Source organism: Lutjanus erythropterus, chromosome 8, assembly GCF_056507025.1.
Source record: "Lutjanus erythropterus isolate fLutEry1 chromosome 8, fLutEry1.hap2, whole genome shotgun sequence".
NCBI lineage: Eukaryota > Metazoa > Chordata > Actinopteri > Lutjaniformes > Lutjanidae > Lutjanus > Lutjanus erythropterus.
The window spans coordinates 37,657,587-37,719,304 of record NC_139324.1 but is presented as its reverse complement, the minus strand read 5'-3'; the positions used below and the strand labels follow the sequence as shown (position 1 = coordinate 37,719,304).

The window sequence follows — 61,718 nt, the reverse complement described above, 5'->3', positions numbered from 1 at the left end:
GGTCTGAACCCCAAGGTGGAGAAACTCTGGATTGAACAGGGTTTGGAGTGTATGTGTGTGTGTGTGTGTGTGTGTGTGTGTGTGTGTGTGTGTGTGTGTGTGTGTGTGTTATAGACCTTTTCCATTGCAGGAAATGATGAATGACCTGTAACTTCACATGCAGAACTGTAATGGGTTCTGCTTTTGTTTCCACTGTTCTCCACCCCACTCTGAGATTAACCTAAATTTGGACTCTGCTCAGGAGGTGATATGAACTAAACCAGGTGTGTGAACATTGAAACGTTTCTGATTCACCACAATGTGAAATAGATTCCGGCTGTCTGTGACCCAACCTCAAAGTCGACAGCTGTTAGTTTGTCATGTTTAATGTTGTTTTAGTGTTTATTTTGTAAGATTGCCTGTGGAATTTGGCTTTAGCATGTTGCTAGGTCGATGCTGGCCTAATGTTGTAGTATCGAGGGATAGTTGAGATAAACTGTGTGAACATTAAGCCTCATTTGAAGCAACTAAATAACAGAATAGTAGGTTAGAAGCTGGTAAATATTTTTTCATGTTGCTTTGTGTGGTTTATTTGATACCAAAAAATGGCCAAACTGCAGGGATTCATTTGTTTGGCAATGCTGTGTAACTTCAGTTAGCAACATTTATGCTACAAAGTAAAGTTACTCAGTGCACTGTAGCTGATTTAATGAATCCAAAGATAACATGCAGATTTTTCCCTTATCAGCTGATGGACTGGTTAAAGATAAGGTGGAATTTCAGTCAAAGTTTTCTTTGGGTGCCCACATTCTTAGTTCTCAGCCCTCTGTCTTCAGGGTAACCTCTGCTGATTGAGGAGCAAGAGAGGGTGTCCAGCAGCCAAATATAAATGTGTTATATGAACTATACACCAGACGCAAAGATAGCTCTCATTCAGGTCAGTGAGAACTGCTCACCTCGCTCACCAATGCCCAAAAAAGTTTTTTAGCTTCCAGAGTTGCTAAAACAGCCCACTGAATATGCGCAGTAGTGTTTGCCTCCCACTGGTCCCATCTGCAAGTACCTGCTCAGCTAGTGATGATGTCATGGATTTTTAGATAATTTTTCCCAGCTCTGGTAACTTTTTACATATATAAACTCTCTATGGAACAAAAATACATAATAGAAAGAGTCATAACAGAGCTTGTTTGCAGTTTGGAGTGTCCTGTCAACAGTTTTACAGACGTCTCTTTATCTAATGGTGGCTTATGGGGAAAATGCTTTTCAGGCTGCAGGGGAATTTTCTACGCAGCCAACCTGGACTCAGTCGGCTCTGAAGAGCTGCTCAGCTGGTTGGGATCTGGTCTGGAGTCTGGAGTTTCCTTCACTCTGTAATCCATTCTGTCAGACTGCAACTGCAGATTGAACTCTTCATTCTTTTAATGATACTGATGTTTTTTACCAAGTGTTTTGTCACTGGTTTTAAAGTGAAAGAAAATCATTTTTGTCCACACTTTTTATATAGTTTGTCTCGTAACTGCTTTCAACTATCAAACAACACAAACAAATACCACATTTGTCTCAGTGTTGCCTTTTTAATGATATATATTCAAAACATTCTGGTTTGTAACACACAGTGGAAACAAGGCAAAACAGATCTAAAGCCTTGCAGGTTCTTATAAGTCCAGAAATGGACAGCTCCAGGTTACAGGTTGTTAAACTCCCATAGTGGAAAAGGAGTAATCAGATTACTATCAGGTAGATCAGCCACAGCAGAACACACAGTGTACCAAACCAGTTCTGCCAGTCCATGCTGATGATGTCAAACACTTCGGTCACCAACCACTTATCACCACTGCTGTTACCAGCTGCCCGTCGTGCATCGTGATAGTCGGCAGTCCGGACCTCGTATAACCCGCCATCTGAGTCCGACACCTTGCAGGCCAGCGCTCGGCCCTGGCCAGTGGCTGACACCTCTCCATCTTTAGACCTGAAGCGACCATGATGACAGCAGGTCAGACAGCACACAACGTCACTCTGGGCCGCTACACATAACGGGCCCCTGACAACTGATGCAATAAATATTAATAAGTTCTGTTTGGTTACAGAATCCTTGACTGCATCACCAGACAGCCAAACAAAAGGTCTGCGGGTATTATTCATTATGTGGATGGATGGTGAGATGTTTAAAATTCAACCTTAAGTTGGACTTATTCAAGCAGCGGTATTTATTCCAGTGCTCAGTTTTACAAACAAGATTAATCAGAGAACACACTCTTAATTAGCAAACTTATGTTAATTGGCTATCGATTATCAAAGAAGTACATATAAACTTGGAAACCACAACATCTAAACGCACCAGGATATATTAACAATCCACAAAATCAACACTTTATCATATCAGCTCCTTGAATCAGCAGCTGCTGCACCTCAACTACTGACTGCATGCTGTGTCCAGTGTTTGCTATCTTTATCAAGTGAGGATTGGAAAATGCTTCTCTGTCTGCATGCCAGTGTAATAAGTTGTCTTTATATGTGTGCAACATTTGGGTATTGCTAATATTTTGAATTTGCCTCCTATTCAATCAGCTTGATTTCCAAGCAGAGCTAAACACAGTGTTATCAGCAATCCAAATTGTTCTTGGTAAGCAAGCTAATATCAGTTAATTCTTGCCAGCTAATTAACCCTTCACAAAGCCCCTCCTCCGAGCAGCATGGAAACAGTGTTCATGGGACTCTAAAAAGAACAATACTCAGTGTCTCATGAGTTTGGAGGGTGCCGTGTTTTTTGTAATCTTTCAAAAACAATAGCTTACTACCTGCAGTACTGTTACCTCCAGCCGAACTTACTTTACAAACTCATGACTCATTCCCAGGGGGTAAACTGGGTTTTGTTATGCCGAGGGCTTGAGGAGGATGATGTGGGCTGGCGCAGAATCAGAGTCTCTCTCTCTCTGGCTTGACTTCTGAGGCCTAAGCTAGGTTTGCTTTGCTCTTATCACGGTTCCCTTTCTGGGGCGATTGTGGTTTGGCTGATCTGGCTGGGGAACCATCTCCCACCGCTGCAACTGATCAACAACCCCTGCATTTCATTTTCTGTTGTTAATGAGTGCATTTCGGTCATTTATAGTAGGTGTCATATTTCACTGTCTGACTAATGCTTTTTGGGATGTAGCTTTAACCTCAGTCTTTTAGCATATACTGTATATTGTGTACAACCGTTAAGTAAATTTAGATAATTCATCATATCTGATCATCACAGTTATCACTATAAACTGCACATGTGCAGTGAAAGAAGAAGATGATGAAGGTGGAAGAAGAGGAGGATGGAAAGCTTTATAGATATAGCAACAGTAAATAAGAAAGGCAAGGCTTAGCAAAGGGTCAATTGCTGCAACTTCTTTAAAATTATATTTTCCCACAGCCTCTGTTATAGATATGGTTCTGCTTTTTCATTTTCAAGCATATAGTTGCGCATATGCAGTAGATAATATAGATAGATAATATCATCATTAATTTATAGAAAGCTAAGCCAATTCTTGCTAAAAATGTATTTACCCATCTTTTTAAACTAAACTTAGCCCAAATAATTTCTGGACAGCAAATAAAAAAATGTTTTTGCAATATCAGATCTAATCCGCATTTGGAGGTGGTTTGAAATGCAATTTGAGTTGGATTTCTGCAGACGCATCTCAGTCTGTACATTTTGGATGTTCAAATCGGATTTCAAAGTGACTTTTGCCTCACTTGCAACGTGACACACAACAACAACATCAAATCCAGAGTGACTGGAACGCATCAGAGCAGCTGGGCAGAATCCATACTACTACTAGCAGAGTGGTACTGAGTACAACACAGTATGTCTGGTATGATGGAGTTCTGTAGCGCAACTTGACAGCACAATTTTTTGAAGGACAAGATGATGCATCCCCATTTCTCATGCTTACATGCTTTAAAGCTGTTTCACCAATGGATTTGCCTGTAGTCTGAACAAAGCCATACAAATTTGTTGAGCAGGATTTGGAAAGTTCATTAAACTTAAGTATTACTATGTGGATAAATATGAGACAGATGTCTGAATCCCTTACACATGCATTAGCATGGGTTGATCTGCTTCATCACTCATAAGGCTATGCTCAAGATGGAGTACAAACCATTGTGCATAGGCAAGTGCATGCCATGTGCATGACAGCCATGCAATGGAGACAAATTGGATAATGGGACACACCTTAATGCCAGGTGTAAATATGGTCCAGATTTACACAACGACAGCCACAGGGCACATGTTAATGCAGATGTAAAGAGTATCTCAAGGTGAGTGGTGTAGTTAATAATCTTAAAACGATGATGTGTTATTGTGGAGCTGGTTATATGCTACCCACCAGGTGAGCGTGGGCTCAGGGTGTCCCGTCACCTCCACCTCTAGCGTCACTGGAGAGCCCTCCATTACGGTAGCTCTAGACAGGGGCCTGGTGAAGCAGGGAGGACCAGATTTAGAGGCTTTTCCCTGGGGAAGAGACTCTGCCTGGGCCTGGGGGAGAGGAGGAGGAGCAGGAAGGGGGGGCCCTTGGATCTGAGGAGTGAGCCTGATCTCCTCACGTATGACCATGGGCTGACAAATGTTTGGGTCTTGGTCTGGAGTTAGTAGATGAGGTGGAGAGGAAAGGGGAGTGACATGCGGATTAGCCTGCTGAGCCAAAGCTTGGGTCTGGGATTCTGGATGAGGAGAAGCAGTGGGCTTGGCAGGGCTGCCGGGGGTCATGCCAGGGTCATGCACACACTGCTGGGTACAGGTGGAAGACAAGGACTCGTCGAGGGAGTAGACTGTCTGGTGGCTGCTGGTGATGGCACTGCTGGATATACTGATGTTGCTGAAACCGTCTGGCTTTGGACTAATGGGGACTTGGGCCTCAGGTAGGCCTCCATGACCCTGGGGGAAGGGACTTCCTTGCTGTGACCTGGAATTGTTACTAGCCTGTGGCACATTGCAATGATTGTCTGGAGGGGAGGACTGACAGTAAGCAGTTTGCTGGGTGACAGTAATGGCTGTGGTTAGGCTGCTGCTTTGGGGCACTGAGACTGAGGATGTTTCTTTGCTGGTTTGGGTGGAAGGAACATCTTGATCAACGTCACTTCTGGAATCTGGATAAGACTGAGAAAGATTTCTGTCTTGAGTAATGGTTGTGCTGGATTTTGGGCAAGTTGCATAGGATTTGAGGAACCCAGTATCTTGGGTCCTGTCTTTGTTAAGAACAGCGTCTACAAGAGTGGGTCTCTGAGCAGACCCTCTGGCATGGGAGACTGGATCAATCTGTGGCAGCGTCTGACTCTGAGCTATTGAGCTTTCTTGGAGTGAACTGTTTGGAGGGGAGGATCGACAGTATTTGGTTTGTTGGGTGACAGTAGTGGTTGTGGTTAGGCTGCTGTTTTGGGGCACTGAGACTGAGGATGTTTCTTTGCTGGTTTGGGAGGAAGGTACATCCTGATCAAGGCCACTCCTAGAATAAAGGTAAGTCTGTGTAAGATTGCTGTCTTGAGGGATGGTTGTGCTGGTTTGTGGGCAGGTTGCAGAAGGTTTGAGATACCCAGTGTCTTGGGTCTTTTTTTTGTGAAGAACAGAGTCTGTGAGGCTGGGGCTCTGAGCATGCCCTCTCTCTTGGGGGACTGGATTGATCAGTGGCAGGGTCTTACTCTGGGATAAGGGACTTTCTTGGATTGAAATGAGGCGGCTGGTAGCTTGTGGCAGGGTGCAACAACTGTTTGAAGGGGAGGACTGAAAGAGAATGGTTTTCTGGGTAATTTTGCTGGTGCTGGCGTCGGTGTTGGTGAGACTGTTTGTTTTAGGCTTGGAGATGGTGGGTGTTTCTTTGCAAGTTCTTGGGGAATTTAAGTCCTGGTGAAGGCCACTCTCTAAGCCAGGGAAGGACTGTGGAAAACAAGTAGCAGTTGTGGTTTTAGGAAAAATAGTGCTGCATTTGAGTAACCTGGTGCTGGGAGGGGTCTTGTCCTTGTGGAGATCAGGGTTGGGACCATTTAATGGCTGTGGGCAATAACTGGGCTCGGGAAGAGTGGAGCTCCTATTGAGCTCTGTGGCCTGGGGAATGGGATCAGTCTGTGGCAAGGTATCAACTTTGGATGCAACATTTTGGGTGATCTTAACCTGTGTATTTGTTATCTTCTGAGCTTCATTATATTGACTGTTGTGCTCCTTTAACAAGGACTCAGAGTGTGAGGGGCTCCTCTTCTCAGAGACATTGTTGTCCTTGTTGGAACAACTATCAGGAGTGTCGCTCTTGCGGGCTGAGTTAGACCCACAGGGGAAGCTCAGGTCAGGGTCACCCACGGAGATGTCAGCAGTCAGTGGGACATTAGCTGTGCTGGTCTCCCCAGACCTTAGGATGGTGCGCAAGGTGCTGGTGAGCAGGCTTGGAGCTGGAACTGTCAGCGGACTCTGGACAAACGAACTTGAGTCTGATCTGAACCTGCAATACACAACAGAAACAAACTCTTAAATCTGGATGGTCTTCTGGACCCGAATTACAGAAACGTCCTAACTTGTAGATCCTATCTTAACTATTTGGTAACAACAGTATTTACAAAAGTATATATTAAAAAGGTTTAGACAAGCATTCTGGCTTGCTAAAGTCTTAAATAAATTGCCCAAACCTTAGGACAACAAGTGTCCTAACTTACACTTTTCCATCTGTAGTAACTAACATATTAACCAGCTAACGGTATTGTTCGCTAAAAGCTGACAGTAGTCTTAGTTAGGGATGAGATTTTAACCTCAATACCTTTTGAGTAGTGAAAGGTGGCCTAATGCCCTGCATGTCCTCAATCCCATCCAACACTTTCTGAAATAAACAAGAATGCTAAACATAAGCCAAGCCTTACCACCCAATGTTAGTGTAGGACCTAACTTATAATCTTGTGGCTGAATGGGATGAAATACCTGCAGCCAGGTTTCAAAATCTGGTGAATATGAAACCAGATTAATGTCACATTACACTGTCACAAAGTGAGTGAGTAAGTGAGAGTAGCTTGCTAGTCATGGTACAGGCCTGTTGGTGGCAAAATTTATAATAACATACAAAGGAATCTTGTTTTCTTCTCATGTAATGTGTGTTGTCTCAATACGGACCTGGTGTTGCTGTGATGGCTGGTGGGAGGAGTTGGACAACTCTCTGTTCGACTAGACACTCTCAGCTGTCGGACTGCGCCAGGACCAGTTCCACTATGCTCTGAATGGTGGCTATACTGGCTGATGTGGACGCTGTGGGAACTGAAACAGAAGCCCTCCTCAACATCTGATTGGAAAATGTTGGACTCTGGTGTCTCTGCCAATGGTGGCAGTGAAATGTCGTCAGGTGACACACAGTCATATTCATCGTTAGAGAGAGAATCCTCAGTCATCTCCTCCTGTTGCTGGAGCTCTGCTTCCAACAGGCCTCCTGCTGATGCATCCTGGGTAAAAAAGACTGAGTATTAGACTTAGTAATCATGTTGTGCATATATACTGCTCACTGTCACAGGAACAAGTATGTTTTTACAGATACATTTCTTTGTCCATATACCTGATTCCATATATCAAGATTTAACCAACGAGGTGGCTAGCTCAACAGGTAACAACAGACAACAGAAAAGTAAAGCAGAAATTTCTTGAAGTTTGTAGGAGATTTCTATTTCAAACTCATTGCCAGTGGAGCTCATTAAATTCACTAAGATGTTATTGCAACCGTAATGGGGAATTCTGCAGGCACCAAACAGAGTAACTAACAAAATGCTACAAGGAACATACTAAACAATAAAAGCAAAACAGGTTAAATAAATAGCTGGTTTTCAGATAAATTAAATTTGAAGAGTTGTTTTAGGCGGGTGGGGAGGACCGAAGCTAAGGGGCAGAATAGGCCAGTGACACCCAGGAAACCCCTGCATGAGGATCTCCAGCTGTGCTGTGGTTAATCAACTAAACATGTCAATAGTCTAACTATCCTGAAATGTTATTAGCAAAATCCTAAAATTAATTCTAAATCTCAGAGGGAGCTAGTGTGAAGATGCAAGAGTTTTTTTAAAAGCCTTATGGCAGAATTTTGTATAGCAAGCAACTAATTTGTAGTTCAGGCCTGAATAAAGAGTTTTATAGTAGTCCAAGCAAAGAGAAACAAAGACATGGACTATTATCTTAAGATTTAATATTGGATATTGTCTTCAGCTAAAGGAAGCGTGATTTTACCACCCTAGAATCCTTAATATAACCTGGGCAGACAGGTTGGGATTATAGAGGATTGAGGTTGAAGATCAGACTTTAATTCAAGTTGCAGAAAAATCTGAGCCATACAGCTCTGACCTGAGGAGTTTTACATTTTACAATGCCACAAGGTTTAGTGGGAACATACAGTTGGGTATCATCAGCATATACATGAAAATTAAAGCAGTGTTTTTGAAACATGTGACCGGGAAGCAGCATAAAAATGTAAAATAAAAGAGCATCTAAAACTGACCCTTGGGGCGACACCACAAATGAAATTCCTTGATAATTCACCTGAAGCGGTGTCAGGCTTGAGCCACCGAAAGCAGTGACCCCCGGCTGTCCCGTTTCTTGCATCTCCTTCCTCTGAAACTCCCTCTGAATATCAGAAAACAATGGGCCAATCACAGAAGAAGGGGGCGTGGCCTGAGGCTCAGTGGTGGCAAACTGTAGCTGGCTGTGTATGGTGTGGATCCGTCGGTTGGCCTCCACTGGGGAGCAGGAGAGGCTGAGTGTGTGAGTGGAGCAGTATGAGGAGGGGAGCTTTTCACTGTGGTGCCTGTGGCCAGAGGAGAGACGACATAAATGATTAACTTTATTTATACAGTCCACAGTTTAATAAAGGCAAGATGCACTGGACACATAAAAGATTTGAATACACCATTTAAGTACATTACTTTTATTTGCTGTAGTCCAACGCAATCTTCAAGAAGTGCATATATCTCCGGTTTTATCCACTTTTACACCTCTAACAACATGAAACACTTTTTATGTGTTGCAAATATGAATAAAAACATGACTGAATGTATGTATGTATTTGTCCTGAGAGTGGCACTCGAGGGAAGCTTATATGATTGAAATCAAAGGGCTGATTGTACCTGCTCTGTGTCTGTCTGTCTGTGTCCAGACTGCGGCTCTTTTGTAATGGAGGCTTCCTATTTGCTGCAGTCTGCCTCTTTACAGGAACTTCCTTCCCATCATGCTCGGCGGTCAGTTCGGGGGTGTGGCCTGTCTCCTTCAGTTCATACTGGAAGCACAGGACAGATTGAGATGAATTTAAATATCTTTATAATATCTTACGGTACAATTTTTATTTTAGCTTTATAGCATCACTAGTCAGAAAAGAATATGTAACTCTCACATATAGTTTTAGTTTGTTCAGTTCTTCTAGTTTTAATGTTTTAAAACCACAAAGCCAACATCATTCTTACAAGTTTTTCCAGTTTGTGATCAATAAATGTTTGTGTGATTATTTTTACCATGTCAGTTGCTTCCTGTGTGCTGCGGTTATCTGTCTGCTCCGTCTTTTTCATCTTTCTGTTTTCCTTCAGCTTCTTCTCGTTCTCTTCATCTTTCTCCTCTGTCTCACTCTCTCTCCTTCGCTCCGTCTCTCCATCTTCCTTCATCACTTTCTCTTCATCGTTCTGCTGCTTTTTCAGATTCTCCAGCTGAAAACACCACAGTGATAGGTCATTTATGGGCAAATATGATATTTTCCTTATATTCTTTCTTATGGGTGACTGTGATGCAATTATTAACAGTCATTTTTGCATGTCACCACCAGTGTGCAGGGCAATGCAAGACAAAACATGGTCAAACCACATCTGTGGGAAAACTACTGCAAGCCATCATTATCTCTACTTTGTGGATCAGAGTGAGGTCACAATGCAACATCTCACTCTCTCCCAGGAGTCGTCTTTCTCCTGCTCTGAGGCTGGAGTGTTTTTAAACCTAAAGGCTTGCCAGTGTGTATGCTTGTGTATGTTTGTGTTGTGTTACCTTCAGTTTGGCCTCCAACTTCATCAGTCCGTCACTCAGCTCTCTGATGGACTCCACCATCTCTGAGTGTTTACTGACCGTCTTCTCGATGTACCGCTGCCCCTCCTCCACCCCTGAAACATAAATTTCTTAGAATAATGGAGGAAATTATGATTTGTTGATGAACAGTTATGTCAAACAATTTTCAAAAACTGGGACTTTCTTACTGTTATGTTATTATGAGCATGTGTTAGTTATTCCACCATTATAGCTACATGCAATTAAGAGTGCATGAAAACTAATTAGCAACCAAGAAGAGAAGTTACCTAAAAGCTGTCTGTAACAGGATAAGACAATTAGCAAAAAGAAGTAATGAATCATTTGCTACTACATTCAGCTTCTGCCACTCCAGATTAAAACATAATCTATTAACTTTTTTATATTTTAAAATTAATAAATAATATTTGATGAAGACACCCTGACAGAGTTCCACAGGCACCTGTTGGTCCTCAGACCCTTATTTGAGAACCACTGGTTTTGCTCACCTGACTTTCAGGGATGGCAGCCTCTTTTCAGAAGAAGCTGTTGTTACTCACCGTGCAGTCTGACAGCCAGCTCAGCGATCTGACTGATCCTCTCCTCCTGCTGAGGAACCGTCGGCCACACGAACTTCTCAAACTGTCGGTAAAGGACAGAGACGGCTTCTGTGCTGCGACACTCTGATGAAAACTTCCCAACACGAGCGATGGTCGCACTCGCCTCCTCGCACCAGAACTGATACTATAGAAACAAAACAAGATGTCACGGAAATGCAAATCATATATACAGACATTATTTTTTTATGCTGCTTATGACAAATAATCTTGTGTCTTCACCTCCTCCATGGCTTGCTGCAGTCTGCGAGTCATGTCCAATGTTTTTTGGTGCTCGCTCACACTTCGCTCAAAATCTCCCATCTGTCTCTGCAGCTCATTGATGGCGTCCTCTGCCTCTCGGGCCACGCCCCCATCCTTGATCTCTGACCCCAGTCGGGCCGTCACACCCTGCAGACGTTTCCTGAGCGCCTGAAGGATGAAACAGAGCAGAGTACATATCACAGAGCAGTCATGTAAGAGCTGTAAAAATCAGGTATGTTTTCATCCACCCGTCTTTATGTAATGTTAGAATTCATGCACAAACCAACCTCAGTGGAAACTCATACACCTTGACATTGCGATACCTGTTTCTTCTTCTGTGGTGAACAAAACTTGGCTGGCCATCCCATTACAGTCCATAGAATGGAAAACCAGTTTCACAGTGTCCACATCAAAGGCTTAGATCAGAGGCTGGACTTACCTGCAGCTTCTCATCGTACAGCTCCACCTGCTGCAGCTGGTTCCTGACAGCCTTCATGTTCCTGGCCCTGTCATTTCTCTTCTGGTAGTTAAACTTCAGGTTACTGAAGCGTTTCTTCAGCTCCTTAAAAGAGTCACGAAGCTGAAAAAAAATAAATAAATAACATCAGAAAATGAATCCAACACCTGATTTTACATTAATATGCTCTGTGTATAAACATCACAAATTCATCTGCCCAAAGAGTTTTATGTTGACATGACATCCAGTGGTTGATCGTGTAGTTCAACTACAACTACAAACAGCAGGTTGGCATTTCAGATTTTAAGCAAAATTTCTGAACAACTTTTGGATGGATTGTCATTGCATTGAACATTTATGTTCCCCTCAGGAAGAACTGTAATGATTTTGATGATACCCTGACTTTTCATCTAGCATTATCAAGTCAAAAATTTTACTTATCCAACACTTCAGTTTATGACCAAATACCTGCAGAACTAATGACAGTCCCATCAGCCTCAGCTGTACTCAGCTGTGTTTGCTGCAAATTCGGAAAATGTAGCATGCTAACACACAAAACCAAGATGGTGACCAGGGCTGCACAATTAATTGCAATATTATCTAAATTGCAATATGGCCAAGTGAAATATCGAAATCGAGAACCAGAACTAAATCGTCATTTGAAAAAGCAAAAATGTGTGATAAAACAGCATTATATTGAAGTACTGCAGTATGACTTTTTTACCATGTCGTGCAGCCCTAGTGGTGACCATGGTAAACATACTGCACATGCTTAACATCATCAAAGTCAGAAGATGCATTCTCCGAGGACCATAAATATCTGTAGAAAATTCCATGACTATCGATCAGATAGTTGCTGAGATATTTCAGACATTGTCATTCCTAGAGTCATGCTGCTAGCATGGCTAAAAATATCTTATTGTATACATCATTTAGATTATCTTTGGTCCAAGCGTTTCTAACTGCATTTTGTTCAGCTTGGTGTTGATACAACTGCATGTAGATGGAGCTTTGATAAGATTATTTTTAGAGCAGGAGGATTTAAAGCCAGAGGGACATTTCTGCCTCTGACAGGAGGAACAGCGGTGTCAGGTGGCTGATCTGTTCGCCGAGGACAGCTGAGAGAGAGTGTAAAGCAGACTGAGACAGCATAGGCCATTCGTTGAACAGATGAAGAAGTTGAAATCGGAGGCTGAGGAGGACGGACTGTTGAGGTGGAGGGAGATTAAAGTTGTTGCTGCAAAGGTTGTCTGGGGAAACCCTGGATTGAGCAAGAGCAAGGAGTGCTACAATAACAAAGGTTATCTGGAAGATTACCCATAATGACTGGAAGGTTCCAGGAGTTAAAGGACCAGTGTGTAAGATTTAGGGGGATTTAGTAGCTGACTGTGGCAGAAATGGAATGTAATATTCATAATCAAGTTTTCATTCATGTATAATCACCTGAAAGTAAGAATTGTTTGTTTTTTCGTCTACATGCTTAGTAGGGGGTGAGCCAAGTTGGTTGCAATCTGAAACCTCACCACTAGGTGCCACTAAATCCAACTCACCTCGTCCTGTAAAACTACACAAAGAACCACAAGGTACCACAGAGAGAGCACAATCATGCACCAGGACATAACACAAAGTAGCATGACCTATCCCAGACTATCATGAGTTACATCAAAATTATTACCTCAAAGCAGCAATGTTCATAGGTTTTAAATGTAGTGAGTCACCGGGACCCACAAGTGGTCTTTTAATCCATACACTGACCCACACATAACATGCTTGTTTTGAGTCGAGCAGCTGTAAAACAGTGGCAGTTTCATTCCCTAGAAATTCTTCCCAATAAAAGTCCCCCATTGTTTTGCTCTTTAAAAGCTTTTATTATGAAGCAGGAAAACACAAAATGTGATTTAAAATATCCCAGAAGACCATGATATTGAAGACACTGAACTGCCCCAAGACCCGTACTGTAACAAGAACAACCACAAAGTATATCAGAGGACCTTGATTACTAAGAAGTATGGTAGAATACGACAAAGTATACCAGAAAATCATAGCTTGCAATGAATTACTCCTAAGGACCATGAAGTATTCCAAAGAGATTATGCACAGTACTTAAAAGTACTTTAAATCACCATGGCATGCCAAGCACTACAAAGTATCAAGACCTATCACTCAGTATCATGAAGTAACCCAGAAGGTTGTTGGTTCAAATCCAGGTGAACAAGTGCTTGGAGCACTAAAATAACAAAAGCTATAAGAAGATGACCCACAACTTCCAGACTGTAGCAGGAAGTGACAAAAAGAGATAAACCAAAAGTAGCCTACCTAAGGAGAACACAAAGTGCCCAAAGGTACCCCATTGTATCCAAAAGAGATAATTAGAATGTACCATAAAGTGCCCCAGCATACCATGAACGTCCAAGAAGATTAGCATTAAGTATAATAAAATTATCCAGAGTGCTCTGTAGATAATTACAATTTTATGGCATAAAGTACAACCTTCATTGTACCCACAGAGAATACTTCACACACAAACTTAATAAAAAAAATATCTTTCAGGGTTCAGCTGGCGGACTCTGTGATCAAGTACTGTACCATGGGGATCCTTAATGAGAACCAAAAATACCCTGAATGTCTCTGGTGAGAATAACCAACCCACCCATGAACCAAAATAGAACCAGCCCTCAGCAAGAGGTCATGTTTAAAAGAACAACTCATCATCTTAAAGCAAATGATTAATATTGACTCCCTTCAGGTGACTCAGCAATGTGGACACAAACAAGTCCAGGGTCATAATCATTCTGTGTCTCACTTCTTCTCTTTACCCTCAAGCTCACCCCTCAAACCTCTGATTGAGTGTTCACACTTAGTGGTGGTGTTCTGTTACAGAGCTAAGTCACAGTTACACAAAATAGTCACAGTTAAGCCCTCCAACTGGAAATTATTCACCACTGAACTTGTCATCCAGAACTTCCTATAGGTGTTTTCAGACAGAAGGAGCTTTCTAAAAGTTCTAAGAATAGTTTTTCAGAGATCCCCTCTTACGATACCAGACAATCAGAGATCTCACTGCCTACTGAAGACTGACTGAAGATTTCTAAATAAGGTAGTTGCTTGAATGACAGCAAGAACGGCCGCTAACAAACCTACGCCCCTTACATTTTGTGAAGGATATGCCTCACCAGAAACGGTGCTCTCCCCCAGTTCTCCTCAATGGTAAGAACATAATTTCACCACCCCAGTATGAAGTTCCATCCTAAAGACTTTAGATTGTTTCGGCAACTCTCGACTTGTTTCCACACAGTTTCAGCAGGAGAAATTGGGAGACTGTCCTCAGTCTCTATTGAACGAAACATTCAGAAACTGACTTGTGAATCTATACTATACTAACTGCCAGCTGGTTTACGTCACTTCAGGGTTCCTAGTGGCGGTACAATGGCAGACAGAAAAAAATCCCTGGAAGGCATGTAGTTCTTGGGGGGGTGTAAAGACAACTTGTGGACTTAATGAAAAAATCTGATAGACTTAACAGACATTCATTGTTACAAGCCTATTAAGTCTGAAAGTCCTGGGAAGTCTAGACATTGGATTCATCCTTTAGCTCATTTAACCTCGGCTAAAGGGCATTGGCAAGGTAGGTGTGTCCTTCAGAAGACTTTTGACTGTTGACCTCTACTCATCCTAAAATGACACAGAGAAACATGACTGATCCACATGCATTGGATATTGGGATACTGTAGACAACAAATGACACAGAAGTTGGGTCCATCAGATCAGGGCAAAGGAAAGCTACACTTCTGAAAGTCTTGCTGAGCTGTTGACATGAACTTGTTTCTGACATGTTGACTATTTAGATCTGGTCTCTGAAGCCACAACACAGCCTCAGTACCTGGTGTCTAACCTGAATTACCAGATGGTTTGTTACACAGAAGTACCTGTGAAGTCATCCTTGGAAAGTGTTTGGAGAAGGGCAGACATTTTCAAAACATACTTGGCAGGCCATTGGATTAATCATCTGTCTATAACTATCTATCATGGGATAACTTCAACCAATCAGACCAATGGAGCATACAATGTAACCAGCAGAAACAGTTGGTAAATGAAACTCTTGCCAGGCTAGTCTGGAGAAAAGTGAAAATATCTTTTCCATTGGGAAAAACCTGATCTTTGTTCTTCTGCTATTGTCGCAATGAACAGTTGCTTCTTGCTGGGTCACACCTAGCATTAAAACACACCTGCAGCTACCAATAGATCCTTATTGGATGCTGACTGGTCCAAGCCACTGTGGTTTAGGGCACAAGCACAGAACTTGAAGCCTGGGAAGATGGATTAATACTTGATCTTGTGTTGCTGTGATCTTATGAATCCAGGTGCCTCACAAGGTTACCTGGTTTACATTTGGCTGACGAATGTGTTCATGTGTTTCCCATTTTGTACTGGTGTTATCTTACCATAAACCAAAGTAAATACCAATCCAAACCAGAGGTGCCTGACAAAAAAGGCCAAGGATGACAAATCTTAATTTGAGTCTACATTGTGAGTGAGTGAATCTTCACTGAGATCCTGTCTGACTTCCCCCCACCATTTCTGGACTGAAACTTTGGCAGCCACCACAGAGATGGTGCAAATCATGGGACTGGATGATCATATCAGCTAACTCACTTTGGATATTTTAATATATATATTTTAATTGGGTAAAGTTTAAGAAAAAAAATGCTGTTGATCATAGTTGTTGCATCCAACAGTCCTTCTGGCACAGCACCTCTTGTGATTGAGAAGTCCAATATGACAGTGGCAGTCTTGATCACAGAAGGTCACATTTGTGTGTGGTTTGGGCCAGTCTGCATTGTAATGCTCTTTTTTTCGTGAGCCCTCATGTTCTGTTCCCCTGTCTTGAGGTGCTGGTGCAGGGTGCTTCTCCACCTCATGTGGTTAGCTGCGAGAACCTGTCAGGACTTGATATAGATGTCAAGGGCCTTCATGTCTCTCTTACAGGTCTTTGGGGAGACTTGTCAGATGGTAGGAGTTGAGTCTTTTCTCCTGTCTGGTGTTAAAAGTTGTTCTTGCTTGTCTTTTGTTGGTGGTTCATTGTTATATTTCTTGGTATGTTATAACCACCAATTCTTGATCAGTTGAACGTTATGAAATGTCGACAGAAATGTGTAATGTGTACCGGTGTACATCTGCATGTGTAGACCTTGGTACTCATGGGATAGTTTAAGTATGGCCTTGTTGGTGAGCTGGTGGAATACAAAACACAAACAAAATGCCCACCTGTTCACCCAAACTTTGCTTCATAGTGCCACTAGCAGTCAAGCAGGTCCACAGGGTACCATTAAAATTGTTCCTGGTGAGCAGTGCTTTGTCATAAATTTTTATCAGTAATGTGCAAATGCCCAAATGAAAAGAGACATTATCCACTCTGACTCACTTTCCAGCTGGATGTTGACACGCTGACAGAGTGTATCATAAACAAAGTAACATTAGTTCGTATTGGCCCAAACTGTGATGCTCTTATAAATCCTGTTTGGGACAAACTCCAAGAAAACAAGATTGTTTGTGTGTAGCAGTGAGTCTCTGATGTCCACCCCAGCTGCTTGCAGGTTTTAGTGCGCTGGTGACACACAGCACCAGGTGCATGATGGGAAATACCCACTGGCTGACTCTGCCTGTATTTCTGATCTGTCCAGCTGACTCCCCCTCTCCCTCTCCACCCCTCCTGCCCTCCCTCTTCCTCTCTTTCTGTCAATCCCCTAACAGCTGCTCTTCTGCTGTTCAATGACACTGCAGATTGAACCAGTAACACCAGTGAAACCAGTAAAATGTCAAACTAGTGAAAGTTTTTCGTTGTACAATTTCACAGATTTACCTAAAGAAGGCACCAACATGTTTGTATCTATTATTCACCACCATCTTTTACATTTTTTGGTACTATTTCATGTGTGTATCGGTAAAGGTATTTTCACACCTGTATGAATTAATATTACAACTAATATTACAACTTTAACTGCATACAGGCTGAAATCAGTAAGTAGCCCTAAACCTGTTTATCTCTGCTGGCTTGGAAACACATAAAGCCTAGCTTTCCCAGGGCTGGTTGGTGAAAGCTAACTGCTAACTTAAGATTTGCCTGTAAATTCAAACTCTTTACTGTATTCTGCCATCGTATCAGTCCTGTTACTGTCATCTGACCTGTGTATAACATATTTATGATGTTAGCCAACATCACTTTTCATATCATCATTTTAACTTGATATTTTCACATCCACTGAGAAATTAACTTAAGATGAAAAAATATATGAACTCTGTTTTTGCAAAGAAAAGTTGAGAGTTATCCGTTCACTTGAATTTGGTTTTCTTGGAGCGCCATCTAGTGGACATTAGATGAACTTCAGCTGAACACACTTCAACTCTGATGTCAACAGTCTGATACAACCCAGAAACACAAAGGAAGCTTTTTGTGTTTTATAACGCAGCACAGCTCTGAATATACTGCAAAGAATCCCTGTGAGAAAGTAAACCAGCAGGTCCAGTTTATGAAGCAGTGGAGGGACTGACTCCTGCACTTGGCTGAGGGGACTTTATGGACTCCAATAAAATCTAAATGTGTCCTCAGTTATATTTAGAGTCTGATAAAAAAAAAAAAAAAAAAAAGGAGTGAGCTGCTGTCTCAGATCACAGTTGTCTGTCCAAGTCAAGCAAGTACTTAAGTTCAATTAAAAGACTATCAGCTTGAAATTCAAACAATTCCATTAATTTCGTTCCAAAATGTCATATATGTCAGTTTAATTTATAGTACATTTTAGGATATTTATAGTACAGTGAAGTCAGAGTACTTACTGAATAAGGGAACATATTTCTACAATTAGTCTAAAATTAAAACTTGGTAAGACATTTCAGGCATCCTTCAGGGGTCTATATTATCCTAATAATTTCCTTGTTAATTTCTTGTTAAAACTATACAATTTCTCAGAGAGAGTGTTTAATAATTATTATTATTAACAAGTTTTCAATAATAAATAATTAATAGTAAAATAATAATATATACTTGAATTTTAAAGGATTTTTCTTTCAGTGGCATATTTGGGAACCCTGGGAGATTATTAGAAAATTATTTGGAAAATAATGCAGATAATAATTGCAGCTGGCTCAGTGGGGATTCTGGATATTTACGCTCTGACAGACAGAAAGACATCTGACAGCAGCCCCCTCTGCTGGTCATACTGATGAAAAACAACATCCAAAACCACCCAGAGATCTGTGTCAGTAGTTACCTGCCCAGTTATCAAATGAAGGTAAACTGGCTCCTTGCAGGAAGAGTCAGTCATGATCAGTGTTGTAGCTGCCCTACTGAAGTCACCATGTCATTACCCATGATGCAGAACGTATTGTACTGTAGTTAAGATTTTTATGAAGTCAAACCCCTTTTTGATACTGTTTAGGGCTGCCATTTTGTCTGCAATAGTCAATATATTTAAATGTAGTAAGTATCTCTCTTGTGAGTTTTAAGTCGTTTAAAGTGTTGCTTCACTGTCCCTCTGCTTGATTCATACTACCTTCACAAGCAGACAGGAAAATAAGGATGTTCCAATAACATTTCTTCCTTCGTTATAATTTTTAACAGCTGTAAACTACTAACCCTGTATGAATGTGATATGATTGTTATCATTGCACATTGTTTTGTCTTGTTTTGTTTGTTAAATTTACTGTTTTGCTACATTCCCCAGGGTCATCTAACCAGAGAGGAGATCATGAACATCAAGGGAAGTTTCTTGCCTTGTCCGTGAAATTAATGGACATCCTGGTCAAAAGTGTCCTCTCATTTGTCCATGCAGTGAAGCACAGGAGGAGAGGAAAACCTTTCAGCTTTTCAGAGTGGATCATGACAAAGAACTCTCAGGCTAAATGAAAGGTGGAGTTATTTAGTTTTTCTCTCACAGAGGCTGGTGTGATGATGTGACAGTGATTCTACAGCACCGTTCAAGGTGCAAAAAGAAAAAGCGTTCAGAAGCGGTGAGGGGACACATTTAAAAAGGAGAAACACAGGTTAAGTAAGGCGGTGAGAGAAACTAGGTGACTGCAGCCTGAGAAAGTTCAACAGCGATTCACAGCTAACGTCTGTAGCTCAAGACTGCGCCCTCACCTGGTTGATGTCATCATTAAGTCGACGTGTCAGCAGCTCTCTGCGGAGTTTCTCCTCACGCTGAGCTGCTTCATTCTGCCATGAAACACAGAGAGAGTCCAGAGAGAGAAGACGAGCCTCCAGCTGTTCCACTCTGAAACATGTCCAACCCTACACAAGTACACAAAGTATTAACATCCTTTACTTTAATACATACAACAATGTAAAAAGTACAGCTGCCAAGATTAACTGATTATTAATCCACTACTAAATAGTCACCAACCATTTTGATAACCAATTCATTGTTTTGAGTCATTTTTTAAAGAAAAATTGACAACATTCTCTGATTTCAGCTTCTTAAATGTGAATATTTTCTGGTTTCTTTACTCCTCTTTGACAGTAAACTGAAGGTATTTGGGTTGTTGAAAAAAGATGTCATCTTGGACTTTGGGATATAGTGATCAACATTTTTTTTTACCATTTTCAAGAATTGATAAGAGAAGATGGTCAGCAGACTAACTGATCATTAAAACAATCGTTACTTGTATCCCTCATAAAAAACACTTACAAGAAAAAAAACACCTTAAAAACCTTACTTATTTATTAGTATGAACACAATCAATCAGTAGTAAAAGTACTGACTGTGCAGTAAAATGTCTTTTAGTCAGGGCTTTTCCTGATGTTTCTCCAATAGTCGAGTGTGAGTGAAATACTGGATCACCTGAACATTAATTGAAATAAAACCATGTGAGAAGTTTAGAGGAGAAACACCTATACATTTTTTATAAGATGAAAATGCATTTTTTGTGAATAAAAAATGTTAATCTGTAAGGTATTTAGTGACTTTAGCTGTCAGAAAAATGTAGTGGAGTGAACAGAACATTTCCCTGTCAAATGTATAGATAATAACATACTTAGTATAAAGTAGCATAAAAAGAAAATATTAAAATAAAAGTACCTCAAAATTGTACTTCAGCAAATGCACATATTTAGCAATTTAGCATAGTACTGTTCACTGGGGTGCGTGTTTGCATGTGTGCATATGTGTGTGTTTGTGTGTGTGTGTGTGTGTGTGTGTGTGTGTGTGTGTGTGTGTGTGTGTGTGTGTGTGTGTGTCATGCACTCTCATACACTGTGGTTGATGGCGTTGCAGATGTCTGTCTTCAGTGTCGATGCTGTATTAAACAAACTCTGGATCTTCTGCTGTTGTTCCTCTCTGAGACGGCTCAGCTCTGCCTCATTGGATCCACATAAACCAGCTGAACCAGTTAAGGGGCTCCCAAGGTCTGTCTGGAGCAGCGCCTCCAGCTGGACACATAGAAGACAACACTAAAATGAATAATGATTCTATATTGGATTTATATTTATATATGTTTCAGGAACAGGTAAGGCCAGTGAAAGTCAGCAGATTTACTTGGAAACTGGTGACTTTTGGATTCTTAAAGCTGCTCAAGGAAAACAAAAAGCTAAATTATCTGTAACAAGTATTTGTAAAGAAGTGTGTTCCTTATTGATGCATTTTGGCAGAACAACTTCCTCCCTGCTCCTCTGACCTGTTGGGATGTCGAGTGGAAGCTGCTGGTTAGGTCCAGGATCGACTCGCTCTGATGGATCTTGTTCTTCACTTTGTTCTGAAGCTTCAGCAGCTCTGACAGGTCCTCCTCCTTCACTGCTCTCCCCTTCAACTCCTTCACCTCCAGCCTGTCCTGGACGCCTCTCAGAGTCTCCCAGTTCTTCTTCATGTACTCCACCTCAGTGTCTAGTTGCTGGAGAAAGAAAAAGAGAGTATCCCCAGTCATGTCGGAAGAAATGTCCTTCTGACATTCATCTAGGACTGAATAAGACCCCAACAGAGAACAGATCAGATGCATCAAATTAAGAATTTGCGGTTGGTCGACGAAAGCTTGTGGTTACTGGTCATCAACAGTCAGTCCAACTTTGGTGCAGAGTTGTACATGTTGCCCCAACAACCCCAACAATTCAAAAGTCCCAGTTGTTCAAGCAGTTCTACAGTCCACATACTACAAAAGACCCAGTAGTATTAATTGTCATAGTCCAAGGGGTCTCAATTTTTTCCTAGTGGTCGCTGTTGTTGAATCTTTGGACTCCTGGAACACTACCAGTATCCTCTGCAATCCAGGGGACCCAATGGTCCCAACAGCCCCATCAGTCCCTTTACCACTGAGACTTCTACTCTACCAGTAGTCCCTACAGTTGAGAGGACTGAATGGTCTCAAAATTCCCAGCAGTTCAGAGGTACACAAAGTCCATACTACCTGATAATACCAGCAGTCCCATCAGTCAAAGCAGATCACAGACCAAAATGGTCCTAGCAATGAGTCCATGAGTCCCCTTTTCTCCTAGCAGTCAAAGCAAATCCAGTAATCCCAGTGGTCCCAGAAGCCTTAACTGTCCAAACAGTCTTAAGGTCCAAGGGGTCTCAGAAGTCCCCACAATAAAAGGGTTCCTGTGCTCCCAGCAGTTCAGATTCCCAGTGGTCAGAAGTTAAACAGTGGAGGCCCAGAAACACTACTACTGGGATTTCTACACTACCAGTAGTCCCTGCAGTTGAAAAGAATCAATAATCTCAAAAATCCCAGCTGTCTCAACAGTCTAATAAAGTCCAAACTTTTACAATGGTCCCATCAGTTCCACCAGTCTCTGCAGTCCAAATGTCACAATGGTCCCAACAGTCAAAGCAGAGTCAGGAGCCCCAAAAATTCCCCACAGTCCAAAGGTCCCCACAGTTCAAAAGTTGTCTGGCTGTCAAGACTCACTTTAAAATGTGGTCTCGCCTGGCTGAAGCGCTCCAGAAGCTTGGATGTCTGCAGGTCCGAACCCAGATCCATCACAGTGCTGGAGTCCAAAAGCTCAGAGACACAATTTAAGTCCTGCAGGGTCTGAAAACATACAGCAGAATTATTTTATGCTACTTGATACCGCTAATTAAGAACAGCTTAATGGAACATATGCTTAAAAAAATTTTTGTACAAAACAGATTGCACCGGTTACATCTTCATCTTTCTCTGGCATAATATAGTTAGTACCTTGAGCAGTCTCTCCTGGTATTTCCTGCAGTACTCTTGCTGCTGCTCAGTCTGGAGTTGCTGCTGACTCTGCAGCTCGTTCACTTCTTCTTTTATTCTGCTGAGGCGCTCCAACGCCTGTTGCACCACAGACACCACAGACTGCAGGTTAAACCCTGCACCTGACACCTGAAAAACACACAAATAAACATCACGCTTGATATCACACTTTTTCAGCAACATAGAAAAATTATTCTTTATAATTCACAAAAAAATACACTTAAATTTTCCTGTACTTTGTAATAAAAGAGAGAATAGTTTCTTATGTCATCTGAGGCCATCTCGTGTCATGTCATGCAATCTTATAATATCCAAACTTTGTTTAATTTAATCTAATCTTGTGTTATGTTATCTGATGTTATGTAATTTCACTTATTCTCATGCCATCACATCATTTAATGTTATCTCATCCTTTCTTATGTCATGTAGACAGTCTGGTTACCATGGGAGCAGCATGGATGTAGTTGTCTCCCAGTTCCTGAGCGGTGAGGAACCTCTGCTCTGCTGCCTGCCAGCAGGCGTCAACATCCTTCTTCTCCACTGGTGACCTGGAACTGCTGGCTGTCCTGATGTTACTACTGCCAGCTTCCCTCTCTTCCTGATTCTGCTCTTCCTCTTCTTGTGGTCTTCTCTTGTAGATCTCCCTCAGTTCTTCCATCTCCTCCTCCACCTGGAGAACAGTAGCACCAACAGCACAGTTCCAGTGACCTTCATCATAGACTTCTGTGACAGACTAAAGGCTGCAGTATTTATTACAGTCCAGTTTTGCACAGAACTGATGGTTTTGATATTCATAGAAATCTTTTTGCACTCATACTCTACACACTGAGCACCTTTACTATGGATACTTGAAGTACCTTTTGCATCATTAAATAGTCATTTTTAGTAAACTGACATACAGGTGATTATACACATTTGCAAGTGAATTTAACGCTTCAGAAAATTACTTTGCTCCTACAGAAAATTTGATTCAATTAAGGTCAATATAGTACAAACATAATAATGGGTTTTAGGTTTGGGTTTTACCTATTATTCATGGGTAGAAAACCATCAAAGACAATAGGCTATTTTGACCCAGTGTTACTTATTTTTCTATATCACTACTTGGTCATTTATCCAAACTAAACTATGGGAACGGTGTGAACTGTTCAGTTCTACATTACCTTTTTATTGTTTTTTAAATGTTCATGTCACTACTTGTAACTGATTGTTAATACTATGTGTATCCTTTGACTTTACAGTTTTCCTCTCTAACGGGACACCAGAACTGACTCTGACCTGCTGTGCCGTCCTGAGGAAAGTGACGTAGGGTTGCAGCAGCTGCAGGTTTGAGTTGATCTTCCTGTTCAGACTCTGCAGCTCCTTCAGGACTTGGTTAATTCGACCAGCGAGTTCAGGACTCAGTGAACCAACCGGGTCAGCAGCAGGCAGACCAAGTCGAGCTGCACTGGTTCTGGTCATGCTGCCTTTCTTGAGCTGCTCTGTCAGGGCCCTCAGTGGGGACAGCTGTCTGCTGGGTTCACTGGGAGGCAGGGGGCTGGTTCTACTGGTTGGGTCTGAGTGCAGAATTCTAATCTGATCAAGGATCTGCTTCATGTTCTCTGCATCGTGACCTGCAGACTGGAGACAAACACAAGCAAATTGATCTCTGCAGCAGAAACACAAGCCAGTCTGTTGTTGGAACAGCTGAACAGCAGAAAAAAATGAAATTGACTGGAAAGTTGAAAAGTTTAGGTTTAGGTAGATTATAAATTTTATTTAATTGGCATCTGATGTCTATATTTTGAATATCAGATTAGTCAATACTGAGAATTAGTTTCTTTTCAAGCAGCTGATTTTTTTTCTGTAAGCTATTTTAAGTAGAAATAAATAAAGTGTGTACCTCAGCCTGTGTTTGCAGCTGCAGGTGTGTATTCAGTGTGTCTTCGGCCTCAAGAAGCTGCCGTCCTGCTTCAGAGCTGCGAGACAACACACTGCTGCCCTGCTGCACCCAACTCCACACCTGCAACACACACAAGCGCAAGTATGATGTGTAGTTTACTCCACGACATGAAGTACAACATGAAGTAAAACAAGCTTCAACAGTGAAGTTCAGTAAAAAAAAAGGAAAAAAAAAAGTGAAATAAAATGTCACCTTGTCCACCAGTTGTTCACATGATGACAGCAGCTGTTGCCTCTGATTGGCCAGCAGGGCTTGGTGGGCGTGGTCCTCTCCACTTTGAGTCTTGTTTCCTAGCATGCTCTCCAGCCCCCCCACCTGCCCACTGACAGGAGAAGAAAATAATGTCCTCAATTTTATGCTAACTTTTTGCAAGAGTTTTGCTTTTGTGCAGTTGTTCATTATAATGTTAATTCATGTTGAAATGGTGTTCCTCTGACTTAATAATCATCATCAATACCACCAGATAAAACACTACAGCTCTCAGGTTTGGAACCCACATATATCAGGATAGTGAGTTCCTGTTGTTACACAAGCCGACACATTTTCGTAATTTTTGTTCCCACACACAATCCAAAAATTAAACTGCTTCAGAAACAGAGTCAGTGATCTACATTCATTGATTTTTCCTACCTGGTGGTGTTTGTAGAAGCAGCTCTGTGCTGTTTGGTCTCTTCCTTTTTCCTGCTCGGTTCAGACAAACTGACGTCTCCAGCCTGAGAAAAACACCAGTTCAAATATGTCTTCAGTTGTCTTAAAAACTATTGACCAGGGGCTCCATTACCGAAACTTCCTACATCTGAAATCCAAATCTGAAAGCAGAAAATTCTGGCTACCTCTGTAATTCCATCCTAATAAACTATTTAGTACGATAAAACAGTATGTAAGAGTTTTTTTTATGGACCAGTAACCCAGAATCTGATGTCTGCTGATTGGTGGAGGGTCTTACATCTGATCTGGATCCTGACTGAAGGTCTGTGGTCTTCTCTGATCCAGATTCTGACTTCAGATCTAGCGGTGATTCAACTCGCAGCTCAGTGGTCTCATTCAGGTTTCCACTCTCCTCTGATCTGGGTCTAGACTGTAGGTCTCTGGTCTCCTGTGATCTGGATTCAGGGGTCATGTCTCTGGTTGGCTCAGATCTAGATTCAGGATTCAGATCTGCTCTGGAATTAGACTTTGGTTCTAATCTAGATCCTGGCTGCTTGTCTGATCTGGATTCAGACTGAAGGTTTAATTTGAATCTAGACTGCAGGTTTATGGTCTCCTCTGATCTAGATTCAGTCTTCACATCTAAAGGAGATCTTGGCTGCAAATCTGGTTTGGATCCAGATTGCAGCTGTAGCCTAGATTGCAGATCTCTAGTTTCCTCTAACCTGGCTTTAGGTTCCAGATCTGATCCAGTTTCAAGCTCTGGATCTAAGTTTCTGGTCTCCTGTGACCTGGATTCAGCGGTCATGTCTCTGGTTGGCTCTGATCTAGATCCAGGATTCAGATCTGCTCTGGAATCAGGCTTTGGATGTAATCTAGATCCTGGCTGCATGTCTGATCTGGATCCAGACTGAAGGTTTAATTTTAATCCAGACTGCCGGTTTATGGTTTCTCCTGATCTAGATTCAGGTTTAATCTCTAATCTAGACTCAGTCCTGATATCTAATCCGGATCCTGGCTGCAGATCTGATCTGGGTTCAGACTGCAGCTGTAGCCGAGATCGCAGATTGCTAGTCTCCTCAAATATGGCTCCAGGTTCCAGATCTGATCTAGTTTCAGGCTTTGGATCTAAGTTTCTGGTGTCCTCTGATCTGGATTCAGGGATCATGTCTCTGGCTGGCTCTGAAATAGATTCAGAATTCACATCTAATTCAGATCCTGGCTGCACATCTGATCTGGATCCTAATAGGAGCTTTAAGGTCTCCTTTAATCTAGATCCAGTCTTCAGGTTTGGTTTGAATCCAGACTGCAGGATTGTAGGCTGACCTGGTCTAGGTTTAGGCTTAAACTCTAATCTGGATCTAGGTTTCTCATCTGATCTGGATTCAGTCTTTGGATCTAATCTGGATCCTGACTTGTTTTTGTTCTCCTCTGATCTGGACCTGGTCACGTCTCTAGTTTGCTTGGGTCTAGATCCTGTCGTCACGTCTAAACCAGATCCTGGCTGCATATCTGATCTGGCTCCAGATTGCAGGTCTAATCTAGATTCAGGCTGCAGCTCTCCTGTCTCCTCAAATCTGGATCCAGGTTTCAGATCTGATCTGGATCCAGACTTTGGATCTAACTTTATGGTTTCTTCTAGTCTAGATCCAGGGGCCAAATCTCTGGTTGGCTCTGATCTTGATTCAGGGTTCACAGCATCTGATCTGGATCCAGTCTTCACGTCTATGGTTTCTTCTGCTGTGGACGTCAGGTCTGTGTTCTGTGCTGATGTGGATCCAGACTGCAGGTTTTGGTCCAGGATCTGGTCCATAGTGAGACTCCAGTCCTGAAGTGAAGACAGACATGTTGCTGTAAGGAGTCTTTGGTGTAAAAACTGCAGCTTAGCCTGTTAAAGTCAGAAAATCTGGATTCAGTCCAGGAGCTCAGCGAGTAATGAGCTGCTGCCTTCATGAATCAGGTGCTGAACACAGTCAGGTTTTCACCATGAGTTTAAATCTGGATATCTGTGTTTAACAGCTCATTTAAAGGGATAGTTCACTCAAAAATAAAAATTCAGTCATTATCTGCTCGCCCTCACGCCGATTGAAGTCAGGTTTATTTTGTTAGTCTGCAAAACACTGCTGGAGTTTCACAGCAAAACAGTGTTGCAGAATCAACCAGACAACTTAAGTGAATGGTGACCAGTTTTAAAACATTAAAAAACAACAGAAAAAGCCTATGATATGCCTCTATACTGCTCGTCTGGTGTAATCCAAGTCTCCAAAAGCCCCAACATGCCGTCCACGTTTTTTTTTTCCTGGTCACCGGTCACCGGTTTGGGAGATTCTGCAGTGCTGTTTTCCTGTGAAACTCCAGCAGTGTTTTGTGGGCTAAAAAACTAAACCAGACCTTCAATCAGCATGAGGATGAGCAAATAATGACTGAAGTTCATTTTTGAGTGAACTATCCCTTTAAGTCCTGGGTGTAAAAAGTTTCCACTGGGGCCACTGATTAAATTATATGTGTATATATATATGGATGTTTGGTTTGTCTGTTCTGGGCTACTGTAGAAACATGGTGGTGCAATATGGTGGCCTCTGTAGAACCATGGTCCTGCTCCCTCTGTAGATGTCTGTCTGTCTGTCTGTCTGTCTGTCTGTCTATCTATCTATCTATCTATCTATCTATCTATCTATCTATCTATCTATCTATCTATCTATCTTTTTTAGAGCAGAGTAATTGAATTTGCAGCAGTGAAAGTCATCAGTCTGTTCTTTAAGTATCCATCATGTCATCGAGTTATAAATATAAATCCTGCCTGCAGTTACATTCTGAACTCTCTGATGACTGCATTTAAAAATATTCTGTCTGCTCAAAGTTCTGGACAGCTGATAACTCAACTCAAAATATATCAAGCAGCTGAGCTGAATGAATCAGGGCCTCGTCTCACCAAAAAGCATCTTAAGGTTTAGATGCTGATGAAGTTCATCAATGAACCTTTTTCATCTTAAAGGGTAATGATAAATGGACTGTTATAATGTGTTATAACAGTCCATGTAAGCATGTCCACTGCTGTATTCATCTCTTACTTCAGATCTGGTCTGTCTGAACTCTTCTTCTTTCTCCTGGACCATGATGCTGTTCTCTGCCTGTTGGAGCTGCAGCCTGACAGCCTGGTCCGCCCTCCTCCTCCGGTCCTGTAGGGCCTCCATCAGCTCCTCCAGCTTCAACGCCATCCCTCTGCTGCACTGGGAACTCTGGGAGGAGGACACAGCATCGGCATCAATCCATACATTTAACAAAGAGTACATTTACAGCAGGCTGAAGCGGTGTGACAGGTGAGTTAGAGAAATAAAAATGAAATGTGGACCTGTCTCACTTACTGCTGGTAGTTTCGGTCTGATTAACCTTAATAATGTATATGATGAGTAGTAGTAAAATTAGAAAAAATATGTCATATTCTTAGTAAATATTGCCCACAGTTCTTAGATACAGGGCAGCTGAGACATTTTTACCTCCTCCTCCTCATCCTGCTCGTCCTGCAGTACCCCTCCTCTCCTCTGGAGGGCCTCAGTCCTCTGCAGCTGCCTGAGTTTCTGCAGAAGAACGCTGCTGCAGGTTAAAACCTGCAGGGATTTTCCTAGAAGATCTGGAATGAAAACGCAAAGACACAATGACTGTGCCGATCAAAGTCCCAGAGAGATTATATTTAATGTTTATGCACTGATTCAGAACATGTTACTCTTTCAACCTTCAACCTTTAGCCTAAGAGAAACCACTTTTAATCATTTATGTATCGTTTAACCTGTTTTAATCCAGTTTATCTAGGATTTAAACCGCTTTCACCCATTCTCTGAAGTTTAAACCATAATTCCAGTGGATCAAACAAGTGTAACATGGTTTTAACTGTTTAAACCACCTGTAACCCTCCACCTACAACAAACCAGCTAATGGGCACTTTAAACTAGTTTATCTGAGGTTTCCACCAATTAATACCAGTTCAAACCTGTTTACCTGCAGCTCTCCAACTTTATCAATTAAACAACTTCACACTATATCAACGACTTACAACTTAAAAAGCCCATTTAAACTGATATCAATGTCAAGTATACTCGTTTAAAACCAGTTAAAATCACTTTTTAATCTGTTTAAATCATCTTCAGCCAATGAGCAATTTAAACCAGTTTATCTAAGGTTTCCATCAGTTCATACTAGTTTAATTTACTTAAAAATACTTACAGCCTTTCAACAATATAAAATCTCAGTGGCCTAAACCCACTGCAACTCTACAGCTAAAGCACGCTAGTTTATAACCAGTTTATTTCTGGTTGATACCAGTTCGTTTGTAGTTTACACCAGTTTGTTGAGTGAAACAAATTCAAAATCTGTTTAAAGATAGAAAGAGAAAGACAGGCATGTTCACATCTACTGTCAAAAAATAAATTAAAATAAAATTAGTAATAATATATTTGTGCTGCAGCTGTGAGTAATGCTATAAATACTATGAATGATACTACGACTAATATTAACACTGGTTACCTCTCCTCATGGAGTCGTATGTGAGCTGCTCCTCCGTCAGTCTGTCGCTGCCTGGTCTGATCTGAAGATCCTCAAGTCTGTCGATACTGTCAGCAAACTGTAGACAGACAGACAGACAGACAGACAGACAGACAAGACAGACAGACAGATGTTAGAGGTATATCTTAGGTGTGTTCACAGTGGACTTACAACAACGTGTTTCAGTCAACAGACTTCATCAAGGTGACATCCAGAATTCAATCATGTTGAGGCAGTTTTGAGAGTGACTAAAGCTTCACTTTCACCAGGTGGTACTGGTACATATGGCAATGAAAATGGTAACTGTATTTGTGAAGATTTAGCTGTAACACTTATGAACATGAATTTTGAGGGACCTAAAATTGAGCCTCGTGGCACACCACAAATAAAATTAATTAAAATAAGTTGAAATCTAGGTGTTGCCGACCAGGACAGACGATCTATGGACAACATAAGATTTGAAATGCAGACACCGGCACACTTCTCAAAGCACTTAGCCAACTTTTGATGAGTTTTTGGATAAAAATGTAATTTTACCAAGTGTTTGAGCACATCCACCATCATCTCTGCTGGGAAAGTTGTTTCTCAGTCCATGTTACTGTGGTCCGACTCATCAGATCCAGACTGTGGGTATAAACCTGACGATGATGACCTATTTCAGTCAGCATTCTCCTCGCCTTACTCTATCTGCATGTTACAATTTTCAAAGTCCCTGTCGCTATGTGAAACAACAACAACAACAAACTGTGAGTTAGCAACCTACATGCTGAAAATAGTAAGTTACCCTAACCCTGATCTGGTCACTAACAGTACAAGTGGGAACAAACTAACAGCAGTTACCTTTCCCTTGTGGGGATTTAGCCATTTTAGAGGTCTGGTGTATAGTGTATTAGTGTATAATCACCTGAAAATAAAAATCTTTGTGTTCTCGTTACCTCAGAATGAGCCCTTTATTTCTACAGAGCGAGCGGGTCGTCTTCTGTGGAGGCCGCCACGTTGCACTGCCATGGTTCTTCAGTAGCTCAGAACAGACAACCCAAACACTGGCTCTAGATACAGCCTTTGGCTTTTTCTGCGAGTTTGGCGGCCACTGTACGTTCTCCTACAGCAGGGGTACTCAACTTGCTTTGCACAGGGGCCACTTTTGCAAAATGACAGCTAGCCATGGGCCAGTTAATGAACAAACATTAATAATAACATTATTTATCAGCAAAAACAATACATGAAATTTTCTTGCAGTGCTATCAGGTAGGAACGCTGCACTAGCATGTTTTGACTCCTGATGATGCCTGATATGAGCAGCCTTGCATTGTCATTTGGCCAATTACACACAGTGGTTTAGAATTGGTATGAGATGGTATAATTAAGTTAATTCATCTGTTCATTTTTCACTGAACTGCCTGTTTTTGTTGTCCTCACTTATCATTGCTAAGCGGCAAATCTGACTACAGCTGCCTTGCGCCAGTTGGCTGGACGGAGAAATGAAGTGTAACCATGTTTGAATTAGAAAAAGGTTTTTGGAGTGCTACCCAGCACCTTAATGAGGACCAGATTTGGCCCACAGGCTGCAAGATGAGTATCGCTGTTGTATGCTTGGAAATGGGGGGTGAGGCAAGGTGTTTGCAATCTGCATGCTCACCACTAGATGTTGCTAAATCCTACACACGGGTCCCTTAATGCCAGGCATCTCCTCCCCGTGTTTAAATGTTCTTCAAGGGCTTAGGCCTGCCCAAGATGACTGTGATTTAGTGAAAGAAATACAGACAAGCCAGAACTTTTTTTTCCCTGTAACAGAATGCACATGTGAATAACCAAAAAAAAAAAAAAACACTGAAAGCACAGAGGATTAAAACAGAAGCATAAAGCTCACCATTGGACTGTTTTAGACAAAGCCTGCAGCAGGTGACCGTGCTCAGACAGCAGGTGTTGTTTAAAAAATGACACGGCACCGCCTGAGGAATGTGAGACTCAGAGCTGAAACAAATGTCCTTCACTGAGACACGAGTCGAGGATAAATCATGTCCACAGTCCTCGCAGAGGACAGCGCACTTCACCTCCAAGAACTTTACTGCAGACAGTAACACTTATTCCTGTGAGAGTCAGATTACAAAGACCTGTAGTCTCTATTCAGCTTTCAGCTTTCATGCACCCCTGGGTCTAAATACACTATTTCATATCTTAACATTAAGCAGAGATTCCTGAATAACTAAGTAGACCCAGGGAATAAACTTAGATGTTTTCTTGAAAGCCTGCATCCCTGTAAGATGCTATCATTTGCATAAAAAAGCAGGAAATCATCTTGTAATCACCTCAAAATGAATGAATTAAGTTGTACTTTAAGACTGCTAATGTTCCATATTTTTCTCTACCTCCAGTACACGGCGGTAAAAGTCTGAAGCTAGCGTCAGGACCTCCTGTCGTCTCTCTAGCAGGCGGAGAAGCAACGACCATCCCTCGTTCAGAGATGCGTTCATGGCCTTGTACACTGCCTCCCCTTCCTCCTGTTTCTTGCTCCTCTTCAGCTCCATTGTCCCTTCATTCCTCTTTCTCCTCTGCTCTGTCTGTCGACTCCTTTCCACCGCAGACAGCACTTCCCTCTCATGTTTCTAGAATGACAACAACAGATTTCAAAGAAGAATCACGCTGAAATTACAATTAATGGTCAAATGAGTTACAAAAAGTAAACCTCTGAATTTGTTTTAGCTGCCTTTAACAAACACCATTACCCATAAGTCCACAGATCACTGCAGGTTTAAGATTTTTAGACAGGAGAGATTACAGCTGTAAAATCGGAGAGATTATATTATACAGGAGTGATGGTGGTTATTAGAGATACAGATTAAACCAAGTGCCAATGATGTCACTGCTGCACTACAAAACTTTCATAGAAATCGTAATTTTTTTGAATGCAAAGCATTTTGTAACTTAAAAATTAGGGAGGTTTCAATTTGTAATATTATGTAGACTGATGAAAGAAATGCTGAATGTAAGACTGCATTTAATTACAGAAGCTAGACAGGACGTGATGTCAGATTTCTGTTTCTACACTGTTGCCCAGCATGAACTACAAGCATCAAATGTGTGAGTATTTGTGTTTCTGTCTGTGCACCTTGAGTTTCTCCATCAGCTGCTGCTGCTCCTGGAGGAGCGTCTGGTTTTCCTCCTGGTTTGATCCGATCTCGCAGAGGCCTGGATGCACCTGGACCAGCTGGAGGTGGATCACAGACCCGCTCTGTTCGCCCGCACACACACAAGATCACAACAGAAAACACATGAGAAATGTAAAAAGAACAGTCAGTATAAAAACACACCTCCTCTGTCTGCAGTGTCCACTTTCACATCTTTTTTATGTGTGTTTTGGAGACATCTGTAATTATTTCATCAAGACAATACCAAGAGACATTGTGACATGTGTGAGACGTGTGGCTTCGTAATTAAAGAGTTCAGATACTAGAATGACCTGCCTGAAGTCCAGACCTGTTTCCCACTGAAAATATATGATGCATTATGAAACACAAAATACAACAACAGAGACCCGGACTGTTGAGCAGCTGAAGTCATACATCAAGCAAGAATGAGGAAGATTTTCACTCTCAAACCTTCAACAATTAGTGTCCTCAGTTCCTAAACACTGACTGAGCGTCATTAAAAGAGACATGCTCCTGTCACAACTTCACATGTTGCAGGCGTCAAATTCAGAATGAGTGTATATTTACAAAAAACAACAACAAAACAACAACATTAAATATTGCATTCTATGTTTATTTACATTTTACATAACGTTACAACTTTTTAGAATTTGGGTTCTTTGCTCTTGATTTGCCATAACTTATCACCTTTATTCCATTAGTCATGTCTTGCTTGTCCGCTTCACACTTTCACTATGAATCACTTTGATTCAATGTTTGATCTCAGTTTGAGATGTGTGGTTATACTTCAGACTTAGACTGTTAAACAAAACCTTTTAATACCCTTGAGTTTCTTTAAACAGGATGATGGACTGTCATGATACAAGCTCAGCCTCAGTGCTCTGGACTTTTTCATTTATGTCTTCTTTCTTGTCTTCTTCAAACTTCCGGCTGAATGAATGAGCCATGAGAGGTGAAGCAGGCAAAATATGCAATATGATATAAAATGAAGAAAGGCGACCTGATAGCTCAGCTGGTAGACGTGTGCTTCATGTACTGAGGCTGTAAGTCCTCAGCTGCTGTGTGCCATTCCTCCTCTCTCTATCTCTTTCCTGTCCTCACTTCAGCTGTCTTATCAATTAAAGGTATGAAAGCCCCCCAGAATATTTTAAAAGCAACAGGAGGATGAAATAAGTCATTTGTGCACTTCCTTTCTTTTGTTTTTGTTCTAAATAAAACAACCAAACCAGGTAGATTTTAATGCACACTGATGAGGTTATGGCAGCTTGTTCAAGTAACAGCTAATCAAATAATAATAATAGCTGTGTGAGTTGGAGATTTTGTCACTTTAGACTGTTAATATTGTTTTGTTTTTGTTCTCAACAAAGTGACCTGTTGACCGCTGAAGGTGAAAGGGAGCTGCATGGACGTGCACACGTGTCTGTGTGTGTGTGTGTGTTTGTTGCAGCATTCCTCAGGATGATACAGTATCTCAGGCATGTCGACCAAAAAAGACACAGTGTGACGCGTGACCACACAGACACACCAACACCAACACTCTCACACACACTTTAAAGACATGACAATAGTGCCCCAAACTTAAAATCCTGCATACATTTTAAACACACACTCGCTTTTAAAAAACACTGAGAGGCATCAGCTGTTAGACTCTCTCTCTCTCTCTCTTGCTCTCTCTCTCTCACACACACACACACTTCCCTTTACAGCAGCCGCATTAGTAAATAGTTTGAGCTATAACAGGAAACAGCACATGGACAGAAAAGTGACTGACTTCAGATGAGGTTTGTCTCTCCTGAAACAGCCTCAAAGGGATGAATCTTGCTATCAGTCAATAGCTTGGCTGAACTTAAGGTGGATATTCTAATATATAACTAATCAAACAGTTTGATAGCTCACATTTAAGCCAACAAAATCATGCCTAAAGTCTTCTGCCTATATAGCTATTTAAAGTCAAAGCTCACAGATGTCAAAGTGAAAATCAGGATAATGCTGTCACTGAAAGGTCGAATCTCAAATTAGCAGCGCTTAATTTGAATCTCACAGTATAATAGCTAACTAAAACTGAAGCTAATTGCTCAGTTAAGTCAGTGCTAATTGTCAAATATCTAGCTAAAAGGAAGCAAACAATGCTAAAAAATTAAAACATGAGGTCAAGTACTGAAATTCAAAATTAGCAGATTTATTGCTAACTGTGAGCAATATGACTAATAGCTAACATAACCAACAACTTACAAAAAAGACAGCTAACAAAAAAAGTCAAATGCTGAAACTGAGGTTGAAAGCAGAAAATCTAAGTTAAAAAATTGAAGCTAACAGACTAAAATTAAAACTAGGAAACAGATTAAAAATGTTTAAAGCTAACAGACACTGACAACTAACTAAGTTGAAGCTAATGGAGCTAACAATGGAACAGCTTACAGAAAACAGCTAACATTACCTAGATGCGACCACTCTAATAATTGAGCAAACTGAAGTGAACAAACTAGCTAATAGGTCACTCAAGTCAATGCTAACTGTTAATTGAACAGCTTACAGAAAACAGCTAACATAAGCTAAAAGCTAACACTCTAATATTTAACTGAAGACAAAGCTAAATGTTGATTAGCTCACAGAAGTCAAAGTTTAAGCTTAAAATCAGGCTAATGCTAAAGGTAAAAGGTTTAAATGGTCAAATCTCAGTTCAACAGACCACTTAATTCAAAACTAACACTGCGTTAGCTAACTAAATACAAAGCCAAGTCTATGACAAAAACACTCTGTAGTCACTTATATCTGATATCTGAAGTCAAAGCTAACAGTGCATTAGCTAGCTTCATATGCACATTCACACTGGTTTAATGGGAAACATGAGAAAACCTCCCATTATTCCAACTAAGAAACATCCACACATTATTAAAAGATGGTAGAAACACCAGATAAATTACATTTAGTCTAATTTAGCCTTTTTCACATTACTTGATGCTATTTGCTTACAAGTAAAACCAGATAGTCTTTTAATTTGATTGTTTGAGCAACTGTACCAGTGTCAGGATTTTATTTAGATGTTATCTGTCATTGATGGTGGATTTGCAGCCATTTTGCCACAGATTTTTGGACACTAATTTATCCTACTTGGCTACATGTCAATAATAGTAATACAGCGTCAATGCAACATAACAAAACACAGACAGTTTACGTCTACATCGGTCACTTCTTTCCTCCAAGTTAATCCGACACTGGAGTCAGTTAAGGTGGAGGTCTTGTTGTTGACCTACAATCAGAGCTCAATAAGCCAAATGTGTTCCGGTCTCTTCACGTACCCCGAGAACAGAGACGACAATCTGTGATTGGCCGGCCTGAATGGCGATTGTGCTGAGAGTGGTGAAAGACAGCTTCATGTTGCCTTCTCCGCCACCTCCTCCTCCAGTTCTCCCGTCTGTCCTCTTTTGTCCTCCACATGTCACAGTCTCTTCGGTCTCTCCGGTCGTCATGAAGAAAGACTAAATCCAGGGTCCTGTTAGAAGCTGAGGAAATCTTTCTCTTTTCTTCCCTTCGCCCGTCTTCTGATATTATTCTCTTAGTTTTATTTTTTAAAGTGATCTTCTTGAACAGTAAAGTTCACTCATAGTTCCATTTTCCTCATCAATTCACTTTTCCTCCAGTTTTCTTGTTCCATTATTTCCCCTTTTCCTTCGTTTTCAGTGTTGGTGGCTTCACCGCAAACATACAAAGTTCCCCAAACAACTCCTGAACTAAAGCTGAACCAGTTTGTGTTGGGAAGTGCCCCTTGAGCCAGATTCACTCCAGACCAACAGATGTAATCCGGTTGCTTTGTGTTTGAAGTTTCTTACTCTTCAAACGTTGACAGTAGAATCTCCTACAGAATAAAAGAGACCATGAATTAATGAAAAACAGCCCTATATGTTGTCTAGAGAACCACTATAGAGAAATAGTTCAATTTGAAAGCCATTGTACACCGACCACCAACCAAAAGTCCAATGTAAAAACTTCAGGTGTGTAAGAAAAATGCACCAGAAATTTGTTTCACCATTGGACATCTTCAGGGTTTGAGTCCTTCATAACATAAAACGTCCCATCACTGCAACCTCTCTCTGCCTGGCTGTTATATGTCAAACCTGCACATCAAACCAACGTCAGTTTATATGTTCGCTAACATTAGCTCAACATTTAAAGTTCAGACTGACAGCTTCAACTTGATTTAGATGATAACTGATATCTTCTGCTTTAATCGTCACATGTTGCTTACCAGCAGTTTACTTATTACCATACATGGAAACTACATGGCAGTCATCACTAAATATGACGCTGCCTTTGAATGTAATGACTGGGATGATGAAAAAGTAACCTTAGGATCACTAAATGTGAAATAGTTTAGTGTGACTGAAAACAAAATTAATCATAATAGTATATCTATTATATTCACAACAGAAAAAGAAAGTTTGGGTGACATGATCATGGGAAGTTTGAGCAACTGGCTGTTTGCTTTAAGTAAGATGATAATGTTTTTGAATCTTTTTTGAATATGAGAGAAATTAAGGCTCTTTCAGTTCTTGACATTCATGTTTATGTGAAGGTTTTCAGTGTTGAAAACTCCAATAATTGTCTACAGACAGATCTATTGTTTTGATCCATTGAACTATGTTTTGACTCTGTTTTGAGGCCACCTGTACCTAGTCCCATTTATTATTGTTATGAATTTAATTTCAACAATAGAACAAAGGACTATCTGGGGTGGGGCGGGGGGCTGATTTTTGTCTTTTGTTTTTGTTTTTTCTTCATTTTTATTTTTTCCTTGTTTGTTATGTTTGGAATAGGGGGTAGGGAGGTGGTGGTGGTGGTGATGGGATTGTGATATTCTTGTAATTGTAACAAAAAAAAAAAAAAATCAATAAAATTGTATTGGAAGAAAAGAACTTCAGTGTCTGTTTCTGAAATTTCAGAACAGATTTTTCTGTGTTGCATTAAGTTGTCTTTGGTTTGCAAGAAGCAACCGAAACATCTGCTTGGTTTCCTGTAAACTGTGAGTTGAAATACTTTCATGCAGGCAACAATAATTCAACACCATCAAAATATATTTAAATAATTATTTCATATTTGATGTTCTATTAATTCACCCATTATTAAAGGGATCTATAATAGTTTCGTTAATTAAACAAATCATTTACTAGTGCTTCATAGATCAGTCATAAGCAGACATGTTTAGGTACTATTTTTCTTCTCGATACGATACATGAATTTTGTGTATTGGCCAAGTACTTATCTGATTGCAGTATGTTTAAAAATGTTTTTATATAGCTTTATACTACTGACCCTCAATAGATGTGATATGATTACTATTGCTATTGTATGACTTGGCTCATGTAAAAAAAACAAAAAAACACCTGATGTATCGGGACGCTGCTGAGTATCAGGGTCACTTTTACGGGCTAATAAACTGTGTGATATTTGATCAGTACACAGACTTGTGTACTCGTGGACACCTGATCCACAATTTTAGGCTTGGATTTTAGTAAGGGGTCATTTTTCATAACCTTGACAACCAAAACATTGGTCATACTATTGGTTATTAGTAATATTCTGTTTTGGAATACATCCAGTATTTCAAAAAAAAAAAAAAAAAAAATGTTAGCAAGTTACAGACTTCAGTAGAATTATTTCAAATGCAAACAATGAATAATGAAAATACTTGTAAAGTAAAAACAGTAATGATCATTTAAAGTGAAAATCAAAGAGATGGAAATCAAATGATGGAATTAAAAAAAATGAAATAAAGTGAAGTGACACATGATAAAAACGAGGGCTGTTCCCATACCAAAACTGGAAATGCATCAGAGACAGTTTAAAATACTGGATCAGGCAGCACTGAGTGCACAAGTCCATTAAAATGTAATTTATTAGTCCCGAAACCAGATGCTGCTGGGAAAGAACCCAGTAAAGTTGAGTCAGACCATACAACAATCATGTCCACACAGCTTTAGTAGGATTCAGCTGTTAAAAAATATATAATTATCTATCTAATTATCTAAAAGCACTTGTTTTGGATTGGTAATCTGTATTGCTCCATACACAAAGTTCAGGAATTGGAATCAGGAAAAAAAATTATATTGGAACAAATAAAAACGTATTTTTCATTCAAAATCTCAAAAGATAAAAAGAGTTTTTTCTTTATCTGTAAAAACTGAGTAACAAAAAGTAGTGAGGGATGTTTTTACCTCCCACCAAATCTGTTAAGTATTTATCACTGATGTTTAAATTTTAGTAGCTTTTTAAATTTACTTTTCTCTCTTTTTACAGTGTGTGATCAAAACTAGACAGAAAGTAATAAAGTAAATTTACACAGAAAGATGAATAAAGATTAAAAACAGTTTAGCAGAGTACCTGAGGCACGTTTATGGAGATCAGGACGTTTCACCGCCGGTGCTGCTGCTGAGACTGTGGGACCACGAGAAAAACTCTGAGAGGAAACACAGCTGAGAGGGAGACAGAGAGGGAGGGAGGGGTAGTAAAAATAGATGTGGTTTCCAGTCGGATTATCAAACTGCTGAATGACAGAGAGACATCTGCCTTCCATAAACAAACACTCCCCTCTCTCTCTATTTTAATGACAGTGTGTAAATATATCTGCACATGAAGCAGAACATAATGAAGATATAACAATCAAAGAAAAAGACCGTGCCATTAATTAACTATCAAATCATGAAGTAATCAATCAAATATTGTACTTAAATACAGTATATGTAATTTTTCTTGTACATTACTGGAGTTATTTCATTCACCACATATTCACACGGCGGCCATTTTCCTCTGATGTCACAACTCAGGGTGGGAAGCTCAAATGTCTGCTGATGTGTTTCAGGTTGCATGTTGTATAATGGCAGGGAATCTGACAAATCATTATCATTTCATCACTTCCTGGTCAATTAGCAACTGAAAAGACAATCTAAGGAGACATATTTCAAGCTAAAACAAGATGTCTGATAACACATTAGCCACCGTGAGACAGCAGCTAACGTTAGCATTCAAACACTTCCTAGCTAACATTCCTGACATTATGAACACACAAAACATATACAGTTAAAATGCTTGTAAATTTTGTGTTGGATGTAACGTTATTCAGTGAGCTTAACTTCACACATTCCTGACTTAACCAGAACAATTTTAATGTTAGCCTACATGGCAAGCTTGATTACAACCAGTGTCTTTTACTTACATGTTTAGCGTTAAATAAATGTGTCCAGTTTGTTTGGTGATATTTCAGAATTAATTTATGTTTTTCCTATTTTATCATGTAACACCATCAAATGATAACGTTAGCTTGAATGTGGCTGTATGTTAATATGTAACTTCAAATAACATTGCTCTTTATTTTAAAGTTCCCATGAAGACAAAATCAATAATAAATGTTTTTATCACATATTTACTGCACTACCCCTCACCTATACACCAATATCTGGCCCAGCAATGACAGAAACTGCTGTACTATAGGACAATTTTATAACTTAATTCACCGATTTGTGTGACACTGACTCATAATTTATGGAGAAGGTATTTTCTGTTTTGACCTCTAAAGTCCTCTGGCTTCTCAGCTTCAACTCTCGGTCATTTTATTGCAGGGCTTTACAGATAAACATGTCTTGACTTGACTTGTTGCTGAAGAAGCTCACTGTAACTGTTAGCTGCCGTTAACTGGAAACAGAACTGGGATCAGAGGCCTCCCAGTAAACATAACTGGTCACTGTGATGAACTCAACCTCTGAGACCAACAAGGAACAGTACAGTACAGAGGTTGTTTACAGAGTCTCTTGATGGAAAGATAGCTAACTTACCTCGGTAACAGGTAAAGCTAAGTGTAACGTCCAAGCTTGGTGAGACCCCACCCCGAAGAGCCAACGGTCGCCTAGACTGGGAATCAAACTCTCTTCAAGTGCATGCAGCTGCAGTATCCATTCAGGTAAAGGGCCAGGCCCACTAGCGAGCGGTCATGAAGCCATTTTTGTGTGTTAACATCAGTTAGCCGTGAGGCCCCAGGGTAGCAGGAGCCAGACCCAGCAAGAAAACCACCTCGGTAGTGTAACCTGTCATCAAAACGGCTTCTGTGAATCTCTGAAGGTGTTTTGATCCTGGTAAACACCGTTTAGCTGTAATTCAAGAAAATTTTTGCAACCAGGTCACCACCATTTTCTCCTGCTTATATGGTGCAATAAATATCAGCATTAATACCTTTAAAAAATAAGTCAAAAAACAGCTCTCAAAAATCTTTATTCAGCATATTTTAAAACAACTCCATTACATAATACATAACATAATGAAAAGTAGAAATAAAAAGGCAGAGTGGTGGATAATAAGCTTCACTTTTAAAAACAACCCCACCAAATTAAAACTCTCCTGTTTAAACACGATGGCACCACTTTTGTGCTGTACTTGACCTTTGACCTCTGTCCTTTTAAGAATCCCCTCTGCTCCAAAGTAAAATACTGTGGTCACCAGGCTGTCTTGGGATTTGCTTTATAAAGACCGTAATCTTCTTTCTTGAAGAAGGCCACTTCTGTTTCATTTGCTGAAACAAGAAAGACAAAAATGTTAGTGATTAAACTTAACTTCCAGCAGCAGTTCATTAAGATTACACTCTCTGGTCAGCAAATCCAGCAACTAACTGGGCAAGTGATTTAAAATAGTGAAACTCTTAAGCTATTTTGTTAAGTGATTAATTGTTAAAGTTATGTTTCATGTAAAAAAGCAGAAAATGCTGTTTTCAGCTTTTCAAATATGAAAATTGCTGCCTTTCTCTGTTTATCTCATTAAACTGAATATCTTTTGATTTTAGACAAAACAAGACATTTTCAGACCATCTTGGACTTAGAAAATAGTAAAAAATGTAATGAAAAATGAACTTTAGTCTTTGTTATTTGATAACTGCTAATAAATGAAACAATGTGTACAGGGGCAAGTAATTTGATTTATAAGGCTGCAGCAGTACAGTGTGGTATGAAAATTGACAGTCATCGTACCATGTACATTTCAGGGTTGTTCTGATTCGATCTGGATCGATATATTGATTTTGTATTCAATGATCCAATACTACTGATGCAAAGTCAAAATATGTATCTATATCATCATCTTTAAGATGCACCTTCGTTTTGTAAATTACATGGTAGGTCTGCATCATAAATGTCTGGAATTGTTAAATTATAAAAAAAAAATCATAATTTTGCTGCTTTTTGTGAGTTGACATGAATGTAACTGAATATGTTAAATGGACATGTACCATCTGATATTGATCACAGCCCCCTGAATTATACTAATTCTCAATATAATATTGTATCATGATGAAGCTTGTGATTTAGATCCCTTGAAAATAGTACAACTGAACTGATATTTATATTTTTAGATGATTTAGATCCACAGACACAATAAAACTGATTCTGAATAAAGACAGGTTTCAGTGAATGCTTAATGTCAGCAATGTCAGTCTCTTACCGACACCAGCAGCTCTCAGGGTTTGGCCATTTTGTAGAATAAGCATTTCATCATCCTCTAAACTCATCACCAACTCATTAGTCTGCCAAAAAAGAAAGAAAAAGTTTAATGTCAACTGTCCCCAGCAACATGCTTCTGTGAAGTACAACCACAGCGAGACACTTTTCAGTCCGAGTGCTGCTGAGCTTTAGCTGCTGGTGAACACTTGGCCTTCAGACACACACCAGGCCTCTGGCCCAGCTGTAAAACATCAACATCAGATAGATACCTTTGCGCCGTGTGCTTGGTGGATAATCTTCATTGTGTCTGAAAATAAAAGAACAAAATCAGATGCAGAGCATGTCAGCTGCCACAGAATGAACACGACATCATTACAGGCTGGTTAAGATCTTTCTGGTTGGTGGTTTAAGTACATTTTTTTTAATTGTATTTGATGGTATTATTTTGAGCTCTGATTGATGGTGAACTGGTTTATATTGACACTACAAAATATTTATAATTAAAATATGTATAATAAATATATGAAATCATAATGAAAGGTTTTGTTTGTTGCTCCCACAGGATCTCACTCTGCAGATACATCATCTGATTTATGGTTCCTTTTTTCCTTTATAATCACACTTCACAATAAGGGACATTAGAAGAGCAGATGATATCGAAGCTTGTTTCACTGCTGTGAATCTCAGTGTTCACTGTGTCACAATTAATGTCAAAAGAAGAAAAACCACCACCCCTTCAATCAGCTCGAGTTTTTAAAGTTTTGCAGTTACACTGGGTGATCGGCACATTAGTGGGATATGAAGAGAACAACTGAGAAATACGGAAAGGTGCGTACTAGAAAAACATCATTTTGAGAACATTTTCACTTAAAACGAAGTAAAAGTAAGCTAATTTAAAAAATATCCTCCTCCAATCACATCACACTGTGAGTTGTACATCAATATCTTGTGTCAGCTAAAATATTTCATATCTAGACTTTTTGGAAGATTCATTTGTAAATTATTTTACTGTGACATACTACACAACAAGGTGTGTATTTATTACAACAATTCAGTGCTAGAGTATCACAGTATTACAGGAGACAGTGTGAACCGGGCGATATAGCAAGACTGTGAATACAAGTTAAATACACCTCTATACAAGTAATGTTAACTTCATAATTAAACTTTTAAGACCTGTCAGAATCATATTTAAACACATTTAACGACATTCAAGGCCTAAAATTCAGATTTTAAGGGCCTGTAGAAACCCTGTGTAAGGATGACTACTGTTGGTGCTTTGACAAAATATACGAATACAATGATTTTTTCATAAATAATCATCAGTAAAGTGGATTTAAAGACTAAGTGGTGAATAAAGGTGAATAATGGAAGAGCTAGAACAGTCTGATAAGTCAAGAAAATCACAGCATTTTATTTTAATAGAGTCTTTAAACCCAGGAAAAGAAAATGGACAATATCTAGTCTAACATCATGATATTGATATCATATCAATACGTTGTCCAGCCCCTGGGTGCTATAGAGCTGCGGCTCTGCTGTGGGTTTTACTCACCGCTAGATGTCACTGTGTTGCTGAGTTTGAAGCCTCAAAGCTTCATGAGGCAGAATCCACTCATCACTGAATATTAGTGGAAGAAATAAACTGATTCATCACAGTAACTCTAATGCAATCCACGTCAGACATACATACCATAAGAATATTTCTTGAAAGGAGGAGGAAGTCCTGCTCTCTTTGCAATATCTGGAAGAAAATGCAGGACTTATGATGACTTTAGCATGTAGATTCTATCATTAACAACATATGATATTCACATACATACGTCAGCCTGTGGACTGCAAAGGAAACGTAAACTTTTAATTTACTTGAGGGTATGAGGTCAGAAAATGCTAAGACAACCGATACGTACAATAAATGACTTGAAGCAACGTCTTCTGTACTTTTTTTTTCTTCACGTCTCAGACAGTTGCTAACAGCGGCTAATTACTCCGGTTTTATAACATGGCACAGCCTGTCTTCATTCTCACTCACCGTCTCTGACAAACTGTATGAAGTCCTCCACCGTCTGGTCCAAACTGACTCCGTGAAACACCACCGGTTTGAAGTTTCTGTGCTCGAAGGATCTCACCAGACGGACAGTGACCACAGCTCCATCCGCCATGTTGTCCCCCCCGCGGTCCGTCCCGCCGATTAAAGTGCCTTCAAACGGCGCTTTTCTGTAAACGCTGTCGTTGTCAAACAGGTAGCGTTACCGTGTTTTGCATGGGTGTGACAAGCACGTTTAGAAGCAGGATACCTGATCAGACATGAACAGTCGAGAGCGTTCGACTAGCGAGACAAAGTGAATCGATAACCGAGCGAGGTTCTTCTTCTACGCGTTTAAAGGCGGGAATGGCTGTTTACCGCCACCTACTGTTTCAGACAGCCAAGATTCTGCAAAAGTTAGGGCCACACAAATTAAACAGTATGGGGAAAAATTGTTTATCCTTTTTGACATATCCTCAATTGAACACGATATGAAGACAATACTGGCAACAAAAGACTAGGAGAGTAAAAAAAAAGAACCTGTTGGAATATTCTACAGGTAAACGAGTTGATTAAAATTGTTTTTTTTTAAAAAAAAAGCTCAAAAGGATAGACACGAACACATCTGCATAAAGTAGAAAACAGCTGAAAACAACAACACAAATAGAGGAAATAAATAAATTTATTTAAAAAAGAAAAACTTCCTGTTGTTACTAAAGTGTTGTGTTACATCAAAGTGCAATATAGGACAAAAGGTAAGTTAACAAACATATTGTTGCTGTCGGACACAAATGATTTTAGACATACAAAGTTTCTGCCAGACAGTGAAGATATACAGACACACCCAAACATATGCATATACTGTACATATCCATGTACACACACTTTCATACACAATTATTTCTCCAGTTATACAGGCAAAACATAATATATTAATGTCCCTTTAATAAACTTTTATAATTTTACAAAGTTGTGTTTAACTGCAGCCTGATTCAGAAGATCCTCCTGTTCTTTATTCTTATTAATAGTTTTTTAATTGAGAACACACTTATACTTCAAAAAAACAATGTGAAATGTTCAGTCTTTCATTGCTGTGTTTCTGTAGCTAGAAATGTATGTTTTCCCCATTATAATAATGTTATAATGATGTTCAGGTCTTTTCTTACATTGATCATCCCTTAACTGGTTAAAGGGGAACTACAGAAATTTCAGTTGTAAACAAGACAGGATAAACCTGACTCCTCTTCCTCCTCACAAAATCTATATAAGTCACACTGGCGGTGAATGCCTGTTAATGCATGTTCCCAGTTGGTAAATAACTGTAAATCAGTTTTAGTTGTAAAATTCAACTGTAGTTGTGTGAATGCATGTAAATACTTGCCCATATTTCTCTCACAAATCCTCCCACTTTGACTGAATATCAGCACATCAGATAATTTATTGAGATAAATGTATAACTGATATATTTGTTGTATCCCTACTGTATGGACATTATGCCACTATGCCATGCAGCGACACAAAATGAATCGTTTTTTCAAAAGTAAAATGATGTGGGAGGCAACCCTAATCCAGTAAAAACTCCAAAGTGTGGTGGAAATTTGACCCTGAATACATTTTCTCACTAATTTGGGAAGGTGGTCCTCAGAATTTTGTAACAATCAGAGGTGGGCCTTGAGTTACAAAAGGCTGAGACCCCAGCATTATTTTACACTTATCTAAGACCATCACAAGACATGATTTCACCCACCACTGTTCCTGAGATCACTGTAGCATAATAGTGTGCTCACACTAAAAGCGTAGCAAATTTTTCATGTGGCACAATTACATACAAAGTCAAACAAAGATGCAAATATGCATCATCGTATGAGTTTAAAATATTCAACTAGAGTGAAGAATGTGCTCTCTAGGAATCTCTGTTTTTAAAATTTGGCTTCTGTGTCGCTGTTTGTACTTTCAGGTATCTGCTTTATTTTACTGTTTTATGTTCATGCTCAGCTGGAGTTGTGTTAAGTGACTGCTGATGAAAACTGACAACTGATTTAGGTCCGTCATAATAAAATATTTTAAATACCAAAGTGATGGGGGACTTTTATTGTGAAGAATGTATAAGAAGTTAAGTGTTTATCTACCATCTGACAGCTGCTCGACTTGAACTAAGGTCTCCTCTTCTGTTAAAAGACACCTTTCAGGAGGCTAGCCCTGCTTTAATGGACATTTAAATCCCTGCCGTGTTGGACAGACGAGTTAAGTCAAACTAAGTCAAGCCAAGTAGTGCATTTGCATGGAAAAGGTTAAGTACTATCATTTAGTTCAAAAGCTGAACAGATTACGGACAGCACACACTTTGTGGCAGCCTACTTGTTCCACCGCTCCTCCACTGTGATTGGACAGCAGGGTAAAAAGTTACGTTCCCATTGGAAACAATTACAAAACATTTTGATGGATACAGCCTTTAAATGTGGTCAAACTTGCAAGAGTAACACAAAGCAAAAATTCACTTTGCTTTCTGTGTGAACACACCAAGGCACAATTTGTATTCATGACAGTGGTGTAAAAGTGAACTGTGAAAATGTAGAGCTTTAAAAATTATCAGAGACAAATTACGGCTGCATCAGGATCATGGACAGTTTAGATCACAGCTCTACTCTCTGTCTCTGTGTCTTTTATTCTAGTCGGTGTAAAGGAGAAAAGCGTTAGTTATGAAGTAATGTCCAGCTGTAGTGTCTCAAAGCACAGAGGATGTGACAGTTTAGACTCTCACAGAGAGAAAAGTCACCTCAGGTTCGTCTAGATTTCTTTCCCTGACTATCCAGAACACTAGACGTCACCATAGATTTGAGGAGGATCCACTTCAGGAAGCTCCTGGTGATTTTGAGGCCGGTGTCCTCTGCTCTCCCAGCCCCTGCGGATCTTTGTCAGTCTTGACATCAGGCACGGCAGAGCCAAGATGATCCGTCCGACCAGGACGATGCAGGGCAGGATGAGGGACAGCAGGAACACCGGTGGTAGGTAATAAGGGTAGGCGCCAGGGAAGAAGGCAAAGTCCCAGCCGAAGAACAGAGTGTGCATGATGGAGAGAGTTAAAGCAGCGTAACCGAGTCCTGACTGCAGACACACAAAGAGAGACAAGAGAGTTCAAGGAGTTTAAGATGATAAAATATAAAAAAGAGAACTTAAATAAGAAAAAATGAGATTCGAGTTGTGACCAAAAGAACGAGACTGTGGATACAAGCAGCTGAAACTAGGTTCCTTTGCAGGTTGTCTGAGCTCAGCCTGAAGGTGTTCACACATGATCAGTGGTGAAACCGCTCTGTGCTCGCTGCACCAATGTTTTCCTATGAGGAGAGTGGCTGCACCCAGTTAGGCGGAGGACATATGGAAACATTTCTGTAATTACAATTAATGAAATGACAGGAGAGAAAATAATTAAAAACTATTTATCACGTTAATCTGCTAACCTGAACAAATGTAAACTCCCTCCAGGTGAGGGCATTTCCCACAGAGGGCAGAGAGGTAATAGCCAGCAGAGTGAGGACTCCGAGTCCCAGAATTCCGGAGGACAGGTAAAGGTCGGACCTCCACACCTGCTGTTCCACCCACGAGTTTTCGACGCCAGCTTTCACCTGAAACAAAAGCAATATCAGAGCCGAGGCCGTCTGACACTGTGTGTAAGTGTGTGGTCCTTAGTGTCCACCTGTCCAGCGCTCACCTGGCGGTACGCTGCGTTCAGCAGTGTGTAACCAGCAGCCCTCCTCAGTGTCAGACACATACTGTACACAGCGTGAAGTCCGGCACACAGGAAGCTCAGCAGGCCCAGCTGCTTCCTGCTACACAGCCACAAGTCCAGCCAACGAGGAAATCGCTTATATTTGGTTCCTCGTCCGAGCTGCAAGACCGCCGCCAGCAGACCTGAAGAAATGGGACACATCAGGCAATTTCATCCACCATGACTGACCTGAAGAGGCTTGTTTCTGCCTGAGGTAGGATGGAGGACAAATGCAAGTAATTAATTTAGAATCTTTCTAAGATTATAATAGCAATCTACATGTTTGTAGAAACTAAACAAAGGCTGAAACTGACACTTGATGTTGTCAGTTCAAAGGTCAGAGCCTGCAGGTTGAAGTGGAAGCTTATGAGAAGGTTCATGTTTCAGTATAGAGCTGATTAGATTACCCCCAGTGACTGGATTTAATTAAACCACTGTCGTGTTTAACTTTAGTGGATCATAATGTATCAGGCATGGAACTAATCTACAGATTCTCCACTTAAAGATGACATCAAACTTTTCAATGAAGGTCAGTTTTTGAGCCACAGCAAAGACCAAAACATGTCCTGCAACAGACGAGGTAAGCTGTACATGTGCACAAAAATATTAGACTGATGGGTCCAGAAATTGTTACGAGCAAATCCCAAATATAAAAAACACAATGTTCTCCACCAAAACTAACTGCACACTGAACTAAGCTAAAAATAAAAAATGCTGATATTGAGCTGGTATCATGTAGTCTGATTATTGTTCCCTGTTTGATACCTGGAAGATAGACCAGAGCCAGCGTAACCAAGGCGACCGCAGGCAGCGTCTCGTTCACTGTCTGCAGCGGCAGCTGGTAGAAGTTGTTCTCTCCCTTATCAAGGTAGGGCAGCAGTATGCGCCGCAGGAAGTTGTAACCGTAGAAGAAGAGGAAGATGAGAAAGGTGGCCAAGATGGGGCCTCCCCAGGAGGGGAACAGGAGGAGCGGGGCCTCCTCGATATCTCTGGACGCACACAGACCTCCCAGATCAACGGGGCTGAAGCCCAGACGACGGGCCAGCTGGAGCACCGCGGCTTTAGAGTTGGAGCAGTCGCTGCAGACCAGGACCTGGAGGAGCGAGAGGATGAAAAATTTTTAGGTACAAGAAATCAGTATCAAACATTACCACTTCAGAGTGAGTCATTACAACCCTAACATATACTATTTAGAATTGTTAAAGTTGTTAATATTCTTATCGTTTTGGGGTGTATATAGAATGGACATAGAAGAACAGATGAATAGAAGAAGAGTTGACAAAGCTGGGTAAGAAAAAACAAATGTATACTTCTTACTCTACAAACAAGTAGGATTTATTTTGTGTTGCTTGATTATTTGCTGTATTAGTTCATTGTTTGTTGAACTTTATTGATATTCTTTTTGTTTTTATCTTTTTTCATTTACTTCTATTGTTTTCTTTTTTCTTTTTTACATGTTCAAAATAAATCATTTTCATTAATTCATCAAACATATAACTGTTGTGATACTGACTTCATCCATAAAAATGTTCCCTGGTTGTGTCTTCACACCTTATCTGACCTCACCTGTGCCTCCACCTCACCTGCCTGCTTCCATCGTGAGCTCCAACCTGCAGCGCCCACGCAGAGATGACATTGAACGCCTTCACTACTCGGCTCTTTGGGAAAAGCTCGGCCAGCCTCTCTGCGTTGGACTGCTCCCCGCCGTTCAGGCTGGTGGCGTTGCTCACATCCACCAGCACCTTCCCGTCCAGCCGCTCCCTCAGCCCCACCAGGGTGGAGTAGTGTTCTGGGTAGACCGCGGCGAACACCACCCTCTCTGCGCTGTCCGCCGCCTCCCTCTGTGACCGCACCTCCACCCCGTCAGGAAACAGACCCCTGACGACACGGGTTGGATCGCGGCTGCCCACCACCACCCTGAAACCAGAGGCCACCAGCCGGATCGCCAGGGAGCGGGAGAAGTCTCCGGAGCCGATGATGCCGATCACGGGGCCTCCCAGGCACTGGGGCAGGGGCTCTGCGGCATCAGGGGCAGAACTGACCAACAAGGGCGTCTTCATGTCAGTTTGCATGACGGCTGTTGGAGGTCTGGACGTCTGTTAACAACTGATAAATTAAATAAAAGCTAGAATTACAGACTGTGGTATGTTTCAAAAATGTTCTGATACCAATTTTTCTTCCCAACACAGATTCTAATTCCTGAACTTCATGTATTGGATGATACTGAGTATCGATACAATACCAGTGAGTAAAAAAGACAAACAGACATATATTTTAACCAGCTGTATAGTATTAACCTTGTATGTCTGTGACATGGTTGCTATCAATACATGTTGGGCTGCATTGGACACATTTCCAGTACTGATATCAGAAAAAACACAGTATGTTGGTCCAGATATAACAAATTTGACAAGTGTTAGAACTCGCATGTGATTAAATTAACATTATTTTTTAATATTAGTATCATGGTTTGAGATACTGATAATGATTGTGATGATTATGATCATGATACGGGCCATCAGTTTGAAATTTTTCTCAATCGTAAAGCTACTAATCAATTTATAGGGGATTATAGGGTTGCAACTGACAATTATTTTCAGAACTGAATAGTTTTTAAAAAAAAAAAACACAAGAAAATGGTGAAAAATGTAAATCAGTGTTTCCCAAAGCCTAAGATGACGTCCTCAAATGTCTTGTTTTACTCTCCCACAGAAAAAAAAAATAAAAAAATCACATTTATGATGCTGAAATCTGAGATTTTTTTTCTTAAAAAATTACCAACATAGTTGCCAATTAAGTTAATAATCAATTAATAATCAATTGATCGTTGCGGCGCTATAATATTAAACATAAATGTAATAACTCTGTATTAGCGGGTCACAGATAGACTGACAGACAGACAGACTAAGGCTGGGCGATATAGATAAAATCAAATATCACAATATTTTTTTTACCTTACTATCAAGATAAGATAAAATAAGTTAAGACAAGAAAAGATGAGCAGCTCAAGGACTTAAAGTACTGGTAGAAAAAGAGTGATAAGTAAAATACATATAACATAAAAAATATAATAAAATATAAAAGAACAATAAAAATATCAAATATGAATTAAAAACTATACACACAACAAATATATATACTGTATATGTATATATATTACACAAACATGGATATATGTGTATAATTGTACAGGATAATCATACAAATGCTGTAATACACACATGATGTTTAGTATTAAACTAATAAAATGAACCATACATAATATTGCCCTGGAAAAGTGCACATCCCTACAATATGGTGACAGTAGTATAAGGATGACTATTGGTGTTTTCACAAATTAGATTTTTGATCAATACTCAGTAGTTATGTGAGAGAAGAGACAGAACAGTCTGGTAAGTTCAAAAAATTACATCACTTTACTGTAATGCAGCGTTTAAAACCAGGAAAAGACAAGACTTATGAATTGTAACAATATCTCAAATATAAGACAATATCTAGTCTCCAATCATGATATTGATATAATATTGATTAATTGCCCAGCACTAGTGAAGATCCTTCACTCCTTGGACACAACCTATTCCAAGTTCCCCCTCTGGGAGGCGCTACAGAGCTCTGGACACCAAAACAACCAGACACAAGGACAGTTTCTGTCCATGTAACATCACTCTGATGTACTGTCAAAAGGTAGTTCTTTTTTTTTTTTCTTTACATATTTTGGGCTCTAAATGGCTACAGTTTTTTTTTCAATCACTGACAAGCATCAATCAATACTGAAACTACTGTTTCAAAACCTTATCTGTACCAAACATCTCACTCAAACCACCAAAACACTTCCTACGTGTCTCAAAATAAACTCAACTCTCACTCGGAAAGTAAACACTTTCACTTATAACACACCGAGCAGCAGTCTGCGTGTCGTATAGACCAAACAATGTGCCGTGAGGTAAGTCTAGGTGTGCTGTGGGATTTTACAACAACCATATATTATTATTACTGTATCAGTTTACACACTCATTTCCTAATAAAGTAACACACACTGATGTTTGTGCAGTTGTCAGATGGAGGGAATTATTAAGGTGTGTGTCCCTTCCTCTTTTCAGTTCCATTACCTCAGTTTTAGTGTTGTGGTCTGTTTATTCGTTAATAAAGATTTCATAAGTAATATATTTTTGTTAAATTCGTGTTATAGAGGCTATTTTGCACAGATTTGTGTGAAAACTTTTGTTGTATCTTGAGCACAAACAAAAAGTCTGAAAATCATAAACTGTATGAAGACATGTATACATACTGAGTAAAACCAGACACTTCACATATATAAAGTAATCTATTACTATTAAGCATTCAACATTTAGTAATTTTTCACTATTTGTATTTGCTTACAACCACTTGAGACACTTAACTTCTAATGTATATAGATATATAAGATATATCATAGTTAAATATTTATTTTGACCTCTCCTCCTTTGGCTTTAATATCCTGGTTTCTATTTTGCTGAAACGCAACTTTAAAAAAAAAAACAAAAAAAAAAAAAAAACAGCTGATCAGTCAGACTGAATGTGAATGTGAACACATAGACCTGACCATCCCAAAGATATTCAGTTTACTGTCAGAGAGGACGAAAGAAACCAAAATATATTCACATTTAAGAGGCTAAAATCAGAGAATTTTCACTTTTTTCGTAAACACAATAATACAATAATAACGCATGTAAATCTCTCTCTCTGTTGAATAACAGTTACAATATTGTGAAAAAAATAAACAAACAAAAAACGTTTTCAACCTTATTATTGATATTGACGTTAAGTACCTGTTCACTTTGATTGCAGGATTAAACAGCACATCTAACGGTAAGTTCAGAGCAACAGTGGCGGAAAATGAAACTGAAAACTGCTGAGAAAACTGACCAGAAATCAAAATTCAACTCCGCTGTGACACAAATATTTCATACATTGATAAAGACAGGGGACCTTTGGACACAAAGCTAACACATGTTCTGACTTTAACGTGATCTAATTAATTTAACTCACCGTGTTCGGTCCGAGGATAATGTGAATATTGTTTTTAAAACGTTAAACTGAACCTGTTATAAGCTAACTTTCACCTCCTTGCTGTCCTTCTCCGTCCACAACACTTATTTAACTGAACTCTGCCTCTCGAGCACCTCAGAGGACAGAGGACCGTGCCGGTCACGTGAACGAAGTGCCCCGCCCCCTGCTGCCTTCAGGAACCCCGGATGGGCTCCGAATTTTAAGTTCTTTATGAATACGACTTTAAAACAATCTGCTAGTACTGGCAACTACAAAAATAGGGATTATAATCTTTTTTCCACTTTGTTTGATGATAAAAAAAAAAGTATAGTTATGAAAATTTCCTAAAGCCAAAACTTTTCTAGTTAAATACAAATAATTTGTTTTCACAGTAGGAGATAATCTCTAATATATAATTTGGATAATGAAATGTCACTTAGGTCAGAGGTTTTCAATTTCTCTTTCTTAGCCAAGGACCCCTTACAATATACCGGGGACCTTCTTGTCCAACACATGAAGATTCACACAGACATCCAGAGAGTTTGTCTCGCTCTCAATGTGACAAAAAATATAAAACATATACAAAAATAGGCCTGATACTGTAAATAAATGAATGATTATTTTTTTAGATGATAACATGGCTATACCTTTGTCATTTCTGTGTTTCATTTTTGTCTAACACAATAATTTCTAAAAGTTTTGACAGATGTTAAATGCACTGTTTGTGGCACTCAGTCAGAAACAGTCATGTATTTATTTTGTCACTGCTGTGACAATAAACCTTTGAGTTACATGACAAATCTTATACCTGTAGTTGTGAACATTCACATGCATAAAAAAGTCCTCTGCCAGCATTAATTCACTTTCAATACAGATACATTTGATCCTTATGACTAAAAAGTGAATGCACAGTGTTATATTTTAAATAAATATTTTCCTCTACATGAAGGTATTTTGACTTTATTGATGTCATTTATTATCTTTCAGTATTTATTTTTATATTTAATTGAATTTGTTTACTTGCTGATATTTCATCTGGTTGATATCTACTTTTTTCATAAATTGAAATTTTTAGTGTAGAAGAATTTCCATTTCCAGCTGAATGTCTGTATGTTCATAATGTTCAGCCAGTCCTGTCAGACAGTAGGTTGGACGTAACAAAGCACGTGAGAAAACCAAACCAAACAGAACTGAAACTAGAGACTAAAATGTGATGAACACAGTTGGGACGCGCTTGTTGTTGTTGCCATGTGTTGTGTTGTGACTCATAAAAATACTGATGTTGGCTGTCCACTTTTTTTTTGGCGTATCCCACTTGTGTCACATGAATGCATCACTTCTTAGTTCCCCCTGCAAACAGTTTCTGTTTTCAGCTGTACTTGCAGCAAAGAGGTCAAATTATCCAGTATTTCACAAAAAAGCAAAAACTAGAGAAACATCTGAATGTTTATGTTTCAAAATAACTCTCTTTTTCTTATTAACTCTATTAATCATCTGTCAATCTCAGATTTATTTTGTGTTTGGAAGCCACTGGATTTAGCTCCTTTAATTATCCCTTTTTTTTAACAGTTAAAAGTAGCTGCACATCAAGTAGATACAAGAGTAAAACACTGTTTACATATGCATCTAATAATATAATTTATTATAATGTATCTATCACAGTCGGTGTGGGCATTTGTATTTGTTAATGGTAATGGTACTGACAAACAAAATAAGTAAAACAAAACAATTTGAAAGGATATCTAACAAATAGGCCCAGCATTTATTATCAGAGATCAGGGGCTTTAGGCTACAATTTTCATTTAATCAGAAAACATTTGACATTGATTTTCCAGTGCAATGAAGAGATCTGCAGTTGTTAAATCTACATCAGGCTCCATATGCAGGACAACCACTGAAAAATAACATTAATTATGATTATTATGATTATAGTAAAAGATACTAAGAAAACAGATTTTTTTATAGGAAAAAAACATGAAAAACACAACAACTGAATGAAGTCAATAATGTCTGGACATAATAATCCATACAGGAAACAGAAACAGGAACTCTTGTTATAATCAAGCGGAACAACACAGTCTATCTTAGCAACAGCATTTTTTATAAGCAGATGGAACACAGTAAAATTAAAAGTCATAATTTCATTCATTCATTATATTTCTACTCTAGATTGATAATTACAACATGATTTTCTCCCGGGGACCAATAAATTACTTCTGATTGAAATTCTGACTCTTGTCGGCGTTTGTGTTAGACGCCGATATTTCCGACAGTACCTGAAGTCATCACATCTGACAGAGGAAGATAAGGCTGCACCCTGTGTTAAGAGTCTGCTGATAGTGCAAAAGTTTTATGAGAATGAGACAGTGACAAACACAGAGCAAACGTCCAGGAAACTCAAAGAGACATGTTGATAAGTTGATAAGAGAAAAAAAATATGCAGAGGAAGCGGCGGTGGAGGAAATATTCAGATGTCTGCCTCCACAACAAACCCAAAGCTTAAAGAAAACTATGAAAAATGTTAAGTTAAATATTCCTGTCAGTGTTTCACCATTTTATCTGATGCTTTTGTATTAATATTACTGCTGCACTGGTGTGCATGTTGCATTTTACTGCTGCAGATGTTTAAGGCTGAGCTCATTTGAACTACTTTACTGTTTAGTATGTTCAGTTTATCACAGTCAGTGGTTGAATGTAACTAAGTACATTTACTCAAGTACTGTAGCCAATTTAAGTACAATTTTGAGGTACTTTTTTTCTCTTCTGGTAAATAACCATGTTATAAGCAGGATAATGTCTGTACATTACCCCTTACACAAATAATAAAAACGTATTGTATATTCTTATATCATTTCTATTTCTTTCTGTTTTTTATTCCTTTCATATCTACTGTGGTGAGACTGAAGTGATAAAGAGCTGTCTGTACCCACCTAACAGCATGTGCTGTAAGTTTTCTCCACTGGGTGTCGCTCTCCTACTGCAGTACAGGCCTGATGTGGTGCGTTTTTGTTTCCACCGTCTCATCTAAAAGTTTTTAACATCATTTTATCAGTTGGTACAAAAAGCCCAACATGTGACTCTTCATGTCCTGTGAAGGTCGATGATGGGAGGTGAATTTGTTCCAGATGGAGCCTGATGGTTCTTCAGATGATGGTTGGATCTGAGTCTGTGTGAGGGGGATTTTCTCCGAAGCAGTGACACACTGAGCTGCTGAGTGACGCTCCGGCTGTCATGGTCTAATTTCACACAACATTTAGATTCAGACATTTAGATGGAACCTTTTTATTTTTCAGGGACGGAAGGATTCAGATCTGTTATTTCAGTAAGAGCTCTGATACACTATTACAAAAATGATTCCAAAAGAGTTCTACCTGAAGGGCTGAAGAAGTTCTACAAGGAGCTATTTGTCTCTTTGGAACCAATTTTTGAAGAATGGGTTTGTCAAGGGTTCTTTGTATGAATATGGGGTCCTTTAAGAAGTTTTATTGAAAGAAATAGTTCTTAAAGGATTGTTGAAAGCCTTAAAGAACTCAATCGTCAAGACTTCTCTGCACCATAATGTAAAAAAGTTCTTCATAGAACCCCTTGGGTGGGTTTTTGGAATATAAAAAGGATTCTCAGTGGAACCCTGGATGGTTTCAGTAGAACCCTCAGTTTGGCAGAGTACTTGGCAGAACCTCACAATATGGATTCTAGATGAAACCCTTGAATTAAAAAAACGTTGTCCATGGAACCCCTTGGGAATGGAATATAAGAAGGGTGCTCAAGAGAACCCCTTGGGTCAGTTCTTGGTGGTGCACCATCAGTGGGTTCTAAATGAAACCCTTGGAATACAAAAAGGTTGTCTGTAATATCTCAGGGATGGGTTCTTGATGAAATCCTCGGATTCTAAAAAGGTTCTAGATGGAACCCCTGGATTATAAAAGTGTTCTCCACAGAACCACCTTGGTGGGTTCTAGATGAAACTGCCAATACGAAAAGGTTTCGGTGGGACTCCCTGGGGCAGTTCTAGGTGAAACCCTTGGTGTATAAAAAGGGTTCTTTGTAAGACTACGGGGTCCACTAAGAACCATTTTCATCCAAAAAAATCTTTAAGAGTTCTTCAAGGATTGTTAAAAGCCTTAAAGAACTCTACTGTCAAGGATTCTGTGCACCGTAATGTAAAAAGGTTCTTGGTAGAACCCCCTGGGTCGTTTCTAGATGAAACCCGTCTTGTGTGTACAGGAACGTGACCACATTCAGTAACTGCACTGTCCACTGATAAAATGAACACATCACTGTTATAAAAATGTTTGAGAATCATTTCTTCTCCTGAATCCGACATAAAAGCAGTTTTAGTGTCATTAAACCTCATTAATAAGTTCATTTGAAGCAGACCTGCGTGTTCTGACCTTTCCACCTCGTCCCTCTCATAGCAACCCTGCGGTTGGTGCCGTTTGACATTTCAGCCTCAGACAGTGACTCAACTGGAGCAACACATACAGACACATAGAGAGCAGCAGCCTCACACACTTCATCATCGTCATCATCATCATTATGACTTCCAGGGGATGAAGATATTAAAAGGAATACTTCCCTGTGCTCAGCAGTTTGACTCAGACCCTTGATTAGAGAGTTGGTTGCAAAACAGCTGTTTGATTTATTGATTCATATCATCTTAAAAACACGCAGCGAGACGCTGACAGCTGACTGATGTTCGTGCACGGCTGCCAAATGATTGATTAGATGAGACGTTTAATGAACCTCACGAGAGAATTACATTCAGCTGTAGCTTCATTTGTTATAACCGCAGTCAGGCGTCCTGCAGGTCTGCCGCTCTGCTCACCTCCAAAAACACGGATCAGAAGGAAAAAAGCTCGGATAAAAATTCCCGTCATGACCTTTTGGACGCTCTGTAGGATCAGAAAAAGTTTACATTCTTTTTTGTAACTTTTATTCTTGTAAAATGTGTGATCAAATGTCGTCCTGCGTTGGTGCTGTGGTCTCTTTCACTGCCTCGTGCCTTTAACACCATGTGAAGGACTGAAAAGGTCGACCTGTGTTGGTCGCTGACAAAAGAAATATAAAGCTATCACTGGACACAGCACCTGACACCCTCTGTGTTGACCTGTGTGTAATGGTATATAAATAACAACTAAAAGAGTGGCAGCTAAAAGTGAGTCATGGAAGTTCAAATAAATAAAGACTGTGCTGTATTAGCAGCATGCTAATAGCCTAATGCAAACAACACTGCAGTATTTCAAAGCCTTCTTAACACATTTGCACGACCCACAAACTTATTATGAATAATCATCATACAAGGATCCATAAGTTATTGGATGTCACCCAAGTTGCCAGATCATCTATGAAACACAATCTAGATGTGCAATCCACATAATGCACATTGCCTCACATGCATGGCACATTGATCACTGCAACCTGGAAACCCACAGCCCTGCTGCAAATGGCACCTGCCATAGACGTGTAAAAGAATCTGCAGCAAAAAATCTGAGGTCCAAAAAGCATTTTTCCCCATAAGCCACCATTAAAAAAGAGGCGTCTGAAAGAACTGTCAACAGGACACCTCGGACTGCAAACAAGGTCAGTTATGACTCTTTCTGTGGTAAATTTATGATCCAGGGAGGTTTTATATTCGTAAAACTTTCAGAGAAGAGCAATCTGTGACATCATCACAATGTAAAGTCTACGGGCCGAGCAGGAACTCACGGGTGGAGGCAGCTACAGAAATGCAACTGCACATATAGAATTGATAGGAACAAAAACGTAATTATCTCTCACCATTGATCATTATTCACATTTAGGTCCCATGTGACAAACTAACTAGAAGGGGAGAGACTTTGCCTGTGTATTGTGGAAGTAAACCCAGAAGTTAGAAAATGTTTTTTGCACCAGGTGAGCAATTCTGATTGGACTGTGCCATCTTTGCGTCTGGGCAGCTGCTCTCTGCGCAGGGTGACATTAGGATTAGCTGCATGCAAATGCTGCAGCAGACTTTTACTACAACAAAAGGACACTTTTTCTCATATATATCACTTCGGGTATTTTATCTTTATTTGATTGCAGAACACAGCATAATTTAGATCCTCAGCCACACCTAAAACAAGGATGAATTGCCTTGAAGTTTGCTTCAAACATTCATGGTCCTCAGAGGAAAAATCTTTCTGACTCTGTTTTCATGTAAATAAACAGGAGTAGCATGCATATCTTTTCAGATGCACTACTTAGCGTGACTCAGCGCCCCTTCCTGGCAGAATCTTCACCGGTTGGAGAAATGTAACCATGTCAATCTGTGCCAAGGAGTAAATAATTGTAAAATATACCGGGCCTGGCAAAGTGAAACCTTACTTACATTTGATTTGTTGTTATACAGCGCTGCCTTGCTCGCTGTCTGCCATCGTCTGTTATGTTGTTATTGTTGTCATCACTACTGCTTTGCGTTGTGGGATATTTATGCTGGTGCAGTGTGCAGCGCCTGCTTACCGTATGCAAACACAAGACACTAGTGTATACTATTTCCCTGGAAATAGTATACACCTTTGGTACTGTTGGTTTACTGTTGGTGTGAGCTGAACTTTGTGAGCTTGCTCACTGCTCACTCAGCTACTTTATTTAAGCAGACTTTTAACATGTATGTGTCCATGAGTAAATGAAGTGCAACGGGCACAAACATCTGCATGTTATAAATATTAAATTTAGCTAAAAAGAGGAAAATGAAAAAAACTGACTTGACACAAACAACTTGAACATCTTGAACATCCAGTAAACGGAGGATTGATCCATGTAGCGTCTTCCTGGTCACTTGAACTGAAGCATTTTATATAATTGTGACCTTTTCCCTGCATTTATTTATATATTTATTTAGTATGAAACACCTCTGGATTCCAGTGCAGTGAACTGGAACAGGACCTGCGGGCCGCTCTGTCCTCACACTAATCTGCATTGTAAAACAGGAGCCGGTGGGCAAACGTCTCTGTCAAGGTGAACTGGACTCTGGGGTGGTGGTCCACTGACCCACTGCTACTGTCTGATGGTGTTTAACTGACGGTGATCTAAACACATACTGTATATTAAACTGGAGGCTTCTCAGCAGAGGTATTCTACTCATTTACATCTCATACAAGTTTACTGCACAATTTATTCTTCATATTTTAAGTACATTTTGCTGATAATACTTAGATACTTTTACTTTACAATGCAGGACTTTAACTTGTATTGGAGTATTTTCACAAACATGTGTTTGCACCTGCTGATCCAGCCTATTCTCACTCTTAAACCTGTTAAATATGGCAGGTGGTCAGCTTCACTTCACTTCAACAATGACCCTGTGGGTACCCTCAAGCACCGGTGGACTCTAAAAATCACATTAAAAGCGCCCTCTTGGATGCCCTTCCAGTAGACAAAACGTGATTAAGTGCCCTCTAGAGTACCCTTCCTGTGGAGAAAATGTGGTTAAGTGCACGTAACGGCTAAGTTCCTCCAGGCACGGCTGCGTCACATTAGCCGGAGCTGATCGCAGCCATTCTGCACAATGCTTGTGATTCCACTGGCGGCGCTTCGGTGCATCCCAGAAGCAGCTCTCCGCTCCGTTTCGCTGTCGAGTCTATTTTTCACGGATGCTGCGTCAATTAGCACAGAGCAGATCGAATGGGGAAGAAGTCAGATTCAGAAAAGGCAGGGAGAATCCGGTTAATTTTCAAAATAAAAGATCCTGTGCAGACTCACGATCAGACAGAAAATAAACTATTTAACCATGTAGCCTGCTTATCCATGGTAGAAGCGCGTTGTTAGCCGCCCATAGGCAACTCCAAGATGCCTTCAGTCTGTCGACCTATGAGAGGTCACAGCCCTGCAGCCTACAGTACATCATTCAACATGCACACACAATACTATACTATAAAACTGCACAGGATTTTAAAATCACATAGATTCACCAAGCCAGTGTTCTCTGTAGTTTACTCTTTTATAACGCAGGAAAAGTTTTCACAATGTGTGCCTGATAGTCACTTCCTCTGACGAGACATCCAAGGTTAAAATCTGTCTCCACAGGCGCACCGTGTGTCTACAGAGACTGTCGATTGTCTGTCCTCTGTCTCAAATGCAACAAAAGTCATCACCACAGTCTCCTCCAGTGACAGGTGCAGGCGGCGGTACTTCCTTCTGTGGTGGAAATAAGTTAAAATTGTAATAGTAGCAGACTTCCTATTTGAGTACATAGATAAATAATGGAGTGCTTGAACTGCAAAATAAATGTGTTACATCACCTGATACAACAAAAAAGTAATCTAAGTACTTTAACGAGCTACTTTGAAACTTGTTACCTCAACACTGGTCAGGGATAAGAAAGAAATATAAGAAAAAGTTAGAATTTAAATGAAGACATCTCCTTATTTTTAGCCTTAAATGATGCCATCATCAATGGACAGGTGAAACATGACAGCAGAGTGCAGTATATCACACTACACTGTATATATGTTATATATGTTAAACAGAAGACCTGCACTGTCATGGTCTTAATGGCTGTAAGCTACTTTATCAAAGCAGTAATACCCAGGAGGCTGTGTTTAATTACAGTGATTATGTGAGCGACAGTGATGTGAGTAGCATCTGTATCTCTGTGGTAGACTGACTGAG

At 40.0% G+C, this 61,718-nt stretch overlaps 3 protein-coding genes across 5 annotated transcripts; all 3 read right to left on the bottom strand.

Annotated features, from left to right (window-relative positions):
• Nucleotides 1–1,415: 1,415 nt before the first annotated feature.
• ccdc141 (coiled-coil domain containing 141) lies at nt 1,416–36,552 on the bottom strand. Its single transcript, XM_084725463.1, has 27 exons — nt 36,094–36,552; nt 32,755–32,877; nt 32,015–32,251; nt 29,628–29,724; nt 28,604–28,737; nt 28,178–28,345; nt 25,405–26,934; nt 25,089–25,171; nt 24,651–24,780; nt 24,399–24,518; nt 23,795–24,136; nt 22,959–23,186; nt 22,478–22,645; nt 22,208–22,330; nt 20,984–21,196; nt 20,562–20,738; nt 19,452–19,601; nt 11,300–11,440; nt 10,840–11,028; nt 10,561–10,744; nt 9,986–10,098; nt 9,466–9,654; nt 9,085–9,233; nt 8,501–8,765; nt 7,100–7,422; nt 4,341–6,440; nt 1,416–1,948 (listed from the first exon to the last, which is right to left on the bottom strand). Exons 1-27 carry the CDS (start codon nt 36,262–36,264, stop codon nt 1,702–1,704), a joined length of 8,094 nt encoding a protein of 2,697 aa, XP_084581589.1. The 5' UTR covers nt 36,265–36,552; the 3' UTR covers nt 1,416–1,701.
• Nucleotides 36,553–41,036: 4,484 nt separating this feature from the next.
• Nucleotides 41,037–44,634, bottom strand: c8h2orf76 (chromosome 8 C2orf76 homolog). 2 transcript variants are annotated; one of them, XM_084724160.1, is made up of 5 exons: nt 44,300–44,627; nt 43,961–44,011; nt 42,540–42,577; nt 42,272–42,353; nt 41,037–41,351 (listed from the first exon to the last, which is right to left on the bottom strand). In XM_084724160.1, exons 1-5 carry the CDS (start codon nt 44,427–44,429, stop codon nt 41,275–41,277), a joined length of 378 nt encoding a protein of 125 aa, XP_084580286.1. In that variant the 5' UTR covers nt 44,430–44,627; the 3' UTR covers nt 41,037–41,274. The 2 variants fall into 2 exon arrangements, with proteins under 2 accessions (XP_084580286.1, XP_084580287.1); XM_084724161.1 differs by lacking the exon at nt 43,961–44,011 and having other exon boundaries at nt 44,300–44,634.
• Nucleotides 44,635–46,781: 2,147 nt separating this feature from the next.
• steap3 (STEAP family member 3, metalloreductase) lies at nt 46,782–52,664 on the bottom strand. Of its 2 annotated transcripts, none has more exons than XM_084725462.1 (6): nt 52,637–52,664; nt 49,643–50,165; nt 48,825–49,152; nt 48,003–48,202; nt 47,752–47,916; nt 46,782–47,398 (listed from the first exon to the last, which is right to left on the bottom strand). In XM_084725462.1, exons 2-6 carry the CDS (start codon nt 50,129–50,131, stop codon nt 47,111–47,113), a joined length of 1,470 nt encoding a protein of 489 aa, XP_084581588.1. In that variant the 5' UTR covers nt 50,132–50,165; nt 52,637–52,664; the 3' UTR covers nt 46,782–47,110. The 2 variants fall into 2 exon arrangements, with proteins under 2 accessions (XP_084581588.1, XP_084581587.1); XM_084725461.1 differs by lacking the exon at nt 52,637–52,664 and adding an exon at nt 52,513–52,591.
• Between the last annotated feature and the right edge of the window lie 9,054 nt (nt 52,665–61,718).

What these genes read in the sequence shown, in the direction of transcription:
- ccdc141 (XM_084725463.1), bottom strand. Translation starts at nt 36,264, where the DNA reads ATGACGACCGGAGAGACCGAAGAGACTGTGACATGTGGAGGACAAAAG. An exon ending in GTGAACAACTGGTGGACAAG is followed by an intron (nt 24,519 to 24,650) that starts GTGACATTTTAT and finishes TGTGTGTTGCAG; the next exon opens with GTGTGGAGTTGGGTGCAGCA. An exon ending in AGGCGAGACCACATTTTAAA is followed by an intron (nt 21,197 to 22,207) that starts GTGAGTCTTGAC and finishes TTCTTTCTCCAG; the next exon opens with CAACTAGACACTGAGGTGGA.
- c8h2orf76 (XM_084724160.1), bottom strand. Translation starts at nt 44,429, where the DNA reads ATGGCGGATGGAGCTGTGGTCACTGTCCGTCTGGTGAGATCCTTCGAG. An exon ending in ACCAAGCACACGGCGCAAAG is followed by an intron (nt 42,354 to 42,539) that starts GTATCTATCTGA and finishes CTTTTTTGGCAG; the next exon opens with ACTAATGAGTTGGTGATGAG. An exon ending in CCTGAGAGCTGCTGGTGTCG is followed by an intron (nt 41,352 to 42,271) that starts GTAAGAGACTGA and finishes TTCTTGTTTCAG; the next exon opens with CAAATGAAACAGAAGTGGCC.
- steap3 (XM_084725462.1), bottom strand. Translation starts at nt 50,131, where the DNA reads ATGCAAACTGACATGAAGACGCCCTTGTTGGTCAGTTCTGCCCCTGAT. An exon ending in GGCTCTGGTCTATCTTCCAG is followed by an intron (nt 48,203 to 48,824) that starts GTATCAAACAGG and finishes CCATTTCTTCAG; the next exon opens with GTCTGCTGGCGGCGGTCTTG. An exon ending in TGAACGCAGCGTACCGCCAG is followed by an intron (nt 47,917 to 48,002) that starts GTGAGCGCTGGA and finishes CTTTTGTTTCAG; the next exon opens with GTGAAAGCTGGCGTCGAAAA.